Genomic DNA, 65,876 nt, shown 5'->3' on the forward strand with positions numbered 1-65,876 from the left:
CCCATGCCTTGTAGCAAGAAAAAGTGCACAAAGAAAACGTTAATTATTGCACACTGATCTAATCTGATGTGCCCATTTTCGCCATTTTTGGGAAGGGATAGCGCGCTGACATGAATCCTACAGACGAAGAACCATATATGTGACAATTTTTCCATTTTAAGATAATCAGTTATTTTTATATTATTAATTGTGTGTACCACATTTGGTGTTTTATGGTTGACAAATAATTCACCATACTCATATCTTCCAACAACAATTGATATTTTTTTGTTATTTCAAAAAATACTTATTTTATTGCTGTTTTAATTTTTAGAATGTGGAAGAACAGTATATCTCCAGCGATGATTTCAGTTTGTGGAAGAACAGTATATGTGACATTTTGCATGACACTTGTAAGATGTCCTTTTTTAACAGCTGATATGATGTTTTAAGTACTTTCAAGTACAGATGCCCTTCATGTAAATAACTTAAATGCAATATGTAGTTAATTAATTTGTATGGAGGTTCATTTAAAGGTGGTCTATCAACTTTAGCACTGATGACTTTTCTTAAAAGTTGAGTCATGAAATCTTAGTCTCATTTAAAATGAAGCCCTCGATGTGAACATACCATAGAATAACTACAAAAATAGAATACAATTAAATTAATTCAATCAAAAGAAGCACAACTTGTACATATCAAATATGGATCAATGTGATGTGCCAATATGCATGTCCATTATGCAGGTCCCTAAGGTCAATATTACAAAACGTTCAGAAAACCATTCTCTTTGCGTTTAACACTATGATCAGCAATTAAGTTTTGAATTGCGTTAAACCCATGCTAAAGGCAAGAAATGTCCTTCTGTACTGAGGTGACAGCAGTAAATAAGTTAACTGCTTAGAGTTAATGCTAAATGTGGTGACAGAGAGATGTACTGTATATTGTAATGAATAAAAAAAGGGAATCATTAGGATATTTTATTGTTAGAACAACATGTTGCATGTTGATGGGATGTTAGTAAACTATTTTCTGTGCAATACCTGTGACTTTTAACCACCTCACTGAGGTGATCTGTAGTCCAGCTGGTCGCTTGAGGACAGAATCTGGAAGGTGCCTGAAGTCTTCACATTGCATCCTCATCACCTTGAATGGTTTCGCTGGTTGTGCTTCAAGTATCATCTTTGAAACATCATCAGGTGTATGAAGGACTGACTCCTTGCCTCTCTTCTCGATGGTGGCAAAAGATTGATCACAAGGAAGAAAAGAATGACCAGAGACCATGAGCTTCTGCTCAACTTGGGTAAAGTAACCCATAGAGACGAGCATCGACATCAGATTGAGCATCCGCCAGTTGTTATTCTGCCCACAGCATCTGTCACTGAAGATGATCAACTTGTGCACCTCTGGTTTGGTGAGTGGCGTGAATTTTGTCTTCACCCACTTCAATATGCAGCTTGCTACCTCAATGGACCCTCGGTGTGCAATCCCCTCATGCCAAACACACATGTATGCAGGATCTTCTTTTCCAAGTTCCTGGATGCAAAGGTTAAAATTTGACAGCTGCCGCTGATAGTAGACATTGGAGTGGGTCAGATTAGGGGTGTACATCACCCCCTATAGATCCACAGAAATGACATGGCAGTCAGCATTGGCTTTAGCCCACTCAGTGTCACTTTGAAGCTGTGTGTAGGCCTTTTCGGCTTTTCGATGGTGCAACTCACTTTCAACTGCAATCTTCCTCTTCTCCTCTTCAGATGTTGCTGCTGACATCTTAGTGAAGAATGCGTCACATTTGCCACAGGTGTCACTCCTGGGTTGGCCGAAATTGAGACTGCTGTTTGAAAATGTCCCTATAAACCCAGAATTTTGCAGATGATGTGGTATTCTTCTCTTTGTAGAACATATACATTTATTGATAGTAAAACATATACTGTAGCACATTCAGGGTATTGCTTGATCAGGACCCCCATCTTTCACACACTCCCAACCTATACACAGAATGAGTTTGTATTGCACCATTGTGTAACACTGCACTTTTAGAGTTAACGTTAATGTACGTATCCTTACTGTCAAAGTTAAACTATGCAAGTGTTCAATATAGCTATTATAATAGGAGTTTTGTCCTATTTCTAACCTGTTCTAAGCCGGAGAGAATCAACGCTTGTTGTTTCTCGAATGGGACAGTGTAGAAACTGTTGAACAGATGAAGCTTGCGCTCATCAGTCAACTTTCCACAATCCTTTCTGCACGTCGTGGAACACGCTCTTCCCTGCAGGATACAGTGTAACGTTACATATAACTAGCTAGCTACTGTAGCCATGTCGAATCATCCGGTGGATGGACAAAAAGTAGCTAGCTATGTTTCTTCTATAATCTAGCAATAACATTTGTAACGATAGTGTATAAATTAGTAGTCAACGAACTTTAGCTAATATGTTTTCTCTATAGTTACAAATTAGACAACCCAGAACATACATGTTAGTTACTGTACTCTATAGCTAGCTAGCTTGATTGTTTGATATACGGTTCTTCCACATACCTCTTTTGGACAGCTTTTCAGTTTTTTCTTGACCCTTACGATTTGTATAGGGTTTTCCCGCATTCCGTAAGATCTTCCTTTGCCTGTCTTTCCATTCTTTTAGTTTTGTTTTACGTTTCTTTCCCACATTTCGGCGATTTTCATCAGCAACAGAAAAGTTGTGCGCTTATCCGTACATTCTGAGTGGTGCACATAAACGGTTATTCCACGAGAGCTTTTTTTTTGAAAAATGTCACATATACGGTTCTTCGTCTGTAGGATTCAGTTGTAGCGTCTATGTTGCTATGACTACTGTCACAGAGGAGAGGGCGTTTCTGGGTCCTGTCCTGATTGGCGCGCGAAAACAACAGCAGAGCATTATGGGATTCGTAGTATTAGCGGTGAATGCGCTGTATAATACCGGCGGGCCAGCTCCAGTAGTAATTTGGTATTGTCTGGCCAAATATTTGACACCCATGCTCTAGAGCCTTGACCAACTCCTTTCTTTATTAAGCCCACAGACAGAATCCTGAGGCTATGACTCACTCTCCAGCTAGGGGCCGCTGTTGGTCGAAGTCTTTAGCTTATTCTTTTTGACAGATTCAAGCCTGGAGTGGTCAATGTGATTTTGGTAGCACTAACCTGATGGTGATAGAAGCATTGGGTTCCTTCTCCGGTTAATCCTGTCTCTACTTTTTCCTTCATAACCACTGCTGGTTACTGTTCCATATCCGTCGGGGGGAATCCCAGGATGAACCACTTATCGCTTCCTTCCGGCCAACAAGGCACAACCCTCCAGCCATCTTACGTGTCACAGCTACTCCCAGCAGCCTTTACCTCAAGCAGACTTTACCCCCAGCAGCCTTTACCCCCAGCAGCCTTTACCTCCAATCAGCCTTTTATTCCAAGCAGCCTTTAGCCCAAGCAGCCTTTATTCCCAGCAGCCTTTAACCCCACAGCAGCCTTTACCCACAGCAGCCTTTATCCCCAGCAGCCTTTAACCCCAGCAGCCTTTAACCCCACAGCAGCCTTTACCCCCAGCAGCCTTTTCCCGCCAAGCAGCCTTTATCCCAAGCAGCCTTTACCCCCAGCAGCCTTTAACCCAAGCAGCCTTTACCCCCAGCAGCCTTTATCCCCAGCAGCCTTTATCCCCAGCAGCCTTTACCCCAGCAGCCTTTACCCCCAAGCAACCTTTACTCCCAAGCAGCCTTTACCCCCAGCAGCCTTTACCCCCAGCAGCCTTTACCCCAAGCAGCCTTTATTCCCAGCAGCCTTTAACCCCACAGCAGCCTTTATCCCCAGCAGCCTTCATCCCCAGTAGCCTTTACCCCCAGTAGCCTTTATAACCAGCAGCCTTTAACCCCACAGCAGCCTTTAACCCCAGCAGCCTTTACCCCAAGCAGCCTTTAACCCCACAGCAGACTTTATCCCCAGCAGCCTTTAACCCCAGTAGCCTTTAACCCCAGCAGCCTTTACCCCCAAGCAGCCTTTACCCTCAAGCAGTCTTTCTCCCCCAGCAGCCTTTACCCCCCAGCAGCCTTTACACCCAGCAGCCTTTACGCCCAGAAGCCTTTATCCCCAGCAGCTTTCACCCCCAAGTAGCCTTTAGCCCCAGCAGCCCTTACCCCAAGCAGCCTTTAACCCCAGCAGCCTTTACCCCCAGCAGCCTTTACCCCCATCAGCCTTTACACCCAGCAGCCTTTACGCCCAGAAGCCTAATACCCCAGCAGCTTTCATCCCCAAGCAGCCTTTATTCCCCAGCAGCCTTTACCCCAAGCAGCCTTTAACCCCAGCAGCCTTTACCCCCAGCAGCCTTTACCCCCAGCAGCCTTTATCCCCAGCAACCTTTTATCCCCAGCAGCCTTTATCCCCAGCAGCCTTTACCCCCAGCACCTTTTACCCCCAGCAGCCTTTACACCCAGCATCCTTTAACCCCAGCATCCTTTAACCCCAGCAGCCTTTACACCCAGCAGCCTTTACTCCAGCAGCCTTTACCCCCAGCAGCCTTTATCCCCGGCAGCCTTTACTTGCTCAGCTTTAAGGCAACCAGGATAGAGAGCGAGCACTGGTTTCGAACCTACAACGCTGTGCTTTGGGGGTGAGATCCTTACGCCAGAGCCACAGACTTCTTAACATTCGTTACACTTATCTTCGGATTCTGTCATCAATGTTTATCACCTAAAGCAGCATCGTTGAGTTTTGAACCTATAACCTCTTGGATGAAAGGCAAGTACTCAAAAAAATCAATTCTAGCTCTTAAATTAAATGGCAGTAGCCTACATTCGCTGTACGATTTTCAATTACAGCATTATTTAATCTGCAGTTATTCTTCTGATATTTATTCTGTTACCAATAATATTTACATGTTAATATTATCTTCTGATTACAATTATTATGTCTCATATTTTAACTAAATGTAATCTATTAGCTTCCATAATATAAGTAGGTATATCTAGCTGTCAGATACGTTCTGAATTTCTGATGGAATGGCTTGTCATGCACTTTGTAAAAACTTTGTAAAAACCCATGTTTGAAAAATATGCACACATTTTGCAATCCAAAGGTTGTGTTTTCGAATCTCATCAAAGATGACTAACTAATTAGCAATTTTGCAACTAGTTAACATGTTAGCTAACCCTTCCCCTAACCCCTAACCTTAACTCTTTAAACTAGCTCCTAATCCTAACTTTAACTATAGCCTAGCTAGCGTTAGCCACCAAGCCACCTAGCTAACGTTAGCCACAACAAATTGTAATTCGTAATATATCATACGAAATGGATGATGGACTTTCACAAATTATAATGAACAAAAATATAAATTCAACATGCAACAATTTCAAAGATTTTACTGAGTGTCACAAGCGTCGATGAAAGGGGACCAAAGCGCAGCGGGTAAAGTGCTCATCTTCCTTTTATTATTTAATAAAGTGAACACTTAAAACAGGATGCCTAAGTATGGCTTCCAATCAGAGACAACGAAAGACACCTGCCTCTGATTGGAAACCATACTCGGCCACACATAGAAAATGAACATAGAAAAAGAAAACTAGAACATATCCCCTGGAAACAAACAAACTCCAAAACACACAGAAACAACACCCCCCTGCCACGCCCTGACCATACTACAATGACAAATGACCCCTTTACTGGTCAGGACATGACACTGAGTTACAGTTCATATAAGGAAATCAATCAATTTAAATAAATTCATTAGGTCCTAATCTATGGATCTCACATGACTGGGAACACAGATATGCATCTGTTGGTCACAGATACCAATGTAACCTTAAATAAAGGAAGGTGTGGATCAGCAAACCAGTCCGTATCTGGTGTGACCACCATTTGCCTCATGCAGAGTGATACACATCTCCTCACATAGAGTTGATCAGGCTGTTGATTATGGCCTGTGGAATGTTGTCCCACTCCTCTTAAATGGCTGTGCGAAGTTGCTGGATATTGGCGTGAACTGGAACACGCTGTCGTACACGTTGATCCAGAGCATCCCACACATGCTCAATGAGTGACATATCTGGTGAGTATGTAGGCCATGGAAGAACTGGGACATTTTCAGCTTCCAGGAATTGTGTACAGATCCTTGCGACATGGGGCCGTGCATTATCATGCAGAAACATGAGGCGATGGCGGCGGATGAATGGCACGACAATGGGCCTCAGGATCTCGTCACAGTATCTCTGTGCATTCAAATTGCCATTGATAAGATGCAATTATGTTCGTTGTCTATAGCTTAAGCTTGTCCATACCATAACCCCACCACATACCATTGGGCACTCTGTTCACAACGTAGACAATCAGCAAACCGCTCGGCCACACAACACCATACACATGGTCTGCGGTTGTGGGGCCGGTTGGACGTACTGTCAAATTCGCTAAAATGACATTGGAGGTGGCTTTTGGTAGAGAAATTAACATTAAATTATCTGGCAACAGCTCTGGTGTACATTCCTGCAGTCAGCATACCAATTGCACGCTACCTCAAAACTTGAGACATCTGTAGCATTGTGTTGTGTGACAAAACTGCACATTTTAGATTTGTCCTTTTATTGTCCACAGCACAAGGTGTGATGATCATGCTGTTTTATCAGCTTCTTGATATGCCACATCTTTCAGGTGGATGGATTATGTCAGCAAAGAAGAAATGCTCGCTAACAGGGATGTAAAAAAATTTGTGCACAACATTTTAGAGAAATAAGCTTTTTGTGTGTATGGAACATTTCTGTAATCTTAAATTTCAGCTCATGAAACATTGGACTAACACTTTACGTGTTGCGTTTACATTTTTGTTAAATGTAATACATACCATATGAAACGTAACATATCATACTGTATGGAGTGTCTCGGATTTACATTTACTATACTACATCTACCCCTGAGTACAGATTGAGTTCACCGGCAGGGAATTCGTAACAGCCACCTCTAAGTATGAGTATCATATTTACAAAAATAAAGAATTCCCTGCTGGAATGTCAATATGAAGCCCATTGGGCCAAGGCAGGTCCACCCCATGTGGCCACCCCATCAGCAGCAGGCAAGGAGTAGCCAGGGGACAGGGCTGAAAGTACCCATGTGACAAGTACTCCATGGCATGGCTAGTCCACGGCTGCACTGTGGAGGCAACAGGTGTCCAGTCAGGTACTCGGGATGGCTCCCCAACAGAGGAGGGCCACGACAACCCACAGAGGAAAGCAGGCCAGAGGTGTGCTGTCCCACTAGTGCTGGAACTGGAGGACCCCGGTTGAGGATAGATGGCGCTGCTGAGGCTGCCGGGTGGACTGGAGGACCAACGAATGCTGGGTCAGCCGGGTTTCTGGTTGCTGCTGGCCTAGTGAAGGGGCTTGCGGCCCTTGCCTAGGCGGGGGTGCTGACTGGGGCACCAGCTGGGTTGCTATCTTGGCTGTCAGGTGAAGGGTTGTCCATTTTACTCTTCAACGGCCACAATCTTCACAGGAATCGTCAAAAGGTCATCCAGTGATTGTGTGGTAAAAATGGAGGTGAATAGGGCCATTCCACATCATAGGGGGACAGGTTATTTCTATGGGCTAATAGCACAGTAATGCCAAAATGTTTCAACAAATATTTTTGTATATATTTGTTTTATACTACAGGGTATAAAACAAATACCAAGCTAAATGATCCTTGGTATGACCATCTTAAAGGCCCAGTGAAGTCAAAAACGTGATTCTCCTGTGTTTTATACACTGAGTATATAAAACATTAAGAACAGCTTCCTAACATTGAGTTCCACCCCCCTTTTTTCCCGCAGAACAGCCTCAATTCGCCATGGCATGGACTCTACAAGGTGTCGAAAGCATTCCACTGGGATGCTGGCCGATGTTGACTCCAATCCCACAGTTGTGTTAAATTGGCTGGTGGACCATTCTTGATACACACTGGAAACGGTTGATCCTGAAAAATTCAGCAGCATTACAGTTATTAAGAACAAATTCTTTTTACAAAGACTGCCTACCAGGGAACAGTGTATTAACGGCCTTGTTCAGGGGAAGAACGACAGATTTTTACCTTGTCAGCTCAGGGATTCGATCCAGCAACCTTTCAGGTTACCTGGCCCAACGCTCTAACAACTAGGCTACCTGCCACCCCTAAAGAACTGTTTGAAAAGACTGTTTTGATGGGATGGAGTTTTGGCCTTCCATGGTGACATCACCATGCAGTTAATTAGTTAATAGACCAATAATAAAGAGTTCCAAACCTCTGTGCCAATAACAGCACATTTTCAGTTTTCCTCTTCCCACTCAGACCACTCCCAGACAGTCCTAGCTAAATTCAATCCCCGAAAACAGTCACTGTAAGGTTCTTACTTGTCACTGAGAATTTATTCGATTTTGAAATAAAAATGGCTGCATTGGACCTTTAAAACAATTCCATACGCTATCTTAGTAGATGTCGCCATCTAGAGGCTTAGACACTAGGCAGTTAAAAAGGTAAGCGAGAAGGAGTCACACATCACAACTACTGAAGATCAAAGCACCATTGAATTTCAAGCAGCAGTGTGAAAGAGCTCTTGATACATTGTCAGCCCCACTACAATACATGAAGGTTTTGATATACATTTTGTATTTGTTTCTCTTTCCCCCGGTTAAAAACCTGTCACTGAATTAAAGGCCTTCTGTATTTAGGAAGCATAAAGCATCACTTCAACTTCATGCTCATGAGAAGAGAATGGCAAAATCAGTATGATGCAGTTTAGGTGTACATTATTGTTGTATTTGTATTTATTGCGGATCCCCTTTAGCTGCTTCCAAGACAGTCCTCCTCTTCCATGCCAACCTCAGGTGGTACCCAGCCAGTGTCATAGCCATGCACAGTGTGCCAGGTCTTCTGCTTGGGGTGGTTCTTCTCCTCTTATGATAATAACCTTCCCCACATCCACTCTGACTTGAAGTACTCTTTTCTCCCAGTAGGGGACACCAGGAGAATGTCCCAACTAACATAGACACCAGTTCCAAGAACACTTTAGTCTGCACTTGGTGTGAAACCATTGTTCTTAATCAACTCTGTTGTGGTGCCGTGGAACATCACATATTCTGTCTGGTCTTCAGGAAGTATTGCTGTCTAGAAAGTTGATGTAGTGTGGGGAGTTAGCAATAAGCTGGTAACCAAACTGCAACTGAATACACCTCTGCTGAGGTGAACTGTATTATAAGTCAATATCATGCACAATTACACATTGCAATAGCAAGCCATATTAAATAGTCATTTAACTGAAACTGTTACACCAAATAGTGATGTTTATACAATAACAATATGCTGAATCACTATTGTTACAGTAACAGTGTTTGATATATATATATATATCAGTGAAATGGTAAATAACAAAACTGTTAATTTGTCTAGAATTACAGGAGATTGTTCTTACCTGCTATTGCTTGACAAATGCAGGATTATTATACTGTATTCTTAGGATACCTACAGTAGTGCTTCATACAGAGTGCTTTTGTAACGCCCTGGCCATAGAGAGGGGTTTTTGTTCTTTATTTTGGTTAGGCCAGGGTGTTACATTGGGTGAAAAACGGACCAAGCAGCGGAGGAAGGAGCAGCACAATGAGGGGATGAAGCAGCGTTCTCGGGAGGTCATGGCATCCTGGTCGCTGGAGGTGTTGGAGTCAAGGATTGACTGGACATGGGATAAATTATTTGACCACTTCAACAACCTGCCGAGGGAGAGCGACGGACACGGGAGGCAGCCCCCCCCAAAAAATAATTGGGGGGGGCACACGGGGAGATTGGCGGAGTCAGGCGGTAGACCTGAGCCAACTCCCCGTGCTTACTGGAGGCAGCGCAGTACTGGTCAGGCACCGTGTTATGCGGTTAAGCGCACGGTGTCTCCAGTGCACGTTCATAGCCCGGTGCGCTATAGGCCAGCCCACCGCAAGTGCCATGCGAGTGCAGGCATCGAGCCAGGACGGATTGTGCCAGCTCAGCGCGTCTGATCTCCAGTGCGCCTTTTCGGTCCAGGTTATCCTGCACCGGCTCTGCGCACTGTGTCTCCAGGGCGCTGGGAGGGCCCAGTTCGCCCAATGCCTGCGCTCCGCCCGTGCCGGGCCAAAGTGGGCATTCAGCCTGGAGTGTGGGTAAAGAGCCTACGTACCAGAACTCCAGTGCTCCCCCACAGCCCGGTTTATCCTGTGCCTCCTCCTCGGACCAGGCCTCCAGTGGGTCTCCCCATCCTGGTCAGTCCTGTACCCCCTCCACGGACCAGGCCTCCAGTGGGTCTCCCCATCCTGGTCAGTCCTGTGCCTCCTCCACGGACCAGGCCTCCAGTGGGTCTCCCCAGCCTGGTGAGTCCAGTGCCTGCGCCCAGAGCCAGGCCTCCTTCATGTCTCCCCAGCCTGGTGAGTCCTGGGCCAGAGCCGCCAGAGCCGCCCGCCAGTCCGGAGCCGCCAGAGCCGCCCGCCTGTCCGGAGCCGCCAGAGCCGCCCGCCAGCCCGGTGAGTCCTGCGCCCAGGGCCAGGCCTCCTTCATGTCGCCCCAGCCTGGTGAATCCTGGGTCAGTGCCGCCGGAGCCGCCTGCCAGCCCGGAGCTGCCAGGGTCGCCCGCCAGCCGGGCGCAGCCAGGGTCACCCGCCAACCGGGCGCAGCCAGGGTCGCCCGGCAACCAGAATCGCCCGCCAGCCGGGCGCAGCCAGGGTCGCCCGCCAACCGGGCGCAGCCAGGGTCGCCCGCCAGCCGGGCGCAGCCAGGGTCGGCCGCCAGCCGGGCGCAACCAGAATCGCCCGCCAGCCGGGCGCAGTCAGGGTCGCCCACCAGTCCTCCGGCGCGGCCAGGGGCGCCACCTAAGTGGGCGACGCCGAAGGTGGAGCGGAGGCCACGTCCCGCACCTGAGCCGCCGCCGTAAGAAGGCCCACCCGGACCCTCCCCTTCAGAGTCAGGTTTTGCGGCCGGAGTCCGCACCTTTGGGGGGGGGGGGGGGGTACTGTAACGCCCTGGCCATAGAGAGGGGTTTTTGTTCTTTATTTTGGTTAGGCCAGGGTGTTACATTGGGTGGGCGTTCTATGTTCATTTTTCTATGTTTTTGTATTTCTTTGTTTTGGGCCGTGTGTGGCTCCCAATCAGGCACAGCTGTAGTTCGTTGTTGCTGATTGGGAGTCACACATAAGTAGCCTGTTTTTCCTTTGGGTTTTTGTGGGTGATTGTTTCTGTTTAGTGCTTTCTGTTTCGTTGTTACTACCTGACAGAACTGTCGGCTGTAATTTTGTTTATTTTGTCAAGTGTTGTCTTTTTGTATAAAAAAATCTTTAATAATGAATACACATCCTCTGCTGCACCTTGGTCTAATTCTAACGACAGGCGTTACAGCTTTACTGATTTAATTTCCTGGTTCCAAATCTTGTCTCTATAGAGATGGATAAGGCACATAGAGCAGGGATCTCCAACTGGTGGCCCACATAAAAGACTGTACAAACACCAACAAATCAGCTCCAAGTGATTTTAATTTGGGAAATCTGTTCCAAACTATTCCCACGCATAATATAGGTTTGAAATTATGATGTTTTAATCTAATATTATATATGTTTCGGCTTCTTGCGGTCAATTTGCAGTCTACGAATGATTTGTAATTATGTTCCGGCCCCCTGACCATCCGTTCAAGAAAGAAATCGGACCTGCGGCTGAATCTAGTTGATGATCCCTGACCTAGAGCATAGTAGTCCCTCAGAATCTAGAACCATTATCCCTCTATGTAAGGGAAAAGCAACAACACCCACTCAGATAGTAGAGGTAGTCTAATAAATACAGAACCATAAACATATATGGTATCCCAATCTGAGCATTTCAAAATGGCTGACACCTTCCGCAAACAGTGAGAACTCAGCTGCCATCTGTCTATGGAAGTCTATGGAAGACACACAACATTGACTAAATTAATTCATATATTTCCGCAGCACAGATACTTCAATAGATTAACTGATTGGAATTCGGAGGGGGGAAAACACAACAAACAATGTGGGAAACTTTTTTATTTGAGATTTATTATAGGAACAAGGATCATTGTTACACACGCATTATTTACATCAAGTAAATATGAATATTTGATATAAGGTTATATGATTGATTGCATATAGATTGCCATGTGAAATCATCTTGTGGGCCTGCAAAATATAGCTTCTTCTTCCTATGAACTGCATCATGTGTGACCGTCTGATTCTAACCATCCTCTTCTGGTGACCATGAGTTAATGCTGGATGCTCCCTGAATGCAGAACGCCATCAGTTCTACACTGACGGGTTTAACCTGCAGGAAAGAGAATAGAATACAAACGGTCTCAATTAAAACCTGCATGTGTGTATAGTGGGGCTCACACTAAGTGCCCTTCAAGCCTTCTACTGTAGGGGTACTTCCATTGTGATAAGGTACTGACTGTGGCTCAATATCACTCACATTTTCATGGTGGACAGTTTCAGCATTGTCAACACTGTAATTCTCTTTGGGTCATAGACACAGTCTTCCTCTTGTTTGCTCGTCACCATGTCAACACCAGGTGGAACCCGGCAGTGTCATACCCATGCTTAGTATGCCAGTTGTATTGCATGTCGTGACCCTGTTCGTTAATGACTTTAACCTTGCCAACATCCACCTTTACTTTCAGAACCATCCTGTCTGAGTCATCGGCACCAATGGGGTATTTAATTGCTTTTCGGATGTCTCGACTGAGGTAGACACCGGCACCAAGCATACCATCTTTGGAAGGTTTGAATCCATTTCTCTGTATTTTCACAGCAATCTGTTTTGATGTTCCATGATACATCACATAGACGTGGCTGTCCTCAGGGGAGACTCCACTCTGAAGATGACGGTATCTAGATCTGTAAGACAGGGAGACAGTTTTTGCTTCAATATGATATTATATTAGCTTCTATACTTTACATAGTTTATTTAAAATAATGATTTGTTAAAGGAGACTTGATTTTTAGGCCATTGGGGAAATGTAGATTTTTTTGAATTCCTGGTCGTAGGCTCTAAAAACAAATCAGTTAGAAAGCTCTAGAATGTACAGTGGGGGAAAAAAGTATTTGATCCCCTGCTGATTTTGTACGTTTGCCCACTTACAAAGAAATGATCAGTCTATAATTTTAACAGTAGGTTTATTTGAACAGTGAGAGACAGAATAACAACAAAAAAATCCAGAAAAACGCATGTCAAAAACGTTATAAAATGATTTGCATTTTAATGAGGGAAATAAGTATTTGACCCCCTCTGCAAAACATGACTTAGTACTTGGTGGCAAAACCCTTGTTGGCAATCACAGAGGTCAGACGTTTCTTGTAGTTTGCCACCATGTTTGCACACATCTCAGGAGGGATTTTGTCCCACTCCTCTTTGCAGATCTTCTCCAAGTCATTAAGGATTCGAGGCTGACGTTGTGCAACTCGAACCTTCAGCTCCCTCCACAGATTTTCTATGGGATTAAGTTCTGGAGACTGGCTAGGCCACTCCAGGACCTTAATGTGCTTCTTCTTGAGCCACTCCTTTGTTGCCTTGGCCGTGTGTTTTAGGTCATTGTCATGCTGGAATACCCATCCACAACCCATTTTCAATGCCCTGGCTGAGGGAAGGAGGTTCTCACCCAAGATTTGACGGTACATGGCCCTGTCCATCGTCCCTTTGATGTGGTGAAGTTGTCCTGTCCCCTTAGCAGAAAAACACCCCCAAAGCATAATGTTTCCACCTCCATGTTTGACGGTGGAGATGGTGTTCTTGGGGTCATAGGCAGCATTCCTCCTCCTCCAAACACGGCGAGTTGAGTTGATGTCAAAGAGCTCCATTTTGGTCTCATCTGACCACAACACTTTCACCCAGTTGTCCTCTGAGTCATTCAGATGTTCATTGGTAAACTTCAGACGGGCCTGTATATGTATTCTTGAGCAGGGGGACCTTGCGGGCGCTGCAGGATTTCAGTCCTTCATGGCGTAGTGTGTTACCAATTGTTTCCTTGGTGACTATGGTCCCAGCTGCCTTGAGATCATTGACAAGATCCTCCCGTGTAGTTCTGGGCTGACTCCTCACCGTTCTCATGAAACTCCACGGGGTGAGATCTTGCATGGAGCCCCAGGCCGAGGGATATTGACAGTTCTTTTGTGTTTCTTCCATTTGCGAATAATCGCACCAAATGTTGTCACCTTCTCACCAAGCTGCTTGGCGATGGTCTTGTAGCCCATTCCAGCCTTGTGTAGGTCTACAATCTTGTCCCTGACATCCTTGGAGAGCTCTTTGGTCTTGGCTATGGTGGAGAGTTTGGAATCTGATTGATTGCTTCTGTGAACAGGTGTCTTTTTTACAGGTAACAAGCTGCGGTTAGGAGCACTCCCTTTAAGAGTGTGCTCCTAATCTCAGCTCGTTACCTGTATAAAAGACACCTGGGACCCAGAAATCTTTCTGATTGAGAGGGGGTCAAATACTTATTTCCCTCCTTAAAACGCAACTCAATTTATAACATTTCTGACATGCGTTTTTCTGGATATTTGTGTTGTTATTCTGTCTCTCACTGTTCAAATAAACCTACCATTAAAATTATAGACTGATCCTTTCTTTGTCAGTGGGCAAACATACAAAATCAGCAGGGGATCAAATACTTTTCCCCCCACTGTATCTATTGCATCATCACAGGTAAAACCAATCAGAGGGTTTGCACTACAACAGTCTCTTTCATACTTACATGGTCTTTTTGTTTACTTTCATGACCTCCATGACTTTGATTCTCTTTGGGTCGTAGACACAGTTCTCCTGTCGGTTGCTTTCTACCATATTGACCCCTGGGGGAACCCAGGCGGTGTCATATCCATGCTCGGTATGCCAGGTCTTCCGCATGGGGTGACTCTGCTGGTCTATGATCTTAACCTTCCCAACATCCACTCTGACTTTTAGTACTCTTCTCTTAGAGTTGGAAACACCAGGAGGGTATTTACAGGCTTTTTGAATGTCCCGTGTAACATAAACATCAGCACCAAGCATGCTGCTATCTGCTCTTGATGGTGTGAAGCCATTCTTCTTAATCATCTCTGCAGCCTCTATTGAGGTGCCATGGAACATCACATATGTTCTTTGATCCTCAGGATGTTCACCAGTGTCGAGAAAGTTGTCTAAGTATGGAGAGTTTGGTTTCATTTTCCTCAGGCAAGCCCTAGTCAACATGATGATTCTGGCTGTGAGAACCTGTGGCAAAATATGCTTTTATGAATAGACACATTTCTGTAATCCTGTAGTAACGATTTAGATCTCCTACAGGGCCTTCAGAAAGTATTCATACCTCTTGACTTATTACACATTTGTTGTGTTACAGCCTGAATTCAAAATGAATTCAATCTTTTTTTTCCCTCACCCATCTACACACACAATACGCCATAATGACGAAGTGAAAACATGTTTTTAGACATTTTAGCAAACTTATTGAAAATATTTAAAATATCCAATTTACATAAGTATTCGCACCCCTTTGCCTTGACATTCCAAATAGATTTTTATTTTTATTTAATTGATTTTGAATTCAGTCTGAAACACAACAAAATGTGGAATAAATCAAGAGGTATGAATACTTTCTGAAGGCACTGTACATGTGGAAGTAACCTGAAGTGTAATAAAAGGGGACTCCGCCTGCACATTGTAATACTTGGCAATTAAATATGAATTACAAAGGGCAACATGTCAACCACAAATAGACTTTATCCAGGCTACTAATTCAGAAAAGTCACATGCTATTGCCAACTACTGTGTTGCCTTAGTATATTTCTTTGGCTCACATGAATAATACGTCAATAGTGCACAATATACTTGGTATGTTACAAGCACTTGTTTGTAATGTTATAAATACATTATAATTCAGATCATCTCTGTTGTATCATTCACTTTTATAGAAAATACTATATATTGGATTATATCCTCTGGCTTGTGATTTAAATTTTGCAATGCGATGTTAACATTCGTGAAGGAGCTAATAAGCAACTTTCTAAAAAGTCAAATTAGAATTTGGTCATCCTTACCTGCTACTGTGGAATCAGATTCAACCAACCTGTCAGACTAATTCAGGATTATATGACAGAGTTTAGTTCTCGTTTCTCCTCTGTTTCCTCTCCCTTGCTCTCTCCCCTCTTTCTCTCAAATTCTAATTCGAGAGAGAGAGCAAAGTCCATCTAAATTCATGACCAGGATATCTATTTGCTAGTGAAAAGCAACCACGCCAACTCAGATGAGAAGGAAGCCTAATCTAATGGGTACATAAACATGTATGATACATCTTATTATTGCAAGACCTCTGGAGCATTTTGAAATTGCAATGCTGACACCTTTGACCAGTAAATTGATGTCCGTAGTGTTTATACATCAGTCTAAGATCAGTTGTTGAGTCAATCTGAACAGTGAGTAGTACACAGCTGCCATTTGCGACTAAATCGAAGATACTATTAGTCTATAGAAGACACCTATTGACTAATATTATACATTTTGTCCAGTAGGTACATTATTTTAAGGAGCATTATATATTTAAATGCAGTATTGTACAGGTAAGTGCCAAAATAAAGGAAACCCCAACATAAAGTGTCTTAAGGCGGTGGGCCGCCACGATCCAGAACAGCTTCAATGCATCTTGGCATAGATTCTACAAGTGTCTGGAACTCTACTGGAGGGATGCGACACCATTCTTCCATGAAGAATTCCATAATTTGGTGTTTTGTTGATGGTGGAGGAAAACGCTCTCTCAGGCGTTGCTCCAGAATCTCCCATAAGTGTTCGATTGGGTTGAGATCTGGTGGCTGAGACGGCCAGGGCATATGGTTTACATCGTTTTCATGCTCATCAAACCATTACGTCACCACTCGTGCCCTGTGGATGGGGGCATTATCATCCTATGGGGGCATCGCCATGGTAGCCAAAATAATGGCCTGCCCAGCATTTTTATACTGTACATGACCCTAAGCATGATGGGATGTTAAGTGATTAATTACCTCAGGGACCACACCTGTGTGGAAGCACCTAGATATACTTTGTACCCCTCATTTACTCAACTGTTTCCATTATTTTGGCAGCTACCTGTATTTTGCACTTCAACAGGATTATTCATAGTTACAAGTTCTCTTCGGTTCCCTTCATGATTATTGTTGGGTCATAAACACAGTCTTCCTCTTGGTTGCTCGTCACCATGCCAACACCAGGTGGAACCCAGGCAGTGTCATACTCAGGGTGCCAGTCCTCCTCTTGGTTGCTCGTCACCATGCCAACACCAGGTGGAACCCAGGCAGTGTCATACTCAGGGTGCCAGGTCTTCCTCTTGGTTGCTCGTCACCATGCCAACACCAGGTGGAACCCAGGCAGTATCATACTCAGGGTGCCAGGTCTTCCTCTTGGTTGCTCGTCACCATGCCAACACCAGGTGGAACCCAGGCAGTATCATACTCAGGGTGCCAGTCCTCCTCTTGGGGTGGTACTGCATCCACTCTGACTCTAATGGGCGACGTCAAAATGTTTCAACTTCATTATCTCCAGCACTACCCCAACATCAACAACATATGAGAAAATGGCGTGTTTCTATGATTTGTAGTAAAAAGATGACGTCATCGGTGTGCATTGTGGGATTTTAACAAATGATGAGTAGACGTTGCCTAATAATTGTCTACTGATTGGTTGATGATGTCATTGGAAACATCTTATTTTTTGTACTGCAAAACATAGAAATGCGCAGTTTTCACACACTGTATGTTGATGTTGAGGAGGTGCTGGAGATGATGAATATGAAGTTGAAACACTTTTAAATGTCCCTTAAGCTACTCTTGTCTTAGTGTCTGGAACACCAAGAGGGTTTTCTACTGGATTTTCGTTGCCAGAAGTGGATGGTTCAACAGTCCAGCATGATGCAGCAACAGTAAGGAGGAGCTAAATAGGCTCACAATAGGCTGAGGATTTGATATGGGATTAATGTGTAATCAATCATATATTTTAGAAATATAATCAATCATATTTACTTGATAATGAATGTGTATCAATGATCATACGTTGTTTAAAGAAGAGTTTTCTTCCTATAATAAATCTTAACTAAACTGTAGAAGTTCCCGAGACTGTTTGAGTGTTTTACCTCCACAAAATCCAATCAGGTTTCATTAATCTACAGCATCTGTGGTGCAGAAATATATTGATAATATTGGTCAATGTTGTGTCTTCCTGTTAGTCGCAGACAGCAGTTGTGTGATCACTGTTTAGATTGACAACACATTACTGATTCTGAACCTAGTCTGATATACAAGGCAAAGGGTGGCTACTTTGAAGAATCTCAAATATAACATATATTTTGATTTGTTTAACACTTCTTTGGTTACTACATGATTCCATGTGTTATTTAATAGTTTTGATGTCTTCGCTACTTTTTTACAATGTAGAAAATAGTAAAAAAAAAAAAGAAAAACCCTTGAATGAGTAGGTGTGTCCAAACTTTTGACTGGTACTGTATAAAGACTAAAAACGTCAATGTATTTGTCAAAGGTGTCCGCATTGCAATTTTGAAACGCTCCAGAGGTCTTAATACGGCATGACGTCTCACATATGTTTATGATCATGTACCCATTAGACTAGATTCTAACGTGAGTGGGCGTGGTTTTTACTTACAAAGAAACAGAAAACCAAACGTTTTTCTCAAGAACCAGGAAATGAAATTTGAGTGGAAGGAAACCCTCACATACGGTCTAATCCTGCATTCGTCTGTTAGTATAGCGGGTGAGAATAATGGTATTTGAAACACTAGACAAGCTAGCTGTCTTATTATTGAACACTTGATATAAATCAAATACTGTTTTGTTCACCAGTCTTTACTTGAGAATGTTATAATGCTATTCTAATACTATTGTAACATTGATTCTGGATACGTTGAGTAGTTCTTTAAACATTACAATTTGCTTTAACGGTTTTAGCCTAAATAATTTGCAAGATGGCTAGCCCTTAAAAATAGTTTTTGGGATTACAGCTCATTTGTGAGAGGTGTATTCAGTTGCAGTTTGATTACTATGGCTTTGAAGGGGTACACCAAGCAGAAAAACAAAACAAATTCACCATACTACTTAGAGAACATTCTTGAGACCAATGAGCATCCAGAGGATCACAGAGAATATGTGATGTTCCACGGCACCACAAAAGAGGCTACAGAGTTGATAAAGAAGAATGGTTTCACACCATCAAGAGAAGAACTTGGGCCTGGTGTGTATGTCAGTCGAGACATCGGGAAAGCAATTAAATACCCCCTTGGTGTTTCCAACAATAAGAGAAGAGTACTAAAAGTCAGAGTGGATGTAGGGAAGGTTAAAATCATCGATCAACAGAACCACCCCATGCAGGAGACCTGGCATACCGAGCATGGATATGACACCGCCTGGGTTCCCCCAGGGGTCAGTATGGTGCTGAGCAACCAACAGGGGAACTGTGTCTACGACCCAAAGAGAATCAAAGTCATGCAGGTCATGAAAGTGAAAGAAAACAACATGTAAGTATAAAATAAACTGTTGTAAAGCACTGCTAACTTTCTCTTGGTTTTACCTGTCATGAACAATTGAACTTCACAGCAGTCAATTGTGTTTTGAGCTTTCCAATGGCATTGTTTTATAGTCTATTTGTGGAGGGCTTACAAATTCGTTTGAGATATTTTGCCTCAAATTGAAAATACTGCAACTGTAGAAGGTTGTACTTTTATCACATTTCTGCAAAAACTGTCTCCCTGTCTTACAGATCTAGACACCGTCATCTTCAGAATGGAGTCACCCCTGAGGACAGCCACGTCTACGTGATGTATCATGGGACATCAAAACAGGCTGCAGTAGAAATACAGAGACATGGCTTCACACCATCCACAGATGGTATGCTTGGTGCAGGTGTCTATGTCAGTCGAGACATCAGAAAAGCAATTAAATACCCCATTGGTGCCGATGACTCAGACAGGATGGTTCTGAAAGTAAAGGTGGATGTTGGCAAGGTTAAGATCATTGATGTGCAGGGTCACGACAGGCAATACGACTGGCACACACATGGGTATGACACTGCCTGGGTTCCACCTGGTGTTGACATGGTGCCAAGCAACCAACAGGAGAACTGTGTCTACGACCCAAAGAGAATCAAAGTCATGGCATTGCTGAAAGTGGCCATCTTGAAAAAGTATGTAATATTGAACTTCTCTCACCAATCACTAGATGGAAGTTTTCATTTTCCTAGAAGGCTTGCACTTGAAATATGAACTCCACTACTTGCAGGTTCTAACATGTTGTATTTGTTTCTCTATCCTCAGGTTAAACCCGTCACTGGAGGTTGAGTCTTGAAGGTGTATTCAAGGAGCATTACACTTCATGTTCATCGAGATAAGAGGATGTAGCATGCTGCTATAGCTACACATTCAATATTGCATAGGAAGAAGCTATATTTTGCCAAAGGCTTACTGATTATTGGCACTATTCCTACTGTATATGCAATTAATATAACCTTTTTTAAAACGATTCAATGCTATTCACTTGACGTAAACAAGGCGTGTATCAATGATCATAATTGTTCAAAATAATTGTCTTCCTATAATAAATCTCAAATAAACCTCTAAAAGTCACCAATTGTTTGAGTGTGTTCATTTCATCTGTAGCATCTTTACTGCGGAAACATTGGCAATATTTTGCCAATGTTGTGTCTGCCATAGGTTTATAAGGTGTCTTCCAGTTTGACGCTGGTGGCAGCTGAATGCTCACTACTGTTTGCAAAAGGTGTCAGCAGCTTTCAATGTCAGGTTGGTGGCATACTACTTAACCATAAACCTATTGTATTAAAATGTTTATGTATTTATTAGACTACCTCTACTATCTGTGTGGGATGGTTGCTTTTCACTTACATAGAGGTATCATGGTTCTACATTCTGATGGACTACTATGCTCTCTAGAGACATAGAGAAATAGTTATTTGTGGCAATTGTGCCCTCTATCCATCTCTATGTCTAGTGACGAGTGGAGACCTGGAAACGAAACCTAAGCACGGTAGTGAGTCGTCACTAGTTACCTCAGCCGCAAAGTCTTCAACCTCGCCTATTTCTTATTAAAGTGTTGTTCTAAACCTAACCTTAACCCTAGCCGTAACCTCACTGTTAACCCTTGTGACTAACCCTAACCTTAAATGAAGACCAAAAAGCTCATTTTTCTTTTCATGCATTTGTGGCTGTGGTAACTAGTGGAAAGCACAGTAGCTAGATCAGTAAGAAGCACTGTTTCCTAAGCATACACAGTATAATAAACAACAGTCTTTATTAAACAGTCTTGTTATTGGTCATTTAACTTCGATATATCAAACAATCCCTGTTTACAAAGTACATTTATATGTTAAGCATGATAATGTTACAACACTTGTAATATTATTGTAACAATAGTGATTCGGCATATTGTTACTGTATAAATATCACTATTTGGTGTAACAGTTTTAGCCAAAGGACTGTTTAATATTACAAAGTGTAATTGTGCATTGTATTGACTTATAATACAGTTCACCTCAGCAGAGGTGTATTCAGTTGCAGTTTGGTTACTAGCTTATGGCTAACTCCCCACACTACATCAACTTTCTAGACAGCAACACTTCCTGAAGACCAGACAGAATATGTGATGTTCCACGGCACCACAACAGAGTTGATTAAGAACAATGGTTTCACACCAAGTGCAGACTAAAGTGTTCTTGGAACTGGTGTCTATGTTAGTTGGGACATTCTCCTGGTGTCCCCTACTGGGAGAAAAGAGTACTTCAAGTCAGAGTGGATGTGGGGAAGGTTATTATCATAAGAGGAGAAGAACCACCCCAAGCAGAAGACCTGGCACACTGTGCATGGCTATGACACTGGCTGGGTACCACCTGAGGTTGGCATGGAAGAGGAGGACTGTGTCTACGATCCAAATATAGTGAAAGGTCATGGAGATAACTGGAGAGAACTTGTAAGTATGAAAGACTGTTGAAATACATTGCAAACCATTTTTCTTGTCATTACCTGCGATGGTATGGGATGGTACGTGACAACTTCACAGTAGAGCAGTGATTCCATTTGGTGGTGAATTCTATAAAATCAGACAAACACACTCAAAAAACATGTAAATCATTTGCCTACAATTTCGAATAATGTATCCTACCTACGAATGCAATATCGTATATTTCAGCAATTGTCCTACAGATGGAAAAACAGCCATCTTAGGAGTAAAGTCGCCCCAGGAGGGATTGGCCCAGGCACATCTAGGAATCAGGACACCAACAGGCAGGTAGAAGGGGGCCAGGAGGGATTGGCCCAGGCACGTCTAGGAATCAGGACACCAACAGGCAGGTAGAAGGGGGCCAGGAGGGATTGGCCCAGGCACGTCTAGGAATCAGGACACCAACAGGCAGGTAGAAGGGGGCCAGGAGGGATTGGCCCAGGCACATCTAGGAATCAGGACACCAACAGGCAGGTAGAAGGGGGCCAGGAGGGATTGGCCCAGGCACGTCTAGGAATCAGGACACCAACAGGCAGGTAGAAGGGGGCCAGGAGGGATTGGCCCAGGCACGTCTAGGAATCAGGACACCAACAGGCAGGTAGAAGGGGGCCAGGAGGGATTGGCCCAGGCACGTCTAGGAATCAGGACACCAACAGGCAGGTAGAAGGGGGCCAGGAGGGATTGGCCCAGGCACGTCTAGGAATCAGGACACCAACAGGCAGGTAGAAGGGGGCCAGGAGGGATTGGCCCAGGCACGTCTAGGAATCAGGACACCAACAGGCAGGTAGAAGGGGGCCAGGAGGGATTGGCCCAGGCACGTCTAGGAATCAGGACACCAACAGGCAGGTAGAAGGTGGCCAGGAGGGATTGGCCCAGGCACGTCTAGGAATCAGGACACCAACAGGCAGGTAGAAGGGGGGCAGGTGGGATTGGCCCAGGCACGTCTAGGAATCAGGACACCAACAGGCAGGTAGAAGGGGGGCAGGTGGGATTGGCCCAGGCACGTCTAGGAATCAGGACACCAACAGGCAGGTAGAAGGGGGGCAGGTGGGATTGGCCCAGGCACGTCTAGGAATCAGGACACCAACAGGCAGGTAGAAGGGGGCCAGGAGGGATTGGCCCAGGCACGTCTAGGAATCAGGACACCAACAGGCAGGTAGAAGGGGGCCAGGAGGGATTGGCCCAGGCACGTCTAGGAATCAGGACACCAACAGGCAGGTAGAAGGGGGCCAGGAGGGATTGGCCCAGGCACGTCTAGGAATCAGGACACCAACAGGCAGGTAGAAGGGGGGCAGGTGGGATTGGCCCAGGCACGTCTAGGAATCAGGACACCAACAGGCAGGTAGAAGGGGGGCAGGTGGGATTGGCCCAGGCACGTCTAGGAATCAGGACACCAACAGGCAGGTAGAAGGGGGCCAGGAGGGATTGGCCCAGGCACGTCTAGGAATCAGGACACCAACAGGCAGGTAGAAGGGGGCCAGGAGGGATTGGCCCAGGCACGTCTAGGAATCAGGACACCAACAGGCAGGTAGAAGGGGGCCAGGAGGGATTGGCCCAGGCACGTCTAGGAATCAGGACACCAACAGGCAGGTAGAAGGGGGCCAGGAGGGATTGGCCCAGGCACGTCTAGGAATCAGGACACCAACAGGCAGGTAGAAGGGGGCCAGGAGGGATTGGCCCAGGCACGTCTAGGAATCAGGACACCAACAGGCAGGTAGAAGGGGGGCAGGTGGGATTGGCCCAGGCACGTCTAGGAATCAGGACACCAACAGGCAGGTAGAAGGGGGGCAGGAGGGATTGGCCCAGGCACGTCTAGGAATCAGGACACCAACAGGCAGGTAGAAGGGGGGCAGGTGGGATTGGCCCAGGCATGTCTAGGAATCAGGACACCAACAGGCAGGTAGAAGGGGGCCAGGAGGGATTGGCCCAAGCACGTCTAGGAATCAGACCAGGGTGTCCTCAGTTGCGGTCCAAGAGTCTCCATAAGGGGAGAAAGAGAAAAGATGAGGGTTAGTGAGAGCATGGCTAAAACCACAGTACACATCACAGTAGGTAATCAATTATGTTGCTGTGGACACTGGATAATCTGACACAAACACACACTCACTCACACTTGTTTGACCTCGCTGTGATACTGTAACCCTATTTATGTTACTTTTCTGAGTCAATTCAGGTAGCATTCAATGTCCTGCGTTTGTGTTAACCATGACAGCCAGCATTGTAAATAAAGAGATGTGCAGAAAGATAATCAGCCGCTGTGTCTCTTGATTCTTTCCCCTAATGTATTTTTGTGTCAGCCAGGCCCATCTTTTAAAATCAATACAATTTATATCAATCTCTAGTTGAGTCAAATAAATGGTTTTGTTCCGTTAACAAGATAATCTGGACAATTGCGGTAAACAGCGCCCCACTCAGGCAGAAAACGGAATGTTCTATTTGAGCAAAATAAGTAGTCTTGTTGTGATCACAAGACAATCCTAATCATTCAGGTAAAGAACGCCACAGTCAGGCAGAAAAATCTAACTGTTCTATCATAAAGTGAGAACAATTAGTTTTCCTGGCTGCTACTTGGAGATACTATAACAGTACATGGATAGATGACTGTCACAAACCTGTCTCCAATACGATCGCAAAATTTACACAGACCCACTGCGGAATTTGAACAATGAATCTCTGTGTGAAAAGGTGTCCCATGGTCTGTTTTGTCAAGGAGGTCAATGTATTCCAAACACTGGTGGTAACCAGATAATCCCGATGATTTAGGTAGTAAACGATGCCCCTCTTCTCGTATGTACATTGCGAACTGTCTGGACTCATTGGCATAAGATACAGACGAACACAATTTGCATTTTATCGATGGCAATTTGAATGCGAGATACCGTGACGAGATCCTGAGGCCCATTGTCGTGCCATTCATCCGCCGCCATCACCTCATGTTTCAGCATGATAATGCATGGCCCCATGTCGCAAGGATCTGTACACAATTCCTGGAAGCTGCAAATGTCCCAGTTCTTCCATGGCCTGCATACTCACCAGGCATGAATTCCCAGTCGTGAAATAAATAGATTAGGGCCGAAAGAATGTATTTAAATTGACTGATTTTCTTATATGAACTGTAACTCAGTAAAAATTTTGAAATTGTTGCATGTTGCTTTTTATATATATTTTTTCTGTATAAAAGTCAAATGATGAGGACAAGCTACAACACCAAAAGCCAACAGCTAGGCTGCTACTTAATCATCTGAATGGATTTGGACCAGGAGAAAGAGCACAGTTAAACTTATGTAGACTCAATTAGCCTAGTTAATGTTACCTAGCTGAGCTTAACTAGCTTCTCTCGGTTTGATGCAGGCAAGACAGGTACTATGTAATCAGATGAGATGATAAATAACTAGCAATAAGTTAGCAACCAAATCGACTCATGTTGGTAAACTATCTCACTCCCCCTCCATTTTCCCTTCGTCACTCACAGACGCACACCTTCCCGTCTCAGGTAAAACATTTTTAATATAAACTCAGCAAAAAAAGAAACGTCCTCTCACTGTCAACTGCATTTATTTTCTGCAAACTTAACATGTGTAAATATTTGGATGAACATAACAAGATTCAACAACTGAGACAAACTGAACAAGTTCCACAGACATGTGACTAACAAATGGAATAATGGGTCCCTGAACAAAGGGGGGTCAAAATCAAAAGTAACACTCAGTATCTGGTGTGGCCACCAGCTGCATTAAGTACTGCAGTGCATCTTCTCCTCATGGACTGCACCAGATTTTTTCTGTGAGATGTTACCCCACTCTTCCACTAAGGCACCTGCAAGTTCCCGGACATTTCTGCGGGGAATGGCCCTAGCCCTCACCCTCCGATCCAACAGGTCCCAGACATGCTCAGTGGGATTGAGATCCAGGCTCTTCACTGGTCATGGCAGAACACTGACAATCCTGTCTTGTAGGAAATCACGTACAGAACGAGCAGTATGGCTGGTGGCATTGTCATGCTGGAGGGTCATGTCAGGATGAGCCTGCAGGAAGGGTACCACATGAGGGAGGAGGGAGGAGGGAGCAGGCAGCTTTGAGACTGCCTGCAATGACAACAAGCTCAGTCCGATGATGCTGTGACACACTGCCCCAGACCATGACGGACCCTCCACCTCCAAATCGATCCCGCTCCAGAGTACAGGCCTCGGTCTAACGCTCATTCCTTCTATGATAAACACGAATCTGACCATCAGTTGTGCGTGGCCAGACAGTCATGGGTGAACAGGGAGTACAGGAGGGGACTAAGCACACACCCCTGAGGGGCCCCCGTGTTGAGGGTCAGCGTGGCAGATGTGTAGTAATTTACATTTTTTAATCTAATTTTAATACAATCTACCTGCAGTGAAGCCGCTCAACATTTACATTACATTCAGTCCTCCAGCAGACACTCCCATCCAGAGCGACCCACAGGAGCAACCAGGGTCAAGGGCCCCGCCCAAGGCCACAAGGACCGAATCTCCACCAAGTCGAACTGGGGACCAAACCAGCAACCTCTTGGCCACTGGCACTAGCTCCCAATCACCAGGCCACCAACCATCCAAGATCCCCCCCACAGCCCCCCCCGAAAAAAACCTCCCACGCCACTCTCCAACTCTCCAACCCCAAACCCCTCCCATCCCCCCCAAGACACCGTCCCCCTCCAACCCAACCCACCCAATGCACCAACAAAAATAACTAAAGAGAAAGAGAAAAACAACAGAAAACAACAATGCTAAAACAAAAGACATCGAGGAAAACAAACATCTAAACAGCAAGGCCAACTCTATACGTTTGAGTGCATGTGTGACACTATTTACTTGTGTGTATGTGTGGGTCCGTGTGTATGCATGTTTGTGTGTTTGAATGCGAGTGTGTGTATGCATGTGCAGATGGGTTGATACCTACCCTCACTACCTGGGGGTGGCCCGTCAGAAAGTTCAGGATCCAGTTGTAGAGGGAGGTATTCAGTCCCAGGGTCCCGAGCTTGAGTGGACTATGAATGCTGAGCTGTAGTCAATGAACAGCACTCACATAGGTATTCCTCTTGTCCAGGTGGGAGAGAGCAGTGTAGCGTACAATAGAGATTGCATCATCTGTGGATCTGTTGGGGCGGTATGTGAATTGGAGTGGGTCCAGAGTGTCTGGGATGATGGTGTTGACATTCACCATTACTAGCCTTTCAACGCATTTCATGTTTACAGATGTGAGTGCTACCGGACAATAGTTGTTTAGTAAGGCTGCCTTTGAGCTCTCAGGAACAGGGACAATGGTGGTCCGCTTGAAACATGCCAGCTGGTCTGAGCATGCTCTGAAAATGCGCCCTGGTATTGATCTGTCCCTCTGCCATGTGAGTGTTAACCAATTATGCGTATAAACTCTGGATTGCTAATGCTATGTATTGTCCATTGAGAGGCTTTGAAGCCACCGGTCGGCCATATTGGCACTCACCAGTAGGAGCAGCCCTCCATAGGAATAAATGGAATTCTACAGTATTTCAATTAAATGTATCATGGACAAAATTACACACATTTAATACGTTTGTTGTTGTTGTAGCGGGAGCAGTAACATTAGCAATCTCAAAAACGTATACTTTAAGGAAAATGTTTTTATATATTTTGTCATGTTTATTTTTATGTTTAACTCACATAATATAAGGTGTCTGTAATACAAAAAACGAATGTAGGCATTAATAGTTAAACTACTGTTCCCCGGGCCCGGATGACGTGGATGTTGATTAATGCACCGGTTGGGTTAAATTCGGAAGAAACGTTTCAGTTGAATGCATTCAGTTGTACAACTGACTAGGTATCCCGCTTTCCCTTGCACATAATGAATCCATTTCTGTGCTTCCAAAATATTTGTTTTTACAACCGTGGGGCAGTGCGGATGGTTTCAACACAGTGCTCCCTAACAGTCATCTAGTGTTTATAGAAATAATTGGCGTTAACTTAATAATTGCCCCAATGGTACAAATAAAGTTTGTTTTATGGATTAGTTATAATGAATCTCAAAGTCTACAATCCATAACAAATTAGCCTCAAAGTTTCCCGACATTGTTTGAGTGAGAGTATTGTTCTGATACGAGAGACTAACGGTACACGTACTGTACAACTCATCGTATGACATAGGAGGAAGTGGAGGCAGCAGTTGCAAGATATAGTAATTTAGCCAGCTAATCTCAGAAACATTTGTTTATCCGAGAAGATATGTCAGCAAGCATGCAAATTAAGGTAATAACGTTCTCTTGTTGAAATGTTTGACTTCTCGTGACATTATGCACTAGCTAGAATGTTACAATTCTACAGCGATACGTGTCACATTATGCTAGCTATTAGTTACCCAGCATATGGCTAGCTAGCTATATCTACATGGACAACGTTAAACTCAAATGTCTCAAGTATACACGTTACAGCTTGCAGAACTCGTCAGTGCACTAGCAGCTAGCTAACATCGTGCTAGTAGGCATCCGCTAGCAGTCGAACTGTATCACGTATTTCACCATAGATAGCTACTGTAGAATGGTCATTGGCATTACTCCACTCCAATGCACCTACCTAGCTATTAATGTATGTGACAGGTCATAGTCAAGAGTGACTAATGACGTATATTCTTGCTAGATTGGAATCATTGGAGGCTCTGGCCTTGATGACCCAGACATATTGGAGGGAAGGACCGAGAAATATGTAGACACACCTTATGGAAAGGTAAGTTCAAATTCTAAATATCCTATGTGGTAGGCAGGCCGTCTCTGCTATGAACAAACAATCATGTGCACCTTTAAATGACCCCGAAATCGCCGCCATTTTCTGGTTGCTAAAATTAAAATAGTTCTCCTAATTTCAGTGTGACAAAACGAGCATGTATAGTGTTGAGAATCATTGTACCATCCAAACCGCTGTGAAATATATTTTCCATAACCAAAAAATATTTTATTTTCAGCAGTTTTGAAACTGGTGTACAACACCGAAGTAAAAGACTCCAACGAAATTTAAACTCGAAGCATAGAAATAGCACACATAGAACATATGTACCGCTTCTTAGACTTGCTTTCAATGAGAATGACGAATCCATTTATATGTGAATTTGGTTGGGTAGCACAACAATTACATATTGCAGCTTTAAAATGACAAGCGCCACTAATCTTAGTCCTGAATGTGGCAATGCTTTCCATTGTGTACAGCATAGCCTAATATTGGACGAAAGGAGCCTAACATTACACCATAGGCCAAGGACCTTGTGTCAGGGTTCCCCAACTGACAGGCCGAATTTAGCTCTTGGGTGTAACGTTAGGCTCTGAGCAACAACAAAAAAGTTTAGAAATTATGTTGTAATCAAATATATGTTTGGTCAATTTGCAGTCTACAAATGATTTGTACTTTAGGAAATGAGATGCCTAGTCAGTTGCACAACTGAATGCATTCAACCGAAATGTCTTTCTCATTTAACCCAACTCCTCTGAATCAGACGTCCACTTCATCGGCGCCCAGGGAATTTTTTGTTGTTTGGGGTTAACTACCTTGCTCAAGGGCAGAACGGCAGATTTTTCATCCTTGCTGGCTTGGGATTTCAAACAACAACCTTTCGATTACTGGTCCAACTCTCTTAACCGCTAGGCTACCTGCCGCAGTTATGTTCCGGCCCCCTGGCCATCCGCTAAAGAAAAAAATTGGCCCGCGGCTTGATCTAGTTGATGGTCCCTGATATACATGTTCTGTTTAAAGGGCGAATTAGCCCTGGAAGCAAAAACAGCTAAATACATCATCTAAATGTGAGCCAAGGAAAGCCCCCCAGCCAAACCCTTCCCTAACCCGGATGGCACTGGGCCAACTGTGCGCCTCCCTATGGGGCTCCCTGTCACAGCTGGCAGTGAACCCCAGGCTGTAGTGGCAGTCTACAGTAAGTGTATATTTTCCATTTGTGAAATAATTTGATGTGATATGAAAGGAGGGATTTATGTTCCTGTAACCGTACTGCAATTGAGCCTCCCGAGTCTTAGATTGCTGTGCCACTCGGGAGGCTCAATTGCGGTATGGTTCTAGAAACATAAATCCCTCTACTTGCATGTCACATGAAAATATACACTTACTGTTTTAACACAGTTGCAGCAGACAGTATTTTTCAGTGACAACACATTTGTGGTGTCTGTCTTCCATTTACACACAGGTGTTTGGAGACACCGATAGTTAATTAGCACAGGTAGTCCACTCTGTCTTCTGTCTGTTTTCAGTAAACATGGAAATATGGCCGTGTGGGAACCCTATAAAGTTGTATCAATTTTATCTTTTGTTTTATGCTTCCAAAACCGTACCGCAAGCGATGCGTGTTAATTTTCAGACCGAGCGTAGTGGCTCTTAACAAAACTCCCCTCTGCAGAAGACGCCTTCGTCCAGTGATTCTTATGTGTAATGGAACTGAAAGTCATTACACATGTCATTGGCTATCTAGTGTGTGTAAGCGTAACTGTTAAGGAAGTGTAGTTTGTCAACTGGAGGCACACACAGTGTGTTGGTACTGTGCAATACTTATACAAAATGTGTAGCTTTTTTATTTGAAAGATTTTTCTTGCTGTTATGAAAGATAAAGGGAATATCGGCATAGGTTTCGAAAACCAGTTTGAAAGTGATGTTTATTGACTTTTCTAAACATTAAAACACATAGACTGTAGTTCACATGGAGCCAAATGTGGACAAATGTAACTGAGAAGGGTTTTCCAGAGCTACATAGCCACTCACATTTACATAAAACAAAATGTCCCTTGTCTCACGATTGTTGATTTAAAATTATATTTGAATTTACTCTGCCGATTGTCAATGGGGTTGGTCCTTCAGCTGGTCAAACTTTTTGACAAAATATCCACTGGAAAGTTTTCTTAAACAGACTTCAAAACGGGGGTCTCAGAGAATGTGTGCGGCAATCAAGATGTTTGCTCATGCATGTGATGCATGTATGTTAGCCAAAGTCTTGCAGGTGTTTACAGGGTTTTGCGCATGTGCCAGGGGATCAAAATTTCAACGGCAGTAGCCTGGTATAACATTTTGACCAGCTGATGGACCAACCGCACAGATAACCAGTAGGATTATGGAAAATATATTTCACAGGGTTTAGATTGCTACAATGATTCTCTACATTATATTATACATTCCTTGTTTTGCCACAAACTAAAATTAAGCAAATTATTAGAATATGCGGCGCGATTTCCGCATAGTGCATCTTTAAACTTAGAAATGTTTACTTGACTTTTATACTCCTATAAATTGACTCCTTAAAATAATTTAGTCTGTCAAGTTTGCCACCGGCGTGCTGCCGTAGGGAAGTAAAGCGGAAGTGGAATCCATCACTTCCGTTGTTTGGCTGTGTCCATAGCAACATTTTGAAAATGAGGTGGATACCAATAATTGGTATAACAGTCTGTTTTTTTAGGCAACACCAATCTCTGCGTTCCAGTGTAATACCAATATTTTGTTACCAGCTGAAAACTGTGCTTTAGATTCTACCTAAGGCCATCTTTTCTCTTTTTCCCCCGACAACCCAACCAGCCTTCAGATGCCCTTATAATGGGGAAGATCCAAAATGTTGAATGTGTGCTCCTTGCAAGGTAAGCAGTGGAATGAATTAGAGAATCTCAATTGCATTCTATGTGCGTCCTCTCTCCTCGCCTCCTTCTCAAAACCCATTGGAGGAGGACGAGGCGAGGAGTACGCAATTGAGATTCACCCGTGGAGAGATCCTAGGTGTACTGAACCAGATGAACTCCACCTCTGTTTCTTATGAATTTGCCCCATCTAGTGGCTGTGCGGTGCAATTGTAAAACATATTTGATCTCTCTTCTCCAACACCCTATAGGCTGAACATTCCCCCAATACCAAATCCACCACTAGCCCTCAAGCTACCTTTTGTCGATGTCTAATAATCAGATAGGTATACTTAGAGTGATTTAAATGAAACAGCTTGCCCTTTTTATAAGTGGCGTTTGCAAACATATTGCTTAGCCTACACATACAAATCCTTTCAGAGATACAAAAGTTTATAGGGGATTAGGTGCTATAGGAGTCGATTTAGAGATTCATTTTCAGCCTTTTCACTGTCCTTCGGTAAATACTGAGAACTATTCACACTCCCCATCATACTGGTCCCTAGGCATGGGAGACAGCACACCATCATGCCAACCGACGTCAACTACCAGGCTAACATCTGGGCGTTGCGAGAGGAGGGCTGCACACATCTCCTGGTCACCACGGCCTGTGGTTCCCTCCGGGAAGAGATCCAACCAGGAGACATCGTCATCATCGACCAGTTCATAGACAGGTGAGTGCCAGAGTTGCCTAGGCCTGGAATCCAGGACCCACCGAAGGTTGAATCCATGATTGAAATGAGAATGAAAGCAGTCTGTTGGACATGTTGGTTGCCAGTTGTTGTTGTCTATTGAGTGAGTCCAAATCCAATTATTCCCTGATATATGTACTGTTATGTACGCTGAACAAAAATACAAACACAACATATAAAGTGTTGGTCCCATGTTTCACGAGCTGAAATAAAAAATCTCAGAAATTGTCCCTACTCAACAAAAAGCTTATTCCTCTCAAATGTTGTGCACAAATTTGGTTACATCCCTGTTTTCCTTAGCCAATATAATCAGCAGGATTGTCCACCAGAGCTGTTGCCAGAGAATCAAATGGTAATTTCTCTACCATAAGCTGGCTCCAACTTTGTTTTAGAGGATTTGGCAGTACGTTCAACCGGCCTCACAAACGCAGACCACATGTAACCACACCAGCCCACGCTGGGCCTGGCTGCCAAGTGGGTGGGCCTATGCCCTCCAAGGCCCACTCATGGCTGCACCCCTGCCCAGTCATGTGAAAGCCATAGATTAGGGCTTAATGAATTTATTTCAATTGACTGATTCCCTTATATGAACTGTAACTCAGTAAAATCTTTGAAATTGTTGCATGTTGCGTTTTATATTTTTGTTCAGTGTGTGTATATATATGGCCTATCTGTAGATGCTATCAATTGATAAGTCTAGATATGGTTTAGGTTTCTACCTACTACATACCTGATGGAGTATAAATAGAACGGTACATGTGTCATGGCAAACAATGTTTGTAAAGCCATGGGGGTAGAATTACAGTAGGAATGAGAAGTCATCAAGAGAATCTCAGTTATTTGAAGAATTATTCCCAAGTCACTATCTCTGAAATGGGCCGGTCTGGTTCAGACAAGGATTTCTTCATCTCTCAACCATCTTTCTCCTGTTTAAGTTCAACTGATAACATTCAAAAGAACTTGCAAGTAGTCCATTATTTCCCCTTCCTAACAGTGACTGATGCTGAGTGTGTGTACAGTATTCCAGCCTGGGGCAAGGCAACAACAAAGGCAATGGTGTCAAACAGAAACAGACGGTGGCATCCAGGCTCACATTACTCATCTCCGAAGACCACGTTCTCTGACTGGTATTTCTGATAGTCAACGACTCAACTATCATCCCACTCTCATTTCCTCATTCCCTAAGAGAACCAATAAGAGAAGGAAAGCGATTGTGTCTCATGACTGGTGGATAGGCGATGCTCTGAAACAGACTCTGTACTGAGGGCCCGGGACTTGTCTGTGTGGCGGAGTACAGCTGCCACGTGTGTCACGTTGTGGCCAGAGCTGCGTCCTGAGAGGAAACCAAGAACAAACAGGACTCGTCGGGTTTTAAGGGCTGCTGGTTTGAAATGGGGGTTTCTGTGTTTCTTCTTCAATATGTGGTTTTCTAGTTTCTTGTGAATGAGGACAGTGAGAGGTTTTCAATGAACTGAGACCTAGGATCTGATGAGGTTGTTTTGTTGACTGGCTGTTTGATACCTTTTGGTAGGAAGTGCTTGTATTACCTGAAGCGTTGTGGAATGTGCGTGAATTGTGACATACCGAAAGTTCAGTGGGTCTATCTTCCATGTCGTAGCTGTGTATAAGGTTCGGCTGTGTTTGTGCTTGAGCGAAAGCGATGAACTCAAGAGAAATAGACCTATGTGGAAGGTATTTGCGTCACAAATTGATCTCATCTGAATAAGGATGCAGTGAGGGGATCAAGGGGGGTAAAACCATCAGGACTGTTCAGTTTTGAATGTTATCACCTTTGTGTCAGTCTATGGGAATACATTTCAGTAACAGGTTGTTTTAATACTTCAGCGTGAGTCATGTTTCCCACGGTTAGGATGGACCTCAGGACGGCCTTCAGTTGAGCAGCATTGTTTAGTAAACTGTCCAGATATGATATCATTTCAGCTCTAGGCCCGGACAGGCAACAGCAGGGTCCCAACAGTCAGCAAAGCTGATTAGCATCTTGTTACTGTACATAAGTAGGCCTACACCACACCTAGGAATCAACACACCATTCACAAGTGTATCCTCTCTGGCCGTTCTCAGTTTCATTTAATAATGAAACAGAAATTAGACGCAGCAAGTTCTTCAGTTCTCAGTAAATTTGTCAGAAGTCTCTGTGGGATGATTCCCAGTTGAAGAATTCCCTCCGTGCTTGTTCCCTCCTGGTTCAAGGGAAGCTCCAACCAGGATTTCAGAAGAACTATCTGGAAATGTTGCTGCCCAAAACAGATGTGATGGCCATCAGTTGTAGCACTGATAAAACGTGCTGAATTTGAAGTTGTTTGGTCGCCCAGTTTTCTCTACTAGTAATAGACTATTCTTTCTAAAGTGCACAAGCGTTTTGATTGGATGGTATTTTTAGGACGATTATCCAATGTGTTTGCCTTGGCAAAGAAATACTGAATAAATGTAAGAAATAATGCATGCTCACCTATTTCCCCCCCCCCCCCCATCTCTAGATTCCAAGTTACCACACACAACTCTACCCATTATTCTATCAGGGTGGAACATAACTCCTCTCATTGTGCTGAGGGTGCGTTGCTGCATTGAATTGAATTATCAGTAGAATTCTATGCAATGGACCGTAAATTGAGAATGTGTTCATGAGGCAGTCTTGTTGATTTGAGAGTGCAGTGCACACATACAGCTTTGTCTCCAAGCTCTGTCCGTTGTCCAGTAAGTCAAAACGTAGTGCCTTGAATGAGAAATAACTGATAATTTCTGCACCCCTCCCTCGTGATTGCCAACTGACATTGACTCCACATCCTCTGTGCCTGACACCTGACATTGACTCCACATCCTCTGTACCTGACATTGACTCCACATCCTCTGTGTCTGACACCTGACATTGACTCCACATCCTCTGTGCCTGACACCTGACATTGACTCCACATCCTCTGTGCCTGACACCTGACATTGACTCCACATCCTCTGTGTCTGACACCTGACATTGACTCCACATCCTCTGTGTCTGACACCTGGCATTGACTCCACTTCCTCTGTGCCTGACATTGACTCCACTTCCTCTGTGCCTGACACCTGACATTGACTCCACTTCCTCTGTGCCTGACATTGACTCCACTTCCTCTGTGCCTGACATTGACTCCACTTCCTCTCTGCCTGACATTGACTCCACTTCCTCTATGCCTGACATTGACTCCACTTCCTCTGTGCCTGACATTGACTCCACATCCTCTGTGTCTGACACCTGACATTGACTCCACTTCCTCTGTGCCTGACATTGACTCCACATCCTCTGTGCCTGACACCTGACATTGACTCCACTTCCTCTGTGCCTGACACCTGACATTGACTCCACTTCCTCTGTGCGGCTCTCAGAGAAGCTATTTGTCATCACCTCCAATCCACCCATATGTGTTGTCTATTGATAGCCTACTGTTACAACAAGCAGGGGCAGTCTCTGTTGGGCAGAATGGGGAACTAACATGTTAGGACTTGTTCAGTCTTGTCCCGCTGCGAAGCATGTGACCCATCCGGCATATTTCTGAAGGGTTTACTTGATGATTATCTTAGTCAGACAGTTTTTTATTTGTTTTGCCCCCTGCTCCCGTTCCAAACACTGTTGGCCTGTCTAGGTTAGCTAGGGTTTCTCTGCTCCGCCGGTCTGCTGTGAGCATTAACGGATCACCAAGCCTCAAAGACAGTCTCTGGTCTCCCCAGTTCTCTCTCTCACTCACCACTGGAGCTTTGCACCACATTACAGTATGTGGTACTGGACAGTTGTGTAGTGCTAAGGATGAGGTATATTTTCCAAACTACAATGAGTGAGCGATACAATACATAGCCTAAATATAGTCTCTCTGCTTTAACTGACAGTAGCCAATGTTCCTCCTCGGGAGTCTTGTTGACATTGACAACAGTAGGTTATTTCTCAATCGTGGCATTTCTGGAATATTCTACGCTCACGTTTTAGTTGGGTGGGGAGGGAGGGAGGGGTGGGTCACTACACATTTCCTGTATAGAATGGTCTTGGAATGCAATGCTGCCTCAGCATTTCTGGAACGTAAGGTCACTCTGTATGGTAAACAAACCTCACCGTTTAGTAGTCGGCTCATGCGCACTCACTCTGACTACAATGTACCGGTTCTTCTCTCAATGTTCTCTATAACAGCTGATTTACTCTGTTGATGATGTGGACACTAGATAGGCCTGTTAGCAGAGCTTCACTGAGCTCTCACTGTGACACCCAAGGCAGAAATGGGTCATTGTCTGTGTTGTGTAACTTCAAGCCTCAGTAAGAAATGTCCCAGGCCATCTCCCTTTACTGGTGTGACCAAATGACTCATTGGCTCCTGTCACTCTCCGTACAGTCTAAATATGTGTTCCTCCTGTCACTGTCCGTACAGTCTAAATATGTGTTCCTCCTGCCACTGTCCGTACAGTCTAAATATGTGTTCCTCCTGTCAGTGTCCGTACAGTCTAAATATGTGTTCCTCTTGTCAGTGTCCGTACAGTCTAAATATGTGTTCCTCCTGTCAGTGTCCGTACAGTCTAAATATGTGTTCCTCCTGTCACTGTCCGTACAGTCTAAATATGTGTTCCTCCTGTCAGTGTCCGTACAGTCTAAATATGTGTTCCTCCTGTCAGTGTCCGTACAGTCTAAATATGTGTTCCTCCTGTCACTGTCCGTACAGTCTAAATATGTGTTCCTCCTGTCAGTGTCCGTACAGTCTAAATATGTGTTCCTCCTGTCAGTGTCCGTACAGTCTAAATATGTGTTCCTCTTGTCAGTGTCCGTACAGTCTAAATATGTGTTCCTCCTGTCAGTGTCCGTACAGTCTAAATATGTGTTCCTCCTGTCACTGTCCGTACAGTCTAAATATGTGTTCCTCCTGTCAGTGTCCGTACAGTCTAAATATGTGTTCCTCCTGTCAGTGTCCGTACAGTCTAAATATGTGTTCCTCCTGTCAGTGTCCCTACAGTCTAAATATTTCCTAGTAACATGAGGAGAAGGAGTTGTCTTTCTAAGCTTGCCTTATCTCAGTGTAACGTTTAGGCGGTAGGTAGCTTCAGGGCCCGGGGTAGCACCTCGCAGCAGCCGGTTTCTGGGCTTGCTCATTTGAGCAGAGACTGGGTAGAGAGAGAGAGTGTGTGTGTGTGAGGGAGGGGCATGTAGAACTGGCATGTTGCCTGGGTGGAACCCTGACTCAGCGCTACAGCTCTGGAATCTGGAGGGCAGCTGCCTGTCGGCATGGCGACAAATGTTAAATGCTGGCTCAGCCCATCCTCACCACCCCTTTGAATATGAAATGCATAACCATGGTAGCAATTGAAATGAAACAGTTTAAAAATGATGGGGAAATTATTAGACCAAAGTTGAGGACACGAGACTGAATCCAAACATTACACTGTTGATGTTATGTGCATTTTACATTTACTGTACTTTTCGCCACATTTGTTGATAACGAAATCTGATCATATTCTGGATACGTTCAGTAACATGATAAGAATATTCCAGGAAAATGTGGGGAAGGAGCAACATAAGACCAAAAAAAATGACAAGGGTTTGAGTGAGCGGCCTAACTGTTCTCCAAGTGGACACACACCTTTCCAAAGTGTACACACTTCAAGTCTTTTTTGAGCTCTTCTAGCTGTATTGTTGAGGAACTAGAGCAAGCACACTTGTAGTTGTTTTGTTTGGAACTCAGCCCTGCATCCCCGCCATCACACAGTTACTGTTTACGCAATCAAAAAACGGCCCGTTATAAATCGCATCTGGGACAGGTCGACATCATTTACATTTTACATTTACATTTTAGTCATTTAGCAGACGCTCTTATCCAGAGCGACTTACAGTAGTGAATGCATACAATTTCATACATATCATACATTTTTTTTCTGTGCTGGCCCCCCGTGGGAATCGAACCCACAACCCTGGTGTTGCAAACACCATGCTCTACCAACTGAGCTACAGGGAAGGCTAAAAGCTGTTCTATTGCCAACATGGCTAGCTAAGTTTGTACATCAAACAGTGGTCATAAATGTTGACACTGTATATGACGTGATTTTTATGATATGGACATGTGAAGTGATTTTTACGATATGGACATGTGATGTTTATGGTATGGACATGTGAAGTGATTTTTACGATATGGACATGTGATGTTTATGATATGGACATGTGAAGTGCACATTTGGATGGGTGTTTGGATTGCTTGTATGACATCAAAGCGGTATTTTATTATAATCCTCAACATCTCATCTTTCAAAATACATTGAGTTCTCTTATCTACACCATTTCCCTCACTCAGACAACGAAACGTGCAAAAGTTTCCCAATTAGCAGGGGGAATGGGGACAACTTATTGTCGCGTGTCAGTCAAACCCATACAGTGCTGAGCTCTGTCATTTTATAGCATGTTATTTGTACAGCCACTCAGATCTAATTTAGGCATTTATCAGTGCCCAAATCTGCAATTTTCAATCTGTATACGGGTGCGAGTGTAAAGGGTTAATAACTAGCCTCCTCCTCATAAGGGGTTTGGGGGATTCCATGCAGTAATTCCCAGATTTAGTCCACATTGCTAAACAGTTTGGCTCGTTTCAATGTGTCCAGCCATGAAATATCTTATTTTATTCTCAGTTTCTATGGGGATCTGTTTGTCATTTGTATTGTGAGGGCCAGCTGTTGCAAAGCACCGGCTTGTTACTAAAAGACCCTGATCATTCCGCATGTATTAGTCATTGTGATGATGACTACTTGTGGATTAGAAACACTTTGTTTTCGCTACGGTGACAGGATGAAGGCCTTTCACATTCAGACAGCGTTTTTGCCACATTGCACAACTCAAACCTTGAAAGAGAGAAGAATACCAACATTTGCCGTAGAATTTAGTCACTCTGGGCCCACCCTGTAAGAATGTAGTCTGTCTATAGCATCTTAGAATGTATTTGATAAAGTATTTTGTGCACTGTGATTAAACTAAAAAGTCAGACACAAAGTGAAGTGTTAAACGGAAGAGAGAAAATCTCCAAGTTCTCATTTTTATCACCAGAATAACTGCCAGCAGGTACATGTTCTTCTTGTTTTGCCCCTGAGTCAGACGAGCCATGGTAGCAGAGTTGTGGAACCCAACCCTTGTCACTGACCTGTCATTTCCTGTGTGTCCTCCCTCCCTCCCAGGACGACAAAGAGGGCCCAGACGCTGTACGACGGGCGGCCCACCAGTCCTCCAGGCGTGTCTCACATCCCCATGGCTGAGCCCTTCTGCACCCGGACCAGGGAGGTCAGTGTCCACGGCCCCGTTCCAATTCAACCACTAGCACCTAGACCGGTGTCTGTGGCCTGGTTCCAAATCAACAATGTAAATGTTGTAGTGGCGGGTGTTGCCTGCTGGGAGTGAGTGAATGTTATGTCATTGGAACACAGGATGCTTGTGAGGGGAGGACGGCTCATAAATGGCTGGAACGGAGTAAATGGAATGGTATCAAATACCTGGAAACCATGGAAACTGTGTTTGATGTTTGATACTGTTTCATTCATTCCGTTCCAGCCATTACTATGAGCCTGTCCTTCCCAATGTAAGGTGCTACCAGCTGCCTGTGCATTGGAACTTTTTGTTGCTATGTTTGGTGTGTAGTGAGGCTTTGCATAGTTAGTTATTTCCTTCTTTCTAAGTGTTCATAAAACACAAAAACATGGGCGTTGACAAAAACACTGACCACTCTGTCCTAGAAAATGGCGTCACGCCTCTCCCTCCCCATGCCCAGGTGCTGCTGGAGGTGGCGCGCGGCCTGGGGGTGAAGTGCCACCCGCAGGGTACGGTGCTCACCATCGAGGGCCCTCGCTTCTCCTCGCGCGCCGAGAGCCTGATGTTCCGCCAGTGGGGGGGCGACGTTATTAACATGACCAGCGTGCCCGAGGTGGTCCTCGCCAAGGAGGCGGGCCTTTGCTACGCCAGCATCGCCATGGCCACCGACTACGACTGCTGGAAGGAGCATGAGGAGGCTGTGAGTTTTTTTTGTTTTGTGTGGAAATTCCCTCCCCTATTGTATATTTTATTGATTGTATGCTCTGATGAAGGTATTGACTGAAAGCTTAGCCTTATTCAATGAAATGTGTGCATTGATTCTGAGTGCTTGGAGACTTTATTCCATTACATATTTTATTGATAGGAAAGTTAGTATGAGAGGACAGGGAAGACAGGAGGAGAGTGTCAAACACGCAGTGGGATGGATACGCATCGACGCCCAACGCCGACAGTGGCGTGCAGCTGCTAGTCAGCAGCCCAGGCCACAGGGAAGAAGCGTTTACACAGTGTGTGTGAGGTTCTGTAACTGTTTCGAGGAGAGATGTTTTGGAATGTCCTCAATTTTCATTTGTACCACAACACAGGTTATCTGGAAAATGGTTATGCAAATGCCACTGTTTCACAAAGATGACACATTCATGTGGTCAATTGTCTTGTTACTTGGTCATATGTTTTACATCCGCTTTCACAGCAGTTGGACATTTCCAACTGCAATATTAGGTAAAAAATGAGTGGCTAAGAACTGAAATGCGTCAGAGCTTTTTAATTTTACCATCGTAAAACACTTACTGCTTTCATTATTTCAATTTCTCAGGGCTCCCGTCTTTCCCACCACATTCTTGACAAAGTGACATGACATTTTGCCTCACGTGGTATTTAGAGTCAAATCAAATGTAGGTTAGAGGTCACTGTCAGTGAATTCCATGAACACTTTTCATAGAATGATTTCTCCCTGAATTTTGAGAACTAGCCTTTTTTTCTTAATATCCTGTGTGTGTAGTTAGTCACTTCCCCATCAGTGAGAGACATTGTTTGGTAGTGTGTCTAAAACGTCCGTGACATGAGGGCTGAAGTGACCGTTCCGTTTCTAAAACGGCTCCCAACGTGTACTCCAGCTGTCACACTGACCTAGAAGGCAACTCAATCTGATTTAAATGCATTTATATTCGTACATAAGCAAAGCAGGAATTCAAAATGTGTCTATCAAGTTAATAACTAAATAGTCACATGCCTTTGTCACAAAGCTGTAGCAAAACGAATGCAAATAGTATTTTTTCGGGATTTGAAATTGCACAATGACATTTTGTCTGGTAAAAATGTCCTCCTCGTCAGCATTTTAAGGCAACTGTTTACGTTTCTAATTCTTCCGCCTGATTATTATATCACTCTGAAGTACCTCATATGCGCACACACACACAACAGCTTCCGAGTGAGTGACTGTCACCCACTATCCAGTTGATAAATTATGTCTGGGGGAGGCTCGGCTTCCGTGCCCTTACCCGACTTCCCCTTCCTAGTTCCTGCAGCTGACCTCCTGGCCACCCTTCCCCCTCCTGTTGCACACCCTCACGCCACATCCTTCCGCCCTATCTACGCCTTCCCTCCCTCGCTGTGAGCCTGCCAGCCTCCGGTGTGAGTCCTGCCAGCTGAGGTTGAGTCACCGGTATACAGTTGTCCACAGGGCCTGAGAGATCACAACGAAACAGACCCTCAGTTCAGGGGTGTGTTCATTAGGGAACACACAAAAAATAAAAAATAAATGTTTTTGCTGGTCACATGTTGTGGTCACTGTGCTACATTTCACAAAGTAACCTTGTCTCATGTTGTAGTGCATCAACATGTCATTAAAAGGTTGTGGAAGTGAATGTCCCTTGAGGAGTACCATGGTAACATACAATCTTGGGTGGCACACCCCAACTGTATCATGTTATAAACGGCATGCTGTCTAGAGCTGCATGGCATTTAGTCTAGTCGACAGTGAGTGTAGGAACAATTTCTCTGAATTCATCATAGTAATTATCTCCAATGTAGCCAATAATACATGTATGATTAGATCAAATTCTTTACATGTTTTGCTCCAATCTAAATGCTGTTAATAGTGAAAAGGATTGCCTTAACCTGCATTACCTCTCCATAGGATAAGATCAACATGGTTATCATGGCTTTATAGCCATATGTATTATAATGGGTTTATCATTACTTACTGTACTGTAAGTAGCAATATGTATCACATCTTGATACAGCCCTTGCTTGGTCAAAAGTAGTGCACTAAATAGGTGACCAGGTGCTATTTGGGACACACATCTTGATGATGTTGTTGGAGCTGCTGTTGTCCAAAGTGTCTATGGACACATCACTCTGTCTGACCGAGAGATGGATACCACTCCCTAATGTGTTTCAGTTATAGTCATGTGTTGTCACTACCACTGATGACTAGGCGGTAATGTAATGGAGTGAAGGACCACTGATGACTAGGCGGTAATGGAGTGAAGGACCACTGATGACTAGGCGGTAATGGAGTGAAGGACCACTGATGACTAGGCGGTAATGGAGTGAAGGACCACTGATGACTAGGCGGTAATGGAGTGAAGGACCACTGATGACTAGGCGGTAATGTAATGGAGTGAAGGACCACTGATGACTAGGCGGTAATGGAGTGAAGGACCACTGATGACTAGGCGGTAATGTAATGGAGTGAAGGACCACTGATGACTAGGCGGTAATGGAGTGAAGGACCACTGATGACTAGGCGGTAATGGAATGGAGTGAATGACCACTGATGACTAGGCGGTAATGTAATGGAGTGAAGGACCACTGATGACTAGGCGGTAATGTAATGGAGTGAAGGACCACTGATGACTAGGCGGTAATGTAATGGAGTGAAGGACCACTGATGACTAGGCGGTAATGTAATGGAGTGAAGGACCACTGATGACTAGGCGGTAATGTAATGGAGTGAAGGACCACTGATGACTAGGCGGTAATGTAATGGAGTGAAGGACCACTGAAGACTAGGCGGTAATGTAATGGAGTGAAGGACCACTGATGACTAGGCGGTAATGTAATGGAGTGAAGGACCACTGATGACTAGGCGGTAATGTAATGGAGTGAAGGACCACTGATGACTAGGCGGTAATGGAGTGAAGGACCACTGATGACTAGGCGGTAATGTAATGGAGTGAAGGACCACTGATGACTAGGCGGTAATGTAATGGAGTGAAGGACACAGGTAGGTAATTACACAACAAGCAAGGGTTTAACAGACCATTAGATTATCTTTAGTGATTTTCATACTCTCTTTTACTTGAGCTGTTAGCTATACCATGCTGTAAGTACAGGTGTGACGGGCTAGCTGCCAATGTTTACAGAGGATGAGCCTATGTTTCAGAGCACCCCGTATTACACCCTTCAAGGTGTAAATCCTAAAACACATGGGAAACGTAGTATGAAATAAATGCCTGCTATTGAACCATGCTCATTGCGCACTCAAACTGAACCTGTACAGTGTAGGATGTCTGTGAACTGGGCAAAAGAGAGGAGCTTTAATTCACAGATGTGTTTATTTTGTACCTCACTATTTCAACTGAGGCTTGGGTTGAACAAAAATATATTTTATTTGCGCTCAAGTTCAAAATGAAGTTGACGTTCGAATGCGGTTGCCTGGAGTTCAATCACGAGACGGGTAAGAAAGGAAAGTGAAAGTAATGTTGACAGTAGCTGCAGGTCTTAACGTGTCCAACCGGCTCTGTGACTGTCCAGGCGTGGCACTACGATCTGTCACGATGACTTGGTCAGATTACTGAGGTGTGAATTTTCATCAGCAATAGAAATGGGCGATAATATCATGGAGTAAGCAAACGCATGTAATTACACAACAAGCAAGGTATTTGTGTGTGTTCAGGTGGGCGTTTTTGTTGTCAGTTTCCACAGAAGTATTATTTTTATTCACCGCCTGCTTCGAACAGCCTTGGTTATACTGTAAAAACAAACTTGAGATATATAAACCCGTTATTTAACTAGGGAAGTAAGTTATTATTATTTACAAGGACGGCCAAACCCAGACAACACTGGGCCAATTGTGCGCTGCCCTATGGGACTCCCAATCACGGCTTGGATTTGAACCAGGCACTGCAGTGAAGCCTCTTGCACAGAGATGCAGTGTCTAAGACCACTGCGCCACTCGGGAGCTACTATCACTCTTCTTAAAATGAAAGAGAAAAGAAAAATGGTGTAGCAGCCCGGATATTGACAAGAAGAAATGTACTAATTTATTAAAAACCTAACACGTTTTGACAGTGCATTTGGTCTTGCAGGTGTTTAAGGCTGTCAGTCGCCATCTTTCTCCATATTCAGAAGGTGACTAGACTTTACAGAGATCAGCACCTCAATCCCACAAAAAAAAAAACTTATTCATTAAATGTATTTCCTGGTTGTCCCAGGTCTGCGTCGACAACGTCCTGAAGACTATGAAGGAGAATGCCAACAAGGCCAGCAGTATCCTGCTCACTGCTATCCCCCTGATCTGCACCCAGGAGGACTGGACCCACACCATAAAGGCTCTGAAGGTAAGATTTACCATTGTAATGTGCCCAGGTTCATCTCTACAGGGGGGTTTGAATAAAATTAAGTATAATTAAACTTTATTTATCCTCAGGCAATTAAGTGCGTTATTTTTTTTCTTCCATCTTACTGAATATTTTGCCCTGCTCATCAACCTCACCAAGTCAACACGGCAACGTACAACACAAAATGTGTAACCATATGGGAATTTAGGAGAGCTGGTGCTGTTCAGTGTCTTTCTACTAGGTCAAGCGCTCAGTAAGCACATTCTCACTGAGTTACTCATTCTTACCGAGTTACTCACTGCTGAGTGGCCTGCATCCACATTGGATAGTTGTTGGGGATAAAATGATGACCTGTCCTGATGCCTCCATGTCAGGCTTCTGGTCTGTATTTAAAGGGGATGTATTTTAGGACGTCTAGCTCTGAACCTACTGAATCCTGCTTATAGAACAAATAGAATAATCCCAAAAGTGATAAGAAATAAATGCTATTTGAACCCAGGTCTGGTGTTCAAGGTGATTTCCCTCAGGACACCTGGCTCTGAACCCAATGAGCCATAATGTGAAGGCCCCTAGGCTTACCCTCGCTTCCTTATTCATCCTCGGTGACACTTCAGTCAGTGAGATGGTGACTGCAATTTGACGCGCTAAACAGAAATTCCAGTATGGCATGCTTCGTGACGCAAACACTCAAAACTAACGTATTAGTTTGTTTTACTAACAGATTGCAATATGTATATTTTCTAAACTGTTTTTGTTAGTACTTCTGCTACTATTTAGTGTTTCTGTGTTTGGTTTCTTTCAGACAACAGCCCAATCCTCAATAATGCTACCAAGACAACACTGAGAACCACCGAAAAGCCCCTCTCTCCTGTATATCAGAGAATGACTTGCAACACACCAGCCACCAATACCAACAATGGATTCATCTCTCTCTCGATTCCTCATCAGTGAATCACAAGAAAGTGCCTGATATGCATGTTTTCAGTACTGTACATTTGCCAGGATTTCACAACACATTTGAGTAACATTACATCGTTTGCCAGAAGCATACCATTCTGCATCCCACTGCTGGCTTGCCTCTGAAGCTAAGCAGGGTTGTTCATGGATGGGAGACCAGATGCTGCTGGAAGTGGTGTTGGAGTGTGAATAGGAGGCAGAATTGGAGGCATTCTTTCTTCTGGTCCAACAAAAAAAAAGGCCCCAGGGCAGTGATTAGGGAAATTTCCCTGTGTAGGGTGCCGACTTTCAGATGGGATGTTAAATAGGTGTCCTGACTCTGTGGTCACCTAAAAGATCCCTGCTAAAATAAGGGAAACATTTCTCTCTCGTGCACTATATATTTGTATACTGTTCATTTCAGCCATGTTTTCATACTGTAGATACATTTTAGAATGTAATTACGCATTAAAGTATGTCTTCTGAAAGAAAGGTTAAATGAGTTAGTCGGTTGTTTTCATGCATTGTTTGTAGCCGGTATGGTCTGTACATGTAGGTCTATGACCAACAAGACTTTTGCACCGAGTATATTTGGATCAGGACATTCAATCAAAAGCAACTGCCACTTCCGTTGATAAAGCCTCAAGCCTGTTTATCCGGCTCTGGGGTGAAGTTTCGTTTAGGTACATATCTAGGATCAGCTTCCCCAATCCTAACCATTTAGTGAAGGAAATGCTAAACTGACCGAAGACCAGTGACTAGGGCCAACTTCACCATACTCTGGTTATCCACTTTGTTTCCCTGAAACAAGGTCAAACTACATTGTTGATAGATTCGTGGCTCTTTACTCCTAATTATTAGGTGAGGGAGTAGTGGATTCATGGCTCATATCCTTTCCATTCAATAAAATGCCTTGTTTCATTAAGAAATACTTCCACTGAGGGCATTATCGATCTATCTTAAACACTTCATGTTAACCTAGCATTTATTTTTACATGGATTCATAGCTGCAGTATTATAATGTGCTAATAGGGTTCACTTCAGGAAGTAGGCTTAACAGTCAACATGATGGTTGATATTCAGTTATGATTGTGTTGGACTGCATGTACAGGTCAAATATGTTTGCAAGTGTGACAAAATCAATAAAGTTATGTAGATTGGAAATGTGCTTGTATTTTTTTTAAATCAGGAAGTTAGCTAGAATCGTAAAACCTTAACCTAACACTTGTTTGTGAAGTAACAACTGCATATGCGCTCAACTTTGGACTTCCTGTCATTATGTTTGCATAATGTCACTCTTCTGTTACAAGTGAAATGATAGGTACTTTTGCAGAATGCGTGTGCCATCATGCCAGATGCTTATAAGATTCTCCCTTTATCTCATCTTGCTATTGTGCCTTTAGTGACAAGTTGTCACCATTCAAATACGTTTGACTCGGAGAAAGATGAAGTTCAGGAAGTAGACTGACTAGAGGTAGTAAACATGATGCAGCTTAACGCAAGCAAATAAATACTTTTAAATGACAAACTTCAAGAAGCGTACATGGTTTGAATATAGCCTCCTTTCAAAATACACGAATGTATATTTGACTATTTAATTATTAGGCTTCTTGTGAAATTTGCTTCAAAATGTCCAATAACAAACATTGTGTTGGTCTACTAAACGTTTCCAATAAAAAAAAATGCCACTGCTAAAATGTATCCTCATGACAAATTTGATACTTTGTAATTACTGCTAGTGTTACAGCGGTCCAATTGACTGAAATCATGTTATTAGCCTGAGTACGAATGACGGGGTTCTAAGCATTCATTCCTGCCTTGTTGATCGTGCATGCAACATTTTGTACCAGTGTTCCAAAGTTTTTTGTGGCTTCCCGCTGGCCTGGTGCGAAATGATAAGAGAGACTGCATGGGGCGTCATACGTCGACATCCATGCTTTGGTTATGCTTCTCTCATACACAAAACAAGTGTGTTTTGACCCCAAAGAGAGCGCTTTCTTTTGCTTTATTACCGTGGTCTAGTTTATATTGACCTTTCAAATAAAATGTAGCAAAATGGCGGAACAATAAATAACATTTATATTCAAGCTAAAAGTAGGCCTATTAGGCCCATGAACCAAACTCTTGCATTATTCGTACAATGTACTATTTGCATTGTCAGGTGACGCCCACTTTGCTATCTCCTCTTGTACAGTAAGTTACACACACACAGTCTCGTGAGTGTTTGTTCCACAGTGAAAAATAAATACGTTTAATGATATTGATTTTGAAATAACTGGGCTATTGTGTAGGGCCAGGGGTATTCAACTCTTACCCTACGAGGACCGGAGCCTGCCGGTTTTCTGTTCTACCTGATAATAAATTGAACCCACCTTGTGACCCAGGACTAAATCAGTCCCTGATTAGAGGGGAACAATGAAACAACTTAGTGGAACTGGCTTCGAGGTCCAGAGTTGAGTTTGAGGGGTGTGATCTATGTTAAATAAACACAATAGGTCTCGCAGCCTATCCAAACATTCGTTTCAACAGAACATTATAGTAGGCCTACATAAAAGGTATGTTTAAGTTGTAAAAATAATTAATAAGTAAATAGTTGGTTATCGAGCTGAAGGGGGTCACCTTATCTCACGAATGGACACGCTAGTTCAATGTCGATGCATTGTAGCGAAACTTATGGTTTTCAAATTGAGCTCCATAAATACTTAATTATAGCCTAAATTAATACATATTTAAGTAGGTAGGTCTACTTAAATAATTCAGAATCGAAGTGACCAACTTTAGGTTTGACATGAAACAATGTTCTCGGAATTATTCAAAATCCAAACATCATCCGCTTTATATACAGGAAGTCCAGACCCATTTCCAAAAACACTTGTCTTAATATAAACGATTATGGATTATTATCAAAATACACAAATCCATACCCCAAATACATTTTTACTTTTGGATTTCTAATAATTCGTTATTTTAGAAGAGTTAAATTCTAAAATATGATACAAACTCATCATATAGGCCTAATGCAATTTGAGAAAAACAATTATTTCTCCAATCAAAAGTTCAAACGGGTGTATTGAATGTATCAATACCTGTGTGCTTTTATTTTTGGTTCAGTAAATTCCTCACCTTATCAATATTGCAGAGTATATATTTTCCTATTGCAACGCCAAAGCAATCTATCTGTGATTATTACATTACTTAATATAAAAACAAAACAAATAGCCTAATTACAACTTAACACTAAAAACATTTTTTTTTTTTACATGTACTTATAAATCTTAAGCCTAATTAACAAACCGTTGATTAAGTGCATAAGTGCAATACTCGTTGAGAGGCATAAATAAAGCATTTTTTTATCGAGAAAAAAAATATTTAAGAAATTAATGGGTCTAGAATATTCTATACAATAAAATCGTCACACAAATAAATACAACGTATCTTTGATTTCACAAAGCCTGCAGAAACGCAACGACATTATGATGTCCACTTTCTATTGCCAAATCGATTGGCCGGCAGTTCCTATTGTCCCGGCTATTCGGATCGGCGTGGAATTGGACAAGGATCTCTACCGTGTCCAAAAAGCCCATCCTGGCGGCATCGTGTAACGGCGTTGTCCCAGTGTGTCGGTCTGCGATATTAGGATCCGCTCCTTGCATTAGTAACAACTGCGCCACTGGTGAACTGCCCATCATCATCACCTAGGAAATACAAATCCAGTTGATTTTACTTACAGACCTTCTGCTAGAATATTTCATAAATATGCCTATATTTACGAGGCAAATAATGTTGCCATTGTGTGTAATACGTTATTTAGAGGGGCATTTGAATAACACTAAATAATACAGTACGCCTATAGTTCTATCAGACCATAAAAGCGCATGCTTTCGTTTCAGATTGCTTAAAGTGTTTTAATTATCCAACAATATCGGTGCTGTTATTCACGTAACAATTTAATAACAATATAATAATGGATCTAAATTACAAAAAAAGCAATTAGGCCCAACTGATGCTATAACATTGTTAAAGGGTATAAGTCGGCCTACAATTTATCTTATGATTTCACTTATTTTAATTGCAGCCACACCTTTCGCATTGTAGCAAACCTAAAGAGCATCTAAATGCAAGGCTATCAAAGTTAAGGCCAAATATAGATAGGAAGAGTCAGACATGGCATTTTGATAGCAGCCCAAGGAAATTGGTTTTTAGAGTAAGTCATTAAATTTGAACATATTCATAATTTAAAATAAGCTAGATCATGTATATGGATAACTTTGGCCATTTTTGGGAGAGCAATTTTGAGTTTGGAAGGTTGGGTGTGGTGACCTGCATGCATCCTCCATTGCCCCGATATAGCTTACATTGGTATTGCCATGGACCATTTTGATAGAGTATAATATCGAATTATTTCTATGTTTATTTGAAAGACAAACTCATGGAAATATTTCCAACAATAGAAGTGACAATTTGGACTTAATAAATGTTAATGGCAGGCCTATGGAAACCACGGGCAATTGCACACAATTCCCATCACTCGGTTCCTGAGGCGCAACAGACTAAACTATGACGTAAATAAAGCACATTCAAATATATAGAATATATAACAAAGGTAATATAGCTCCCATGCAAATTATTTCACAGTATGACATGCTATTCTAGTAATTTGTTAAGACAGTTTGTTTTCAACCTAAAACAGTCGATTTTTTTTAAACAAAGCGGCATGGGCCGTCTCTGCAACGTTAAAATATTGATGACACCGTTGAACATTTACTCTCTTTTACAATAATCACGACACGATCTTCACCGATAAGCACGACGACTAGAGCGTAGCGCGAGACACTTACCTGCAGAGGTGTCCGTCCAAAGCAGTTTACACCGTTGACGTCCACTCCTCTTCCTAATAGAATTTTAACACGGTCGGTGTTGCCAGTCGCCGCTGCTGAAGCTAGCTCATCCTCGAGAGGCATCGTCATGAGCAGAGATAACACCGCTCGGCTCGTGTCAATAACAGTCCAGCACTTCAGATTCCTTTGACAGGTAGCTTCACAATGTCAATATCCGGACATCTCGCGCAAAATTATATTCCTTTGAAAAAAACCAAAACAGTCGTTGACGTTTCCTCTTTCAGGCTTCATTCGCATGTATCGTGATATAAAGATCCTCGGTCAGTTGGCTAGAATAAATTAAAGCGTACATCGTATGACCGATAAGACAGACGGTAGTGTGTCTGGACTTGCCTGTGTTTTGAATTGCTGACGTCATTCTGCAGCAGAGCTAACCAAGTCGCGCATGCTCTTTTGGAGCTCTAAAGAACACAGTACCAGGAAGAGAGCGAGGTTGTTGACTGTAGTTTGCAGTGGGACATTTGTTTCGTCAAATCGTCTAAAACCAAGGTGTTGAATATGAGCTTTTGGATATCAATATGAAACCTATGCTGCTACAATGTCGCCACATTTGTTGTTACAAAATAACTGTATGCGCTGCAATCTACTGCTACAATGTATCACGGTCTCTGGCAGATGTTATTGCAGCGTGTGCCTCTCTACACGCTCCGATAGTACAGAATGCTGGTTACACCCGCATTATGACACAGCAGGTGGCAATCACCATAGAACTCAGCTGCTTTCTGCCTGTAGACCTATAGCCTCAATGTCAATGCTATTGAGGAACATGTCTGTTTGCTATGCACCTATTGGTGTATTCAATAATGTAGGCTAAATCAATTGTGCACATTATATACTGAACGAAAATATAAACGCAACATGCGACTATTTCAAAGTTTTTACTGAGTAACAGTTCATCTAAGGAAATCAGTCAATTTAAATAAATAAATTCGGCCCTAATCTATGGATTTCACGAATGGGCAGGGCGCAGCCATGGGTGGGCCTTGGAGGGCATAGGCCCACCCACTTAGCAGCCAGGCCCACCCACTGGGGAGCAAGGCCCAGCCAACCAGAATGAGTTTTTTCCCCACAAAAGGGCTTTATTACAGACAGAAATACTCCTCCGTTTCATCAGCTGCCCGGGTGGGTGGTCTCAGACGATTAGGCAGGTGAAGCAGGATGTGGAGGTCCTAGGCTTTCAAAGGTCTTACAGTGCCTTCAGAAAGTATTCACAACGCTTGACTTTTTCCACATTTTGTTGTGTTACAGAGAGATTTTTTGTCACTGGCCTACACATAATACCCCATAATGTCAACGTGGAATTATGTTTCTCGAAAATGTTGCTAATAAATTAAAAATGAAAGGTTGAAATGTCTTGAGTCAATAAGTATTCAACCGCTTTGTAATGGCAAGCCTAAATAAGGTCAGGAGTAAAAATGTGCATAACAAGTCACATAATAAGTTAGGGTTAGGACTCAGTCTGTGTGCAATATAGTGTTTAACATGATTTTTGAATGACTACCTCATCTCTGTACCACACATAAAATGATCTGTAAGGTTCGAGCAGTGAATTTCAAACACAGATTCTACCACAAAGACCAGGGAGGTTTTCCAATGGGGCACGCTATTGGTAGTTGGGTAAATAAAAAAAGCAGACGTTGAATATCATCTTAAGCATGGTGAAGTTATTAATTACACTTTGGATGGTGTATCAATACACCCAGTCACTATAAATATACAGGTGTCCTTACTAACTGGAGAGGAAGGAAACCAATCAGGGATTTCACCATGAGGCCAATGGTGACTTTAAAAAAGTTACAGAGTTTAATGGCTGTGATAGGAGAAAATTGAGGATGTATCAACAACATTGTAGTTACTCTACAATACTAGAGCGAGAAGAAGGAAGCCTTACAGAAATAAAATATTATAAAAACCTGCATCCTGTTTGCAACAAGGCACTGAAGTAATACTGCAAAAAAAAATCACTTTTGTCCTGAATGCAAAATGTTATATTCGGGACAAATCCAATACAACACATTACCGAGTACCACTCTCCATATTTTAAAGCATAGTGGTGGCTGTATCATGTTATGGGTAGGCTTGCAATCGTTAAGGACTGGGGAGTTTTTCAGGATAAAAAATAAATGGAATAGAGCAAAACACAGGCAAAATTGCAAAATCTACACTGGAGTTGCTTACCAATAAGACAGGGAATGTTCCTGAGTGGCCAACTTGCAGTTTTGAATAAAATGTGTTTGAAAATCTATGGCAAGACCTGAAAATGGTTGTCTATCAATGATCAACAACCAATTTGACAGAGCTTGAAGAATTTTTGTAAGAGTAATGGGCAAATGTTGCACAATCCAGGTGTGGAAAAGTCTTAGAGACATACCCAGAAATATTCACAGCTGTAATTGCTGCCAAAGGTGATTCTAACGTGTGTTGACTCAGTGGGTTGAATAATTATCGGATCAAGATACATTAAGGTTTTATTTTCATATTTATTTTTATATGTTAGAATATTTCTTCCACTTTAACATTACAGAGTATTTTGTGTAGATTGTTGACAAAAAAAATACAATTTAATCAATCCATTTGAATCCCACTTTGTAACACAACAAAATGTAGAAAAAGTCAAGGAGTGTGAATACTTTCTGAAGGCTCTGTATATGCTATTTTATTCATTTAGAAGCAGCAAGAGCAAAAACAAAGTTTTGGCTGTTAGTGTGTGTGATTCCACGTTCTCCAGAAGGACCGGAAGCAATTTAAAGGACTTGACTTAGGGAATTTGCATTCACTAAATAAATAAAATCCATATGCAGCTAATCAAAAGCAAAAGGGAAAATGTTTGTTCTTATTCGTCTAAGGCCGAAGTGGAATCTCTCAATCTTGAGAAGATTCTATGGTAGCGAGATTATTTTAACTGAGGATGATGATGATGAAGAAGAGTACGCGTGTGTCAAGGCGCTCCCTGCCGTGTTGTCAGGTCTGTCTGGGTAAATGTACATTATGTGTTCTGTGTGGAATGCCATTGTGTTAATAGTCTGAGGGTTCGTGGCCTGTCGTGATTGAGGTTTGGCGTGGGCGGAGGTGAGTTGGTTTGGAAGTCCCCCTTCACTATTGATGCCGCGTGTGAGTTAAAAAAGGACTCCTCCGTACAATAAGGCCAAATAAAGTGTATAGGTCAAGTCCATTCGTGTACTGTAAACATCCAAACTACAGCAGGGTACACAACAGACATTTTTACACAGTCAGGAATGTGCTTTGAAGACAGTTAAACATTGAAGATCAGTTTTAATAACAGGCCCAGCCCCTCATCAAAGCACTCTGACTGACTCGGCGGTTTTTCTCTATGGGGCTTGGATGCACAATGATGACATCAGAGGGCTTTGAACTCCATGGTTAGAAAAATCTCCTGCTCAGTGCTAAAATGAACACATTTGCTTAGACAGGAGGACTTTAGATAGAAGCCTCTGTAATCGTTTGAGAGAAACTGCTTTTAAAGTGATAACTAGGTTGTCTTGGTCTTCCTCCAGAATAGGAGTATTTTGACTTTGCACGGTGGCCTTAGCAATGAATGAAAAAATGTAAAAAATGTGAACCCCCCTCCTGCAAATCCAATGTCCTGAACTCTATTTAAACCACGGCTGTGCTGAATATCCCCTAACATTCCCCTAACATCTTAGTGCTGCCTACTGCCCAATGATCCAACACTTCCCAGACAAGCCAACAAGGGGAATACCTCCATTCTGATTCCAGATGAATGATGTCACCTTGTCTGGGCTGTTTTCTTGAAAGCCCCTTTTCTATTGACCGTTTCACACCCTTCCATCACTTCCATCCTTTACCACTTCAAAATAATCTCCAGCATTCGAGAGTCTGTTGAGTAATTGTCTATCAACCCCTATGGAGTCATATGTGACAGATCATGAACCACATCTTTATGAATTCTGAACATTTGTACAGGAAAAGGGAATAGTAGTTGATTTCAGTTCTCAGTTTCAGTAATAGGTCTAGTTTATGTTTTCTGGGGGGGGGGGGGGGGGGGGGTTCAGTTTGAATTGATCACAATATAGTTCTGTAACAAACATGTAAGAGTGTGCAGTATGTGCATTATTGTTTCAGTCGAATAGAAGTGTTGTCAGAGATGCTTGTCTTACTGCATATGCTTGGCTTTGCCTCCACCCTGTGGGATCCCATGCTTCTACAGGCAGACAGAGACGGTATGAGCCAGCCAGCTCTCCCACTCACCCTGACGAGACACACTGACGATATTAATAACCTCTCGTTTCTGGCGTATTAACCGTACCAACGTGTGGGATTTCACTATGCTCTGATGAGAGGGAGCCACTGTGCCCTAGTTCTACTTTCACATTGTTTTCATTTCTCATACAGTCTCTGGAGCTTGTAGCCCACCCTGACTGATAGGAGTCATCCACAGACTAATCCTTTTACATTTGTGCCTTGCTCAAGGGCACATCGGCATATTTTTCACCTAGTCACCATTCACCATTGACGTTTTGGTTACTGGCTCAATGCTCTTAAGCGCTAGGCTACCTGCCACCCCTAATCCTCAGGACTCCCTTGTCCTCACCTAGGCTTAAAATAATTGTTGAAAATGCATTCATTGTGTTAATATTGTGTTACAATGTAATTCAATACATTTCAAGCCTAACACAAACAAATCTGGTTTGAAATGCATTTTCAGTTTTGCGAGTTTATTCATAATCATGTTCTTAGCTCTTGTGTGAAACTTCCAGTACAGGGTTTACCTGTGTGCTTCATGGCTGCTCTCTTCAGCACTTCGACGTCTCTCCCAGCTGTGTGTAATTTACTTCTGCCAGATAGGGTTTGACTGAGTCATGTGTCCTGAGCAGACTTTGTGAACTACAGTACACAGACACACCCTCCTCTGCTATCTATAGTTAGAACAGATTACATCAAAGGAGAAAACACACACCATGACTTGGGTCAGACAGACAGGGACGGTCTCTGACACGACATGAGCATTCAAATTCCAATTTATGGGTGATAAAGCCTCGGTCATGTTGGCTTTGGAATGCTGTAAGTCTGTTCAGTGGGTTAGTTTCCATGGGGAAAAAATAACAGCAGACATGCATTAAATGCTTCTTGAATACAATGTCAGTACAGTAGGTATGTTTCCATTGAAGGAGGTATCAAAGACAATTTATTGTTTTGTTGAGATAAAAAAACAGATTTCACTAGAGAGACCTGTTCAAATGTCGTTTGAGGATGATGTTGTATAGAAAGAAAGACACTATATATATGTTCCCAACAATTGAATGGGTAAACCTCATAACCAACGTTTCGGCAACGCAGTGCCTTCTTCCTGGGTTGAAGACAATGCTGAACAGTGTTTGTGGGTAAACTTTACTGTGAGTCACTGACTGTACTGTATCACTGGGCCAGAGGCCTGTTCTGCTGACTAGACTATTGTTAATGGTAGCGTTGTAGATTTTTTAGATGTGCAGCTGTCATATCGAAACTACAGTTTTTTCCGACTGCTTACACACGTTTTCAAAACTGTCTCCTTTTTTCAAAACTCTACACACAATTCCCAAAACTGCACACACAAAATGCAAAATGCCTCACATCTCCTTCAAAATGTAACACTGCATTCAAAATGCCATAAACACATGTCAGAATGAAGCATTTGCATCAAATGGCAAACACTGCTTTCATAATAGTACATTTTTGGATATACCATGTAAACACTTTCCAACGCCAGGCTGAGAAGAATTCCTCTATGGGATTTCGAAAGGGTGAATATGGGGGTAGGTACAAAACTACAAATTGTGGATGGGTGGCAAACCAGTTTTGGACCAGAACAGCCCAGTGAAAACTAACATTGTCCCATAAAACCACAAATCTATCAGGCTCCTGATCTGGATCAGGGACAAGCATTGTGTAAATTGCATCCAGAAAAGTGAGCATATGGCCGGTGTTGTACGGACCCAGTGTGGCATTGTGATGGAGGACCACGTTTTGAGTGATGGCAGCACACATAGTTATATTACCCCCACGCTGTCCAGGGACATTGGTAATTGCCCTCTGTCCTATTACATTTCTTCCGCTGCGCCTGGTTTTGGTGCGGTTGAAGCCAACCTCATCCACATAAATAAATTCATGGCGAATTACATGGGCATCCAGCTCCAATGCTCTCTGTAACAGACAAAAGGATATACAGATGAGTAAATATGGTATGTCTGAAGTACTGGAAGTAGTGTTGCATACATACCTCTACAAAATCATGTCGCATATTCTTGACTCTGTCAGAGTTTCTCTCAAATGGCACCTTGTAAAGTTGTTTCATCGTCACTCGGTGCCGTTGGAGGATGCGTTGTATGGTCGACAGGCTTACAGCATTGATGTTGTTAAATATGGTGTCATTATTCAAGATATGCTCTCTTATCTCTCTAATCCTAATTGCATTGTTGGCCAAAACCATATTTATAATTGCAGTCTCTTGTACATCTGTAAACAAGCGTCCTCGTCCTCCATGATGTCTTTGCCTTTCCACTCTGTACAGAATTGAAACACAGTATGTGTTCAGCATAGGAACTGTAAACAATGTACAAAAAAAGGTAGTACAGCATGATAACAACCTCATTCATTCAATGCAGTGCAGTAAATGGATGGCTTAGAGTTACAAATGTTTATGCAATACTATGCAGTCATACGTATTTTACAGTACATTACTGTAATGCTAAAATAGTCATTAGATAGTTGCATACCTGTTCTCATTTCTGAAGGTTCGAATTATGGACGCCACTGTAAATCGACTCAAGTTGATTGGTCAAACCGTGGTTGATCACATGATCAACAAGTGTTGCCCTAATCTCATCAGAGATGGCTCTCCTTCCTTCTCTTCTTTGCCTTCGTCCTCTTCTTCCTCTTCCTCCTACTCCTCCTCCTCTTCCAACTCTTCATCTTTGAATTTGTCCTCGTTGTTGTCCCCTGCCTCTCCCTCCTACTCCTCTTGCTCTCTGTCCATTGTTGGCATCCATTGTTCAAAACAGGTAATCTGACCTTAGTGATCAGTTAAGCAATTAGTGTTTGCACATGTGAGGAGTGTGTGTGTGACCTGGTGAATAAGTGTAGCATTTTGATTGGTTGTGTTTGGAAAAGGAAAGCAAGTCACTTCCTGTTCGATTTTTGTGTTTTAGGTAGAGAATTGTGTGTCGTGTTTTGAAAAAAGTGTTTTATGCAATTGACAACTGAGTCAAAGGCTAAGAAATAGCTTATGGTTTTGGATATTTGGTGTGTAGTTTTGCACTTTGAGTGAGAGGTTTCAAAAATCGTGTGACATGAAAAGATTTTGTGTGTAAGCAGTTGGAAAAAACTGTAAGTCAGGGGAAGCAGCCAGAATAGTATCCAAACTCAGAGACCTGTGTCTTTATAAATTTTTTTTTTTAAAAACCCTGTATACAACGTTAGGATAGAGTAATTATGTTAGACACCAAGTTTTCTCAGAGGAAGCGGTCTATGTAGATCAGTGAATGCTTTGTCTGTCTTGTTCACAGAGTGAGATACTTGACCTTGGCAATGAACCCTAAAATAGGACCAGGAGACAGCCAGTGTGTTGGAAAAAGACCAAACGTCAGGCATCATCGGCTGGATCAAAGGAGGTAAAAATATACAGAAATCACATAATAGAGCAAGATGTTAAAGTCTAGCAACAGACAACAGGAGCCTACTTCCCTTCCATCTAGGAATAGTCATCGCTGGCGTAAACTCCTGTTTTAGCAGCGTTAACGGGAAGAAGCTCCGCTCACACAAACATTCCTGAATCCTAACTTCCTGGCTAATAAACAAGTAAACCGATAGACATTTTTTTGTATTTATATTTTACCGGTTTGCTTCCACCCCCCTTCTCAAAGTTCTCTATGTTTAGAAAAGTCTGGTGCTTTGGATTACTGTTAAAATATTTTGGATTACTGTTACTATTTTGGATCAATGGAAATTCAGTTATACCACTCCAAATAATTTGTTTGGATGTGTGTGTGTGTGTGTGTGTGTGCGTGTGCACGTGTGTGTGCGTGCGTGCGATGATGAGGAGGCTGATGTGGATACATACATACATACACACACACACACATACATACATACATACATACATACATACATACATACATACATACATACATACATACATACAGACATACATACATACATACATACATACATACATACATACATACATACATACATACATACATACATACATACATACATACATACATACATACATACATACAGACATACTATGGGTCAGTCTGAGGTGAGACACACAGAGAATAAGTTCTGTTCCAGAATGGAATTCATCTCTCTAACCTTGCATTGACCCTGACTATGTTGACGCATCATCACACATTCACTCTATGGCCATTCCAGATGTCTTTGTTGTCCTACTCTATGCACTGAATGTCAAACACAAAGGGAAATACATCCGAGGCCCATATCTTTATTGAACAACACACACACTCAGGCAACATGTTTGTCATGGTAACATGTTTTGTCACCTTTTTTTATATTTTTGTAACTTTTTTATTTAACCTTTATTTTACTAGGCAAGTCAGTTAAGAACAAATTCTTATTTATAATGACGGCCTAGGAACATTGGGTTAACTGCCTTGTTCAGGGGCAGAACGACAGATTTTTACCTTCTCAGCTCGGGGATTCAATCGAGCAACCTTTCTGTTACTGGCCCAATGCTCTAACCACTAGGCTACCTGCCACCCTACCTGACCTTTTGAAGCAGACATACTTGAACCCCTTTCGTCTATGATCACGTACATCAGAAATTATAGAGCTTTGATGAGACACAGTGGGAACCAAATCAATTCCGTGTCTGCTATTCAAAGTCCTTAGTCTGTTTGTCTGGCTTAATATTCCATTAATAGAACACTGTGATTAGTAGAATAGCTGTAGAGGTGATATAGAACACTGTGATTAGTAGAATAGCTGTAGAGGTGATATAGAACACTGTGATTAGTAGAATAGCTGTAGAGGTGATATAGAACACTGTGATTAGTAGAATAGCTGTAGAGGTGATATAGAACACTGTGATTAGTAGAATAGCTGTATAAGTGATATTAATAGAACACTGTGATTAGTAGAATAGCTGTAGAGGTGAAATTAATAGAATACTGTGATTAGTAGAATAGCTGTAGAGGTGATATAGAACACTGTGATTAGTAGAATAGCTGTAGAGGTAATATAGAACACTGTGATTAGTAGAATAGCTGTAGAGGTGATATAGAACACTGTGATTAGTAGAATAGCTGTAGAGTTGATATAGAACACTGTGATTAGTAGAATAGCTGTAGAGGTGATATTAATAGTGTTGTAATAGCAATAGAAGTAGAAGTAGAGCAAAGCATCTCTGACGTGCTTAAAGATACTGACATACTGAAAGATACTGACATTCTTAAAGATACTGACATACTGAATAATACTGACATTCTTAAAGATACTGATGTACTGAATGATACTGACATTCTTAAAGATCCTGACATACTGAAGATACTGACATACTGAAAGATACTGACATTCTTAGAGATACGGACATTCTGAAAGATACTGACATTCTGAAAGATACTGACATTCTTAAAGATACTGACGTACTGAAAGATACTGACATGCTTAAAGAAACTGACGTACTGAAAGATACTGACATGCTTAAAGAAACTGAAGTAGTTAAAGATACTGACATTCTGAAAGATACTGACATACTGAAAGATACTGACATTCTTAAAGATACTGACGTGCTTAAAGAAACTGAAGTAGTTAAAGACACTGAAGTACTGAAAGACACTGAAGTACTGAAAGATACTGACGTACTGAAAGAATGAAAGATACTGACGTACTGAAAGATACTGACGTACTGAAAGATACTGACGTACTGAAAGAATGAAAGATACTGACGTACTGAAAGATACTGACGTACTGAAAGATACTGACATACTGAAAGAATGAAAGATACTGACGTACTGAAAGATACTGACGTACTGAAAGATACTGACATACTGAAAGAATGAAAGATACTGACGTACTGAAAGATACTGACGTACTGAAAGATACTGACGTACTGAAAGATACTGACATTCTTAAAGATACTGACGTACTGAAAGATACTGACATACTTAAAGATACTGACATACTTAAAGATACTGACATGCTGAAAGATACTGACATACTGAAAGATATTGACCTACTTAAAGATACTGACATACTGAAAGATATTGACCTACTTAAAGATACTGACATACTGAAAGATATTGACCTACTTAAAGATACTGACATACAGTGCCTTCAAGCTTCAGACAGTATTCACACCCCTTGACCTTTTCCACATTTTGTTGTGTTACAATGTGGGATTAAAATTGATTTAATTGTCATTGTTGGTCAACGATCGACACAAAATACTCTAATGTCAAAGTGGAAGGAAAATTCTAACTTACATTTAAAAAAAGAAAAGAAAAACATAACACTAATATAAACTCAGCAAAAAAAGAAACGTCCTCTCACTGTCATCCGAGTTTATTTTCAGCAAACTTAACGTATAAATATTTGTATGAAAATAACAAGATTCAACAACTGAGACATAAACTGAACAAGTTCCACAGACATGTGACTAACATAAATGGAATAATGTGTTCCTGAACAAAGGTGTGGTCAAAATCAAAAGTAACAGTCAGTATCTGGTGTGGCCACCAGCTGCATTAAGTACTGCAGTGCATCTCCTCCTCATGGACTGCACCAGATTTGCCAGTTCTTGCTGTGAGATTTGACCCCACTCTTCCACCAAGGCACCTACAAGTTCCCGGACATTTCTGGGGGGAATGGCCCTAGCCCTCACCCTCCGATCCAACAGGTCCCAGACGTGCTCAATGGGATTGAGATCTGGGCTCTTCGCTGGCCATGGCAGGACACTGACATTCCTGTCTTGTAGGAAATCATGCACAGAACGAGCAGTATGGCTGGGGGCATTGTCATGCTGGAGGGTCATGTCAGGATGAGCCTGCAGGAAGGGTACCACATGAGGGAGGAGGATGTCTTCCCTGTAACGCACAGCATTGAGATTGCCTGCAATGACAACAAGCTCAGTCCGATGATGCTATGACACACCGCCCCAGGCCATGACGGACCCTCCATCTCCAAATCGATCCCGTTCCAGAGTACAGGCCTCGGTGTAACGCTCATTCCTTCGACGATAAACGCGAATCCGACCATCACCCCTGATGAGACAAAACCGCAACTCGTCAGTGAAGAGCACTTTTTGCCAGTCCTGTCTGGTCCAGGTACGGTGGGTTTGTGCCCATAGGCGATGTTGTTGCCGGTGATGTCTGGTGAGGACCTGCCTTACAGCAGGCCTACAAGCCCTCAGTCCAGCCTCTCTCAGCCTATTGCGGACAGTCTAAGCACTGATGCAGGGATTGTTTTGTTCCTGGTGTAACTCGGGCAGTTGTTGTTGCCATCCTGTACCTGTCTCACAGGTGTGATGTTCAGATGTACCGATCCTGTACAGGTGTTGTTACACGTGGTTTGCAACTGTGAGGACGATCAGCTGTCCGTCCTGTCTCCCTGTAGTGCTGTCTTAGGCGTCTCACAGTACGGACATTGAAATTTATTGCCCTGGCCACATCTGCAGTCCTCATGCCTCTTTGCAGCATGCCAAAGGCACGTTCACTCAGATGAGCAGGGACCCTGGGCATCTTTCTTTTGGTGTTTTTCAGAGTCAGTAGAAAGGCCTCTTTAGTGTCCTAAGTTTTCATAACTGTGACCTTAATTGCCTACCGTCTGTAAGCTGTTAGTGTCTTAACGACCGTTCCACAGGTGAATGTTCATGAATTGTTTATGGGTCATTGAACAAGCATGGGAAACAGTGTTTAAACCCTTTACAATGAAGATCTGTGAAGTTATTTGGATTTTTACAAATTATCTTTGAAAGACAGGGTCCTGAAAAAGGGACTTTTCTTTTTTTGCCGAGTTTATCTTGATTCGGTAAGTATTCAAACCACTTAGTCAATACATGTTAGAATCACTTTTGGCAGCCATTACATTTGTGAGTTTTTCTGGGTAAGTCTATAAGAGCTTTGCATACCTGGATTGTACCATATTTGCCCATTATTATTTTTAAAATACTTCAAACTCTTTCAAGTTGGTTGTTGATCATTGCTAGAAAGCTAAGTCTTGTCATCGATTTTCAAGCCATTTTAAGTAAAAACTGTAACTAGGCCACTTGGGAACATTCAATGTCGTCTTGCTAAGCAACTCCAGTGTAGATTTGGCCTTGTCTTTTAGGTTATTTTTCCTGCTGAAAGGTGAATTTGTCTCCCTGTGTCTTTTGGAAAGAAAACTGAACCTGGTTTTCCTCTAGGATTTTGCCTGTGCTTAGCTGTATTCTGTTTCTGTTTATAAAAAAATCTCCTCTCATTGATGATGACAAGCATACCCATAACATGATTTATGCTTGAAAATATATATACAATGTTTAACCATTAAACTCTGTAACTGTTTTAAAATCCCCATTGGCCTCATGGTGAAATCTCTGAGCAATTTCCTTCCTCTCCGGCAACTGAGTTAGGAAGGAGGCCTGTATCTTGATAATGACTGTGTCACGTCCTGACCAGTAAAGGGGTTATTTGTTCTTGTAGTTTGGTCAGGACGTGGCAGGGGGTATTTGTTTTATGTGGTTCAGGGTGTGTTTGTGTATGTGTTCATGTAGAGGGGGTATTTGGTTTATATGGTTCGGGGTGGTTACGTATGTAGAGGGGTATTTGATTTATTAGTCCAGGGTTTTGGTTATTGTTCTATGTTAGTTTAGTTCTATGTTCAGTCTAGTCATTTGTATTTCTATGTTTAGTTAATTGGTGTTGGGGCCTTCAGTTGGAGGCAGCTGTCTATCGTTGCCTCTGATTGAAGGTCCTATATTTAGGAGTGTTTTTGTCATGGGATTTTGTGGGAGATTGTTGCTGTGTATAGCTTTGTGCATTACCGGCATGTTCTTTGTCGTGTTTTTTGTAGACGTGTTTTGTTTTGGTTTTCCTTCTTTGTCCTTAAATAAAAGAAGATGAGTATACATTTTCCCGCTGCGTTTTGGTCTAAACCCTACGACACCCGTGACAGACTGGGTTGTTTTGATACACCATCCAAAGTGTAATTAATAACTTCACCATGCTCAAAGGGATATTCAGCGTCTGCTTTTTAAAATTTTTACACATCTACCAATCGGGCCCTTCTTTGTGAGTCATTGAAAAACCTCCTTGGTCTTTGTGGTTGAATCTGTACTTGAAATTCACTACTTGATTGAGGGACTTTAGAGATAATTGTATGTGTGGGTTCAGAGATGGGGTAGTCCTAAAAAAATTATGTTAACCACTATTATTGAACACAGAATGAGTCCATGCAACTTATTATGTGATTTGCTTAAAACAATTTTTACTCCTGAACTTATTTAGGCTTGCCATAACAAAGGGGTTGAATACTTATTGACTCAAGACATTTCAACGTTTAATTTTTTATACATTTCAGAAATTCCACTTTGAAATGATGGGGCATTGTGTGTAGATCAGTGACACAATAATCAAGTTGATAATTTTTTTATTCAGGCTGTAACACAACAAGATGTGGAACAAGTAAAGGGGTGAGAATACTTTCTGAAGGCATTTTACTTAAAGATACTGACATACTTAAAGATACTGACATACTTAGATACTTTGTCTGTAATCCGTAAGAAGATAGGCCTCAAGTTTTGCTGCTTTGAAAACTGATGACTTATTCCTTAAATGTGGTTGAGCCGTCTGGACTGGAAACTGTATACTTAAAAATCTAGTCGTACAACATTCTTCACTCAACAACTTTCAAGTCAAATCCAATACATTTTTATTTGTCACATGCGCAGAATACAACAGCCGGGGGCACCGGTGTCGAGGTAATTGAGGTAATTATGTACATGTAGGTATGCATAGATAATAACAGAGAGTAGCAGCAGCGTAGGGGAGGGGGGAGGGGGGGGGGGGCAATGCAAATAGTCTGTGTAGCCATTTGATTAGCTGTTCAGGAGTCTTATGGCTTGGGGGGTAGAAGCTGTTTAGAAGCCTCTTGGACCTAGACTTGGCACTTCGGTACCGCTTGCCGTGCAGTAGCACAGAGAACAGTCTATGACTAAGGTGGCTGGAGTCTTTGACAATTTTTAGGGCCTTCCTCTGACACCGCCTGGTACAGAGGTCCTGGATGGCAGGAAGCTTGGCCCCGGTGATGTACTGGGCCGTACGCACTACCCTCTGTAGTGCCTTGCGGTCGGAGGCCGAGCAGTTGCCATCCCGGGCAGTGATGCAACCAGTCAGGATGCTCTCAATGGTGCAGCTGTAAAACCTTTTGAGGATCTGAGGACCCATTTTTTATTTTTTGTACATTTCTTTGCAAATTACTCCCTCCTTCTTCCTCTGTTTGTAGTTTGTATAATGTAAGATTCATTTAAATAAATAAAAAAAGTTTCCTAACAGTAATTAGAATAGTAGTTGGATAATAACAGCATTTTGAGTGTTCTCTCTGCTAAACACACTTCACATTCTGCTTAGTAGATGGGCACGAGTGGATTAGAGTGTGCCTCTCTCCACTTGATCTCATTGCATCACACACACATGACATGACTGGGTACAATGGTCTGTTTGTCAGGGCTGTCCCAGGTTTGACACAGCTGTTCCAGGGCTGGCTCATAGTGGAGAGCTGAGAGCACACGGCTTGCTCCCCAATCACATGCACAGGGACGGAGCAACCACCAACCACCAGTCACTTATGACTGGCCCCGGGGGCCATGAGACACACACAGGGAGAGAGAGAGAAGAGAGAGAGAGTTTTAATTTATTATCTGTTTCACTTGCTTTGGCAATGTAAACATGTGTTTCCCATGCCAATGAAGCACTTTGAATTCAATTCAATTCAATTGAGTGAGAGAGAAAGAGAAAGAAAAAGAGAGAGACTAACACTTCACACTACACAGAACAGTATTCATCCTCATTGGCCCACGCCCCACCCTACCAAGCACGCACATCATTTTATTGCACACAAACTCTTATCACACAGAAGAGACCATGTCATTTTTAGTAAACGCCGTACAATGACAATCATTTATCTTGTGGCCTGTTATTAGTGGTAACCGACTGATTTAAGAAGAGAAAGGCCAGTGTTGTTGTTGGAAGAATAATTTAGTAATAACCGACTGATTTAAGAAGAGAAAGGCCAGTGTTGTTGTTGGAAGAATAATTTAGTGGAATCTAAAGTTGAGTTTGCTGTTTTCTGTGACAAGAAAACTGATGTTTTTTCACATTATCTGGGT

At 42.8% G+C, this 65,876-nt stretch overlaps 3 protein-coding genes and 1 pseudogene across 3 annotated transcripts; 2 read left to right on the forward strand and 2 right to left on the reverse strand.

Annotated features, from left to right (window-relative positions):
• Positions 1 to 12,007: 12,007 nt before the first annotated feature.
• On the reverse strand, positions 12,008 to 16,419 carry LOC115191706 (uncharacterized; annotated as a pseudogene).
• Positions 16,420 to 18,653: 2,234 nt separating this feature from the next.
• Positions 18,654 to 20,594, forward strand: LOC115191704 (uncharacterized). Its single transcript, XM_029749551.1, has 3 exons — positions 18,654 to 19,490; positions 19,733 to 20,155; positions 20,286 to 20,594. The coding sequence occupies exons 1-3, from the start codon at positions 19,018 to 19,020 to the stop codon at positions 20,314 to 20,316; spliced, it is 927 nt and encodes a 308-aa protein (XP_029605411.1). The 5' UTR covers positions 18,654 to 19,017; the 3' UTR covers positions 20,317 to 20,594.
• A 7,438-nt stretch (positions 20,595 to 28,032) lies between these two features.
• LOC115191707 (S-methyl-5'-thioadenosine phosphorylase) lies at positions 28,033 to 46,799 on the forward strand. Its single transcript, XM_029749552.1, has 8 exons — positions 28,033 to 28,231; positions 28,619 to 28,705; positions 31,538 to 31,596; positions 32,139 to 32,306; positions 39,507 to 39,609; positions 40,094 to 40,333; positions 44,574 to 44,699; positions 45,502 to 46,799. Exons 1-8 carry the CDS (start codon positions 28,208 to 28,210, stop codon positions 45,541 to 45,543), a joined length of 849 nt encoding a protein of 282 aa, XP_029605412.1. The 5' UTR covers positions 28,033 to 28,207; the 3' UTR covers positions 45,544 to 46,799.
• Positions 46,800 to 48,687: 1,888 nt separating this feature from the next.
• On the reverse strand, positions 48,688 to 51,150 carry cdkn2a/b (cyclin-dependent kinase inhibitor 2A/B (p15, inhibits CDK4)). The gene is made up of 2 exons (XM_029749553.1): positions 50,474 to 51,150; positions 48,688 to 49,330 (listed from the first exon to the last, which is right to left on the reverse strand). Exons 1-2 carry the CDS (start codon positions 50,600 to 50,602, stop codon positions 49,079 to 49,081), a joined length of 381 nt encoding a protein of 126 aa, XP_029605413.1. The 5' UTR covers positions 50,603 to 51,150; the 3' UTR covers positions 48,688 to 49,078.
• Positions 51,151 to 65,876: the final 14,726 nt, after the last annotated feature.

The sequence above is a fragment of the Salmo trutta genome, chromosome 4, assembly GCF_901001165.1.
Source record: "Salmo trutta chromosome 4, fSalTru1.1, whole genome shotgun sequence".
NCBI classification, from domain to species: domain Eukaryota; kingdom Metazoa; phylum Chordata; class Actinopteri; order Salmoniformes; family Salmonidae; genus Salmo; species Salmo trutta.

What these genes read in the sequence shown, in the direction of transcription:
- LOC115191704 (XM_029749551.1), top strand. Translation starts at nt 19,018, where the DNA reads ATGGCTTTGAAGGGGTACACCAAGCAGAAAAACAAAACAAATTCACCA. An exon ending in AAAGTGAAAGAAAACAACAT is followed by an intron (nt 19,491 to 19,732) that starts GTAAGTATAAAA and finishes CCTGTCTTACAG; the next exon opens with ATCTAGACACCGTCATCTTC. An exon ending in AAAGTGGCCATCTTGAAAAA is followed by an intron (nt 20,156 to 20,285) that starts GTATGTAATATT and finishes CTCTATCCTCAG; the next exon opens with GTTAAACCCGTCACTGGAGG.
- LOC115191707 (XM_029749552.1), top strand. Translation starts at nt 28,208, where the DNA reads ATGTCAGCAAGCATGCAAATTAAG. An exon ending in TAGACACACCTTATGGAAAG is followed by an intron (nt 28,706 to 31,537) that starts GTAAGTTCAAAT and finishes CAACCCAACCAG; the next exon opens with CCTTCAGATGCCCTTATAAT. An exon ending in GGAAGGAGCATGAGGAGGCT is followed by an intron (nt 40,334 to 44,573) that starts GTGAGTTTTTTT and finishes TGGTTGTCCCAG; the next exon opens with GTCTGCGTCGACAACGTCCT.
- cdkn2a/b (XM_029749553.1), bottom strand. Translation starts at nt 50,602, where the DNA reads ATGACGATGCCTCTCGAGGATGAGCTAGCTTCAGCAGCGGCGACTGGC. An exon ending in TTGGACGGACACCTCTGCAG is followed by an intron (nt 49,331 to 50,473) that starts GTAAGTGTCTCG and finishes TGTATTTCCTAG; the next exon opens with GTGATGATGATGGGCAGTTC.